This window comes from Diadema antillarum, unplaced genomic scaffold (assembly GCF_040938485.1).
Source record: "Diadema antillarum isolate AM-2024a unplaced genomic scaffold, OU_Dant_1.0 scf00000143, whole genome shotgun sequence".
NCBI classification, from domain to species: Eukaryota; Metazoa; Echinodermata; class Echinoidea; order Diadematoida; family Diadematidae; genus Diadema; species Diadema antillarum.
Window position 1 is genome coordinate 2548317 of NW_027271032.1, and position 60948 is coordinate 2609264.

Below are 60948 nucleotides of genomic sequence, written 5' to 3' on the forward strand. Positions count from 1 at the left end.
CAGTTCAGTTTGATTTCATTTCCTTGCAGGTTTGTCCACTTGCATAATAACAGCCATTTTACACTGCCTCTGTGTTTCACAAACAGCTGTCAGGGGCAGAAATAAGACGGAGGAAATTGAGGAGATAGAGAAAAATAGAATCACACAAACACACATATGAGCACAATTTCATTCTGAACGAAAACACTACCTCATTGGTACCTATCTATACTGTTATGAACCACTCACTATTCATGAATTATGGTTATATGAACGAAGAAATATCTATGTTACTACAGGGATTACTTTAAATGGGAGGAAATAGTCATGCGAGCTGCTTCCTAAGCCAATTTGTATCCTTACGCACCAATCTACAAACCACAACTCCACTGAAGATAAAGATGCGGCCTCTTCATAACCTTGGCAACCGAATACGTGAGTCTTACTGGCTAATAATATATGCATTGGCAGAATGTCTGACAGTGAAGGAAAATTTACCAAATGTCTTACACTATACTTCTTCCATCTCAAGCTACTGCATAACAACTCAAAGCAAATTTATGTATGTGAAGGTTTATTGTAGTTTTCTGTGACTACTCACTAGCTCAATGTCATACTCAGGAAGAGGCAGCAGTAATTTTACTCTGCTACAGATCGATACCCGTATTTCCTGACTAGCCTTTTATAATTTCCCCTCTTTTTTTTTCTCCCAAAAGGAACAAACAAACAAACACGCACACCGCTCACATCTTCATTATGCAAATATATGTTGGTTTTGTGTTAGTTGCTTCTTTTTAATGACTGGGTTTTTCCTATCAGACATAATCATGATCAAGAAATTCATGATCCCCTTTCATTTTCTTTTTTCTTGTGGGGGGAGGGTGGAAATAATTTCAACTGGCTTACATTTGAGCCATTAACGAACTTCCTCAGTCTAAATAAGATAAAAAAATACCCTAAGTCATTCCGCCTAAATTTTGGTATCATCATAGAAATATCATCTTAGGGGAAATGAAAAAAAAAATGTGACAAAATTTGTGCAAACAATTTTGAGGGTAAATGTATTTACTGCGCGAGACAATGGGGTTTGATGCTGTGATAGTCAAGTGACAGTGTACTTCAGTGGTACCACACAGCCGCTGTAGGCCTACATGTATTCGATCAATTATCAGTCAAACAAAAACTTATGAGATGGGGATATTTTCACTAACAAAAGTAACATTCAATTTCATTTATCTATCATCTGAATTATGAAACATACAATTCCATGCATATAATCATAGTATTGGTAAATTGATAATAATATTTGTATGCCCCCAGCAGAACACACTAGAAAGTGCTGTATTTGAGCATGTCTCTCTTATAGGCCAAATCACTTATTCCCATGCCTGCCGGTCCGACGACGTGGCCGGATAACTGAGGTACGACTGTACCAGTACTGGCTGGGTATCCTTTGAAATGCCAACCTCAATGGACCTTGGACCACATGGAAAAACCATCTCCCAAGCCACAGCACCTTGGGAGGGTGCCGGAAAGGGTGGGGCATTCCAGAATGCCAACAGAGCGCCTAGGACCAGGCGAAATAATACTGCACAGCGGCAAAGCGATCAGGATAAACATATGTGTGCAACCTTGGAAAAAGAAAAAAAAAATGAGAAGAATTCTTCAAAGGAGCAAAATACCATGAATCATATCTGGTTTGTTTTGTTTCTTTTTCAAATATATTATATAGGCTCTACCTCATATTTTGGGTCATCATTTCATTCCTTCATTAAAATGTCACACAGAAAAGTTCTGGCTGATAGAAATGCCAGACTGCTCTGTATACCTGCATAAGATTTCCTTTTCATGATTTCTCTTTAAATCTTGTTTTGTCTTTCAAGAGGGTGATCTGTATTTCATTGAAGAAAAGGAAGAAAAGCTACTGACACAATTCAACATTGTCAATTCCTTGATCAGAGGCTCTACAAATTAACAGATTAAAAGTAGTAGGCCTACAAAATATTTTCCTTCATACTAATTTCTTGTTTAATTTTCAATACATTGGTTTAATATTGCGATGATGTGAACTCCCTATTAACTCTTTACTCCATGATCGGCTCTCAATTACACTAGCAGTTTTGCAGCATCACACTCGTCTAACGTCCCAATATACATACTTTTGCTGCACGCACCCAGTCAGTCACATGTGGGAGCTCAATCAATTGCTTCCTTGTGCAACTGACAACTTATCTTTCCTGAAAAACATTTGCTATCACTGCACTATATTCTAGTCTTATATTGGCTAGGTCCACACTAATTAACATCTCAGATGCTTTATAAAACAAATAGTGAATGACCCTTGCTCATACAATGGAACAAGATTCAGTGGAAGATGAGACGTTCTATTTGGATGTTGAATTTAGACCATCTCAACTTTCACTGCATGTGAAATCTTAATCTACTAGTATCGTACTTGTGACTATTAAAATTAAAAAAAAAAGTATCATTAGGCCTTCATGTTAGACTATACAGTCTAATCCTCCTTCGACAAGATACTATGGACTACAACCCATGTGCTGCTACATACATACACACACGTAGGACTACAGACAATCGTGATGCATGAAGTTCCACAGGGAGAGTTGTCTCGTTAGCATGTTTGTGTGAAATACAAACAACTGAAAACCAGAAATTTTTGGAATGCATGAAATTTTAAGAAATTTTTCAAGGAGCCATTATTCCCAAAATTAAAATGCATGCAGAAGTTCTTGTCTACAATTAGTATCAGTGGCAATTTGCGAAAAAAAAAATAATGATAACAAATCTGGTTTTACAGTATTCTAGCAACCATGAATTTGTAAGCTGACATTGAAACCATCAATTGAGAATGAATATATCCTTTCACATAAGTATGTGAGTGCAAACAAAGTGTAGAAAGAGAGAGGGAGATATGGGGGGGGGGGGGGGAGGGGGAGGAGAACAATCTACTCATTTCCATGGAAAACTTTCTATGGATTCCTACCATCCATAGCAAGTAGAAGCATCTGCCAATAATAGCCTCAGAACCAGTCACACCCTCTCCTAAAATCACACGCGCAGACTGGTATACAATGTTATGTACAGCCTGCTATAGATGTGATACATGAGTAGGCCTACTGTAAAACAAAGGAATGTTCGTGTGCATTTAAATTTCGCAAATTCGCGAGCGCCAAGATTTGTGAAATCAAAATGCACACAAAATTTTTTGTCTACACTATATGCATTGAACGCCAGTGGCAATTCGCGAAAATTTCATGCCACCAAAAAGGCCATCGCCACCAAAAAGGCCATCGCCTCCAATTCGCGAAAATTTCGTGCTGGGAATATATCATGTTTTACAATTCACTGCAAAGCTGGTAACCACTATGCTTTGTGTGATGAGGTGTGATATGTACCAGGTTGGGAATCCTCAAAACACGTATTGGGTAATCAAGCATTTTCCCCATATTTTTGGTCAATCTTGCTGTAACCGACAAAGCAAATAAGGGACATAAAGAGTTTTCAAATAAAATTCTCTCATACAAATTTTGAAATCACGTTCTGTGCTTCTGATATTACCTTGCTATAGCAAGTGAGCTATACAAAAGACATACATGTCCAAAAATCCTAGCAACAAAAACAAAAAAAACAAGGAAAAGTAGAAATTACGCGGTGCGTAAAATATGTCCCCGCCGGAAGTAGCATTTAGTAGCAAAATGTACAATATCGGTAAAAAATCAAGGTCAAAGGTCAAAGAAGTCAAAGGTCAAAATTCTGTGTAGAAGTTTTGAAGCCCTCATCTAGTGCCATCACAAAAAGCAAACGGAATCGAAATCGGGTTAGAAATGGCAAAGGAGTAGCATTTTGTAGCCAATGTACAATATAGGTCAAAAATCAAGGCCAAAGGTCAAAGAAGTCAACGGTCAAAATTCTGTGTAGAAGTTTTGAAGCCCTCACCTAGTGCCATCACAAAAAGCAAACGGAATCGAAATCGGGTTAGAAATGGCGAAGGAGTAGCATTTTGTAGCCAATGTACAACATAGGTCAAAAATCAAGGTCAAAGGTCAAAGAAGTCAAGGGTCAAAATTCTGTATAGAAGTTTTGAAGCCCTCACCTAGACTGTAGTGCCATCACATAAAGCAAATGGAAATGAAATTGGGTTAGAAATGGCAAAGGAGTGTTTACTTAGCATTTTGTAGCAAAATGTACAATGCAGGTCAAAAATCAAGGTCAAAGGTCAAAGAAGTCAAAGGTCAAAATTCTGTGTAGAAGTTTTGAAGCCCTCACCTAGTGCCTTCACATGAAGCAAACGGAATCGAAATCGGGTTAGAAATGGCGAAGGAGTAGCATTTTGTAGCCAATGTACAATAAAGGTCAAAAATCAAGGTCAAAGGTCAAAGAAGTCAAAAGTCAAAATTCTGTGTACAAGTTTTGAAGCCCTCACCTAGTGCCATCACATAAAGCAAACGGAATCGAAATCGGGTTAGAAATGGCGAAGGAGTAGCATTTTGAAGCAAAATGTACAATATAGGTCAAAGGTCAAGGTCAAAGGTCACAACTGAAATTCTGTGTAGAAGTTTCAAAGCTCCCATGTAGTGCTATCATATAAAGCAAACAGAATCAAAATTGGCTCATAAATGACAGAGAAGTAGCAAATTGAACATTTTGATCACACACGGACACACAGACAGACAGACGGACGGACGGACAGACAGACACACGGACACACACACGTACGGAGCCCGTTTCATAGTCCCCTGCTCGAACTCGTTCGGCGGGGACAAAAACCTTCCTGCAATAATGAAATCTTGTTGTATTAGTGTGCATTATAATAGGGTTCCATTTATATCATATATGAATACACACACTCTCACACATGCAAATGTATGGCTGTGTAATTATGTATGTGTGTAAAATATATGTTAGTGTACTTGGGGGAGAGGGTGTCTTAGAGAAGGGGAACCATGCAATTGCAAACTGTAAGTAGAGTAGGTGGTAGTAGGACGTCCGCCCGCTGCTGGCAAAAATTTTACACGTCTCTCTCCTAGGCATCCACAACAAATCTTTCCTCTGCTTTAACACCACTCTTTATGTCTTTGTCTATGACAAATATATGGGGGGAAAAGGCCATTGTCTCCCCCTTCTCATTTCTTTACAATAGAGGGCGCTGTCCAATCAGATCAAGTGAAATTCAAAATTCCCACATGGCAGGGCTTTATTATCTTTAGCTAAAGGGCTTATAAATAGAGAAAAGTTACCTGTCATTCAATACTCTGCTTGCTTTCACAACTTTGAGGAATAAAGCCTGCAATGAAAGTCTCTACCAGAAGGCCAACTGTGCTGAATGAAGAAAAGCTTGGGGGGGGGGGGGGGGGGCTCTTGTGGCCTCATTATTACATAGCCTTCAATTCAGACTGATAAAAGTTTATTTGGTATTTATCATTCCTCATTATGAGCATATAATTTTGTTATAGCTTGTTAAGTTTAGTCTACATGTGATATCCCTTGCTGGATTTCATTCACAAATTGTTGTAAGGCATGATAAATGAGCACACTTCATCTTCCTTTCTTTTTCACAGTAATTGTTGGCAAAAGAAATTTCAGGTTGTTTGTTCATCACTTACGGAATCCTGTTCTTTGCTAATCATACCTTACATTATGCATGTCCGTCTCAGACAAAATGTAAAACCACAACCGCTGAACACTAACTTTCATATCCTTGAGGTGTACGACCTCAATCTGAACATATGAAACCATACATTCTTCCTTGCTTTTTCAATACTTGCTCTTCCCCTTCCATTCCAAGTTTCACTGATGGATGATCAATTCTAGCCTCATTTCAAGACTGATATTCCCTCCTCTACACATATAAGTCCTTTAACCCATTGAGGACAGCTGGTTTTGCTTCAATACGCAGTTCCCATAGATACTTGCCCCAGAATGCTCGGGACTCGTTCTCGACGGGTTAAAATAGAGATCTATTGATATCAAATGGCATAGGCTAAGTCAATCTGTGGGTCATACATGTATTGTAAAAAATATAGTCCAATGTAAAGTAGGGGCCTTGGAGGAACTAAACTTGCTGGAAGCTGGCCATAGGGCGTCCTGTACCAAACTCACATAAAAAGGTCTCTGTGAGGAGACTGTATTTTACTGGTAACTCCTTAAGAGCCTGAGTCCCTCCATTCAGAAGTGGCATGAAACAGTATCTTTCTGTCCTGACATTAAGTTACCTCTGGGTTCATCCAGTCTGAAAAGGAGGGTTTCAAGGGGATTAGTTCATGCCTTCTGGAATATTTTCGGAGGTCAGCTGGGGTCACCCTTGAGCAGTAGTATATATTATATACAGAATGTGTATGATGGGAGAAAATTTGGGTCTGCAATCAGGAGTGCAAAAAACCTTGTTAACAAAAATTTTGCTACTTTGACTGACTGAACCCTTATGTACACGTATATATTCATTATTCCATGTACAAGGGAAAAAAAAAAACAACTCTTTACTACCCAAAACCTATGGTGAATTAGTGTGATTTGTGTAGATCAATACGTTGTTTTTTTCATTGTGTTTAAATGAAACTATGGATACAAATGCTAGATTGACTACAAAGAATAAACTGATACACCGGTATTTAAGACTCAATACACAAAAGATAGAGGCCATGATAAATAGTTGCTCCAATTGTAACACAAAACAATTCACTCTCCCCAAACTAGTGTTTCCCTTTAATACTTAACCAGCTATTTTCCAGTACAATAAAAACAAAAATAGACAAAAAAAGCATGGCCAACTTGGCAATTATTTTTCCATATTGAACACACAGCGCGACAGCGCCTGGTTCAGGTTGCTCAGTAGGAGAGCCCATGTAAGAATCTCTATCACAAGCCCTCCCTACCACATACCAGCAGTTATCAAAATCGAAGCATCTGACCTCCGACCTGTAGGGGGTCAGGTTCAAATACCTAAACATGCGCTTCCCTTCCGCTGAGCTATGCTGGAACACCACACCCATGCTCCTTCGAGATATATGAATATTTAATGAGCAGCGGGGAGCTGGCTGCAGCGTCTTAAATTTCCGGCCTGTCCTCACTTGCGACAACAGATGGCTCACTAACCTAATGGGTTTATCCAGGCAAATCAAAGTGCGCTCACACAGGGGCATGTCTCGAGCATGTGTTCCTGTGAAGGTGCTCTCCTGGCTGCTTTGGAACTCTAGGTGGGGTACTTTTTGAGAAGTTACACTGCTTCATTACATTTTAAGTATGCCTGCAGTAACAAGTTTTGGTCTGAAAGTATAGAGTTCTGCTCAGATCACAACATATCCATATTACTTTATAAAGAAAATATTTGCTAGACATGCTAACTGGTCATCTGAGAAAAATGCAGTGACTTCCACAAAGAGAGAGAGAGAAAAAAAAAAAGAAAGAAAGAAAGAGAAACAAAGGATAAAATGGATTACTCTTGAAAGACATAATACATTTCAAGCCCTTGTGCAGTCTTATGAACCACCAGATAATAAATCAACAGCCAAGCCTATCTTTCATTTTCACTTCACATTTCACATCCACGAGAAAGACTTTACCATTAACTTTGCAGGCAATCAAGTTTTATATCTGCTTGCAAGAGGCTATTACAAAGCTCACTTTCATGCAAGCTGTATACTTTATAGCCTTTTTCCTGTTGTGATCTTCATGCCTGCTATGCCACTTGATCCTATTGGCAGGTACTATTTTTTTGATAATTTGTAATGCTTTCCAAAGAAATCATGCATCTCTGTATTTTGACAATCCTAACCCCACTTGATATGCAAATGTATGTTTGTCTGTCTGTATGTATGTATGTGTAGATTATCTAAATGGCTATACTTAGCACATGTGTATGAGTCCAACAAACATGTATTTTGGATTTGTCATTGTTGCCTTATGCTCACATGCATGAACATACTTTTTACCTTTTCTTTTGTTAGTTATACCTTTAGTCTGTTAGATGTTCCAACGTGTACATCTAGACCACGTTAACATACGTCTCAGAATATCTATTTCTTGTTAGAAAAAAAAGATCATTTTTGGTCAGAATGGGCAGCTTTTCCACTAAAAGAGATATGGACTTGGAATAAATAATAACACATAATGCTAGTTTCTGCAGGGAAACGATAATCAATGTTACAGCATGGCTATCCAGGACAACCTCACAAAATTCAATAATAATTCAGCAAATAACAGGTAAACAGATGTAGAATGTTAGTAGAATTTTCCTGTTACTTTAAAAATACTGTTAGAAATTTATTATTCTATAACTGAGTTTAAAATAGTAAATATTTTAGAGTTGCTAAATATCTGAATCTCACCACTTGTATAAAGAACATATGATAATGAATTGAGTGCTAATTATTTTTCACTAAATAAATCACAATTATTATTATCATTATCGACAAGGCACTGTAGAAAATGTTTGCACATAATGCACTTTCATCCAACAAATGTAATTTCTGTTAAGGGAATGACCAAAAAGACAGATCTTAATCCAGAGCAGCCATGTTTAACGGTGACTGCTTCTTCCACATACACTAGCTAATCACAGCACTTCTCTGCTGGTGCCATCCTGGTTAATGTTAATCCACACTGTCACACACAAAGCTTAAATTTCTCCAAACACTTGTGAAGGGATATCAAAAGAATTGTGTACAGCTAAATAAGAAAAATCATTTTTGGCTGGGCAATAGTCATGGACATGCTCTTGTTGGAACACACATTCTCAGAACAAACTGCAACTCCTATGGTATATGCATAATATCACCTTATTCTTCAGTGTAGCACCAGTGTATATAATAGAGTCTGTACCCACAGTATATCAACACTCTGGTTTCTCATCCAGATTTGTGAATATTCCATGTGAGACAGAGGCACCACACACTGTTGCTTCAAAATCATGAAATAACAAGTCCCTGGGGACACGCACAGAATATGCTTTATTCGTGCCTGAGCATGCGTCAGGTGGTGTAAGTGCAGCAATTTTCGCACTTGAGCGTTGGTCAGAGACAATACAATACAAAAGAGCACTACAATTCATGTCTTCAACTTGGGCCCAGAGGGCAGACTCACCAGCAACGAAGCCATGTTTGCAATATTCCCGTGGGTGTTTCTTGCCATCGACTGCGTTATTCACGATTCTGCACAGTTTGTGGCTGCATGCAAGAGGGTCTACCTTTCAACGCCATTATCGATCTCTGCTCAAAGAGTCTTTCACTCTGCCCCACTCGGCTTTCGAAACTGCCATCACTCAGAGCGTGGAGTGACTCCGGACTGGGCATGGCTAGCGATGGGCATATGGTCGAGGGATGGGAACCCAAGTGCTTTACATACCGGGAAAGGTGGCAGTTTACACAAGCTTGTAGCTGCTAGTGCCTCATGCTTGCACACATTGGGTCATATCAGTGTAAACTCTGCTGATATGCTCGAGTTGAGTGGCACAGGGCATACTGTGTGGGTTTTAGTCTCAAGTCACTGCTTGAGAAGAGAAGAATGCTCTATGGCACACTTATCACCAAGATAACTCCGAGCCAAAGGTTGATTGTCCTGGATGTTTAAATGCATGGCTATGTGTTTTCTCTTTGTGTCCACCAGCCTCTCACCACAAGTCAGCCCTTTAATCTTTCCTCCTAACAATACACGCTACCATTTGACACACTTTTTAAACATATCCATATCTGGAGAGTTACCAAAGTTCACTCAAATGGCCCTAGTAGCAATTCATAATTCATTCACTGAAAATAAATTTTATGCTTGTCATCAATGTGCAGTTGCTTGAATAACGAAGTACTAGTAGACTTGAGTAAAGACTTAATCACTGTGAATGATAAGAGATTGCCATCAGAGAGCAAAGTTCAAAAAATCTGTGTGTCAGAAGTGCTGGGAGAATCTCTGATATATTGCAACTGTATACAATATGCACTACCACTAACTCTTGGAAGGGTACAACTGTACTTGTTCCAATACTGACAATCCTTATGTGTTGAATATAGAGAGGGCCAAACTAACACTGAACTTACACACACAGGTATCAAAGTTCAACAAGCATCTCTTAATTTTCACTGCCTTAATCCCCCCCCCCCCCAAAAAAAAAAAAAAAAAAAAAAATTAGTCCTACCAAAGAGGCTATATATTTCAAAGAAATAATACGGGGGGGGGGGGGGGGGGGGGGACACACTAACCTTCCACATTGTACTAAGATCGGCAAGCACATACAAAAAATGCATTGCAAGCAACTGAATTGGGTAGCATGATACACTTTCTTTTTAACAGACACAGGTATTGCATTTAGAACTGAGGGATTCACCACACCCCTCAGCATTTCCGGTGCTAAATTCATGTTTATTGCATGAACATGCAACACAAGGTAGTCAAATACAGTTGTCATATATTATAAGTGCAACTACCATGATCACTTTGAGAAACCCCACACTCTGGAATGTCAAGTTTACCAGTGATATTTACTGCTGGTGTGTGGGTTGATACTAAATCTTCATTTCACTTTCTAACAACTGCTCTCGGCATGCAGACTGTTACTGTACATTCAACTCACTCAGAAGCACATGGCTGAAACTCCACAAACCTCGTAAAATTCACGTCAGTCAATAATCTTGTCAGAAACATTCGGGAGATAGGCCATCAATCTACATGCAACGATCACTCAGTCTACAAGAAGCCATTCAGTAAGTCATTTCAGCTCATGCGCCTGGTAGAGAGACATTAATAGACTTTTTAATGCTATGCAGCAATGTCTATGACTGACAAAATTGACTTGCTGTTTTGATAATGCTCCACTACCAAACAGATGCTTTAAAAGCTCTGTATGAAAGACACTTTTTCTTTCTTCTTTTTTTTATAGAAAGGGGGGTAGGAAGCAAACATGCAGGAAGTAAGGGGAGCGATAGGACGGATAAAATACCCTAGCTATTGTTTCATTTTTTATAGTTATGTAAACATTACAAAGTTCGTAAGTTTCAGATAATAATACGTAAGCTATTTTCAGTCAGGAAGTGCAAATATCTGGGCCACTTTAGTTGCACTTTAATTGAAGGAAAAAAGAATGGATAGGAGAAAACAGGGCTCGCACTGAAGACTAACTGCTTGATTATAAATTGTGGAATTATGAATAAAGTTAAGGCATACATTTACATCTATAAACCAATCCTTCCTACAAACATTTTTTTTTTCCAAAATAAAATATAAACATCTTCAGGTGCAAGTATGTCCAGAGTAACTGACACCTACTGTCAAAACACAACACTGTGTTTCCCTGAGTATACATTACTGCACATGACTACAATTGCTGTGGTACCTAGATTTTATCTGATATGAAACTATCAACAACAACAACAACAAATCCCAATCTTTTGATCGAAAATCAAATTTCAGATCTTATAAAGTAGAAACAAAACACGAAAGAGGAAAAGGTAAAAAGATAATCTGTTATTCATGTATGGGTCTGAAAGAATGATGAGATAACCACTGTGGTATGCAAATATAATGTTCTAAATAACAAAGATCGCTGATATACATGGGATATTACATGAAAGTGTCGCACTGCTGAAAAGCCACAGCATAATGCTCTGGAGATAGCCCAGGACCAAGCTGCCTACATAACGATGCCTTTTTAATGATATTACAGAGTGCTTGTCTAATTGCAGTGGCATGCCTGCTGGAGGATTATGCATTCCAGTGTCTACCTAGGACAGCAAATTGCAAATTAGTGCCAGTCTTGACATGAAGATCTCACCCACGAGGATGCAAAGTGTCCAAGATAAATGGCTATTCTTGGGCTACCAGATGAGAGATAGCATGCAGCCCTGCTAGTCTCCGTCAGAACTCCACCTACACAATCATGCATGATTTATACTTAACCTATATGTACATCAGCTACACACCATCTGCTTAACTCTACATAAAACCTTTCTCATGCCACTGACAATAGAAATCACACATCCACTCTTATTGAAATGCAGTATGGTACACAACTGGTAAAAAAAACCACAATGCATTATTCTTTTTAAAGGAAATATCACAATAAATCAATAATCCTGTGTTTTGTATGCTGTGTGCATATAACAGTTCACATACAACTTTTTGACAATCCTTGAAATCACTGGTACATAAGAACATAAATACATACATACTCAAATGTCTTACTGCTATTGCATTTTTGTTGGAAATTAATAAAAAGAAATGCATGCATGAAAGTCATGTTTATTATAAGAATATTAAATGTGCTTCTCAATGGTACAAACTGTTCTCCATTGACAGAACCAATACTGGACCTCTTGCTAAAAATAACTGCAAAATAATGGTCACTCCATACGATGACACTATATCACCGCATCATTGGACACTGGGGACGCAACGAGATATGATGAACATGTAGGTATACCTCTCACACAGAAATGCTATAGCATAGATAGATATGCTGGTCTAAATATACCTGCAGATCAACCGTGTTGTCGCTCACATGTATAAAGCCCAATCACCCATGGAAGCAACTGGCCCAGTTCATACAGCTGCACAAATATTACGCTTGTGTCAGGAACTGCAATGCCATATATACCAGTACAACTTAAGATATAATGCCATTCACCACAAAATAGCACATTCATGAACAGATTGGTTCAGAGTCATACTACTGGTAATGGAAAAAGAAATCAGAAGAGATGGTCACATATCATGTTCACAACCAAATGATATCATGTTATGAAATGAGGAATGTGCCGGAACGTTTGTGAACGGTGGGTGGTTCCTGCAGCAAAGTTGTCAATGCCTCCCTCAATGTGCAGTAGGCTCCCTGAAAACTGAAATCTCTCTTCATGCCCTGACAACAGAATACAAAATTCTCCCTGATTTAGGTATTATTGATACAAATTGCATACACCAGTATCTCCCTGATTGCGCTTTGGAATCTAATCAATATTGATGAAGTAATAATGGCAGCATTGCTGTTGAGTCACATCATAAACATTGCAACTTTACTTACCTTTCCTCATATCTGTACAGTTTGTAGAATTCCTGGTATTGATGGATTAGGTCAAGGTAACACAGTCACACTGCCATATATGTCAAGCACTGCCATAGAGACGCACTCAATAGCCATAGAAATATTCCTTTGGAAAAATGGCTAGCTCAGAAGTGGCTGAATAGATCAGACGGCCACCAAGAAGCTCTGCTCACGTTGCGGCACACAAACACACAGTAATTCTCTCTGCAGGCCCAGAGCGCATCATCACAGGGGGAAAGATATCTGCCAAGTCTGGAATCAAGCGGTATAGTGTAGCTACATGAAGTAGCTCTGTATGCCTTGTAATGTGACATTCTACAAGGACACCTTGAAATGCTGCAATAAATTAAAGGCCTGGTTCTCCCTAGTCATTCACAACCTACGTACAGCACCTTTTACACTAAATACTGTGAACAGATCAAATTAGATGCAGTAATCTTTATAATTGACATGTGGCAAAATAACTGTTATTTCACAGTATAAAGGAAATATATCCGTCCATCTGTGCTGCATTCATACACCTTGCCTCTTCAAAACACATGACAGGGATTCTAATTAATGGCTTTGCAATAAGCTGCAATCCCTCCTCAGTTCACCTTCAGCCAAAGGGGGCTCACATTTCCCAAGCTACAACAGCTCCATATCACTTCAGATACACTAAAAAACACTGCCTCTAACTATTGGAGGCTCAGTGAAAGCCAAGATGAACGTGATGGGGCGGTTATGACGCAGACAAGATGTCAGTCCTCGCGAAGATGGGACTGGTAGACAGGATTCCTGTTTTGGTTCATTCAGCAAAGGCTCAGTCCACCCTCTCCCACACGGGGGCCACTGACAGGCAGGGGTGGCATACGTGGAGATGCAAACTTTTATTGACTTTTATGAGCCAACTCAATGGCATTACAGTTACACTACGAAGGTCTAGAGAACCCGAGTATACCACTATACGAAGCTCGCTGCCATACTTCTGCAAACTGTCAATCAAAAGGAACCGTTAGGCGAGCCAAACTTATTTTTTCATGTATCTAAATACCTCATTTTGAATGAGCATCGATACGAAATCAACCATCTCTTTTAAAGATTCCCCCCCCCCCCTTTTTTTTTAATGTAACAATCATCTTCTGGAGAAAACACTAACAATTAAAAAAAATTAGCTCTGGCTGGAGAGGTCATTTTCAATTAACCAGTCGTGTCCTGAAAATAATTCCTAGATAACTTGTCTGCCTTATTTCAGGCACAGGTAGATCATACTCTTCCATACATTAAATACCAAAACAAGGACACACGACAGAGCTTTAGCTGGATTCTGAATTATATCAGTTCAACTGCTCTATATCATAACCATGGCCAATTCCATTGACCAAATTTGTTTGCAAGCATTTTTTTTTCCAGACTGCGAGTACTAATTCTGGAATCTAGGTCACCTATTGAGCCTGCCTACCATCCTAATCTGCCCCCCATTTCTTTGTTGTGATACCAACACCACTCAAATTGACATAAATCTGTCACTCCACAAAATGTGTCTTCCAGGATAACAACACTTTGTACTAAGTTTGCTGCATACACCACCGACTGCAAGAAGAGGTTACAAGCTTCTGCTGGTTCTCACATTAGAGCATGCTGCAATATACAGGTGTACCCATTGACAACAAAAATGACCCTATGTATGCCTCATCACAACTAGCATGACACATAACGGAACCAACACGTCAAGCACGTTTTGACATGAGGCAGTTTGGGTCTACAATATGTGGCAAGCGCAACACAAACCCACTGCAGACTCCCACTGTTTTCCACAGATTTCTTCTGTTGGTGCACTAACAACAACAGCAGACATTTACACTTGATACAAATAAGCATCTCATAATGTCCGCTCAATTTTTCTGCACAAAGATTATACATTGTACACCATTCCCCATTAATTCAGTTTAATACATACAGCTGTACCTGTCTTCTGAAGGCACTTGTGAGAAGTGATACAGGTGACACTAGTTTTAATAATCATTGATTCAAATATCTATTACTACACTGCATCAATCACTGCTGTATACTGTGTTTCATGCAAAGTAACAACCGCATCTACAAAAATTGATATCATTTCAAAAATATCGCATCATCATCAGATATTATAAAAATACACAAAACTAGTAACGTTCTCATAAAACTAGTGATGTTCTCTATTCAGTTGAGAAAGGAAGTTGACACAGGAGATTCATAAACATGATTGAATGTCACTGAAAAGAAAACCTGACAGATATGAATGAAAACACATCACAACTCTGTTAAAGCACTTGCTCAATGCACCTTCAAGAAGACACACTGGACAGCCACTTTAAAACTGGAGTGTTGGGACAGAACTCTCAGCACTGGTAACGATGGCATAATAACATGCACCCTGCTGTCTGAGCAAGTACATCGTTGCATTTGAATGTTGTGTGCGAACATAGAGTTACATATATACAAACAGCAGCAAAAGACAGTGGTATGGTTTTAATGAATGTACACAGCAAAGCCTGTACACAGGGTGACACAATTCTTGTACCATTACTCATTTTGAAGGATTGTGTGTACAGCGTCTCTGATCTGTGCATTCCAGTGTATGCATCGCACATACCAAATGTAGCACACAGGAAGTCCACACTAAATCAGAAAAGCAGGGCATTTCATCTCTATGAAACAGGTAATTCAAACACTGGTAATATTATAGCAACAGACAAATATATGAGGAATTAATATCAATTCAGAGAGAGCTCTATCAACAGCAACCCGAGTAGGTATGTTTTGACACTGACAATTACAACGATGGCAGTCTCTTGCATGTGTTCCTTTTGTTCTGCATTTAATGCATCAGTTTGTCATGATATCGTGCATGAACTATCTAACAATTCATGATCAAGTAACGAATCAAAAATTCTGATGAGTATTGCTTTAAAACTACAGGTACATTAATTTGCATCAACTCTGTGTCACTTCACCTTATACTAGTATTTGTATCCATTTTTATTTTGGGTAAAAATTCACAAATTAACAAATATATGTCAAACATGCCGTCAACTGACTATGCTACCACTATCAAACCACTTTTGTCTTCTCCATATTTTCATTCTGAAAAGTCATCTGCATAGAGCCTACAGTGTATGTCCATCAGCCATCACTATCATGAAATGGAAAACAAAAATGTGCTGTATTAACCTGTACTGGTACTGTATACGCCATATATTTCGCGAGTCTAAATTTTCGTGAATCAGGAATTCCCGACAATTTCGCGAGTGGTTAAATTCGCGATCGTGGAGTCCTGCACTGAACGGAGAAATGTACACACGTACAAGTGTGTCACATCCACATCGGGATCAGTCAATAATTTTGCGTGTTTTTAATTTCGCGAATAGCACCCGACTCGCCAAATTTGCGAAAATAAAAACCTTGTGAAAAATTCGGCGTATACAGTATTCTGAATGTGTTCTGAATGTGTTTGAAACCAAACCAATGCTTCAACACTCAATCTACTCGTCACAGCTAAGATATCCAGTGTGAAATAGTACCTTAACGCACTCAGGGTAAAGAGACAATGTATCCAATGGCCTTGATACAGAATCAACAATAACGTGGTAACAAGTTCACAATGTTCAAATCAACAGTGTGTCACGAAGCGTGCATTGAATTTACACTCTTTTCCTGGAGAGCCAGTTCTACTTCTACAGTCAAAAGTCTTCCTCATTGATAGTGTGGTGGTGCATTGAACCCCTAATGGCAGATGCATGTGCTTGGAAGTACATATATTGTATTCATTGAAAATTCCATACTGAGAGAAATATTTACAGATCCCCATGACCTGTGCCACAACATTTTTTTTTTTTTTTTTCACATGGCTAACCCTTGTGAGAAGTTCTTCATGTAATAGGAGGCCATCATCAATTTCTGCCTTCAGACTCACTTAGTACTAGTACTTTGCTCAAGCAATAGAAAAGTAAAGCAGGAAGTAAATGAATATCAATTTATACATGTATCAGTACGCAATGCAAAAGTGCAAGATTCCAGCTGGATATCTCTTACACTGATTTGTTTTTAAATTACTTCCTTGTCATCTGACACCAATACAGTCAAATACTCTCTACAAATGTTTTATTTGCAATTATCATTTGACACACAATCTACATGTATGTTGTTTATTTTTCATCATGTCATATATAAAGCACTATCTGCACACAACAGTTATACAAAGCTCTGTCACCTATCTGTTGGTAAATTTCAGAATCTGTCAAATTTAGTATTACTGCCTCAAAAGACTGTAACACTTAAAACATACTGACAGGCCCACAAAAACTGTGTCAAGCAGTGCCTAGAATCTTATCCCCCTTTTGTTGTTGTTATTTTATCCAGACCAAAGGATATGTTATGCACATACATCTTGTAAGCATGCACAAGCATGGTGTAAGAATAGAGGTGTGGAAGACATACCAATATCTCCATACTACGTTGTATATTACTAGATTTTGTCCGCCATGTAGTCATGGCTCATGGGGAGATTTACAGGCTATAATTCTCGCTCATCTCAGCAGGAACAGAAACAAGGAAATATTTAAGATGGAAAGTCTAGAAGTACTGTGGTACACTAATGGCCACTTCTAGAAGTAGGACACATGCTTTTGTATTACTGTAGGACAAAATGTGAGCCAATTTTTAAACCACCCTGGGAGCTAAAAAAAAAAAAAACCCAAACAAACAAACAAGTTCCAATTTTGCTCATACTGCCTACACATCTATTTCGGAATCTACCTGAATTATTTTTGTAAGGATCTCTGATAAATCAATGCCTGCACTGCTGAAATTCCATTACATAAACATCTACAGTACAACTGAACTGAGTCATGTGCGTACAACAGTATAAAGAAAATGTAAAAGAAAATTCAACATATTTTCACTTTTTTCGCATAATAAAAGAGCTCTTGACTTGCCTCTTTCTAAAGGCAGGGAGAATAATATTGCCCATAACATTTGTCGGTAACGAGTCAGGGAATGCGTACTTTTTTTCAAAAGATGGAATTTTGTGAAATTCTCTTTATATTTTCCTTATATTGTTGTACGCAAGTTATTCATTCACTGCAGTAGTCTTCTCATCCATGCTGCACAAAATTTTTAAAAATTCATAACATTTGAACGGATTGTCTGATTTTCCTCAAACTTTCAATGATGTGTTCTACTAATATTGCTACATTCTCTCAATCCTTATGTTTATAAAGGTGAACTTGTCCTTTAAATACAACTTTGCTGCACAAATCAATAACAAGCGCGCATTCATTCACTCATTTTACTATCACAAACTTTAATTGATCACTTTCACATTGCATAAGACTGGATTACTGTGCCACATTATAATGTACAAGTCAACCATTCACCTTTCACAAAATAAATGAATAAATAAATAAAGAAACAAACAAACAAACAAACAAACAAATAAATAAATAAATAGTTGCCATTTCTGCACTGTATTCAAGAATCGGTGTGGTTTTCGCACTCATGACCATTTACTATTTGTATAATGTAAAACCAAGAGAACAAATGGGTTTCCATGAAGGAAATGGCGTTTGTTTGGCAATTTGTCAATCTGGCAGCAGATTTTCACTCTGCACTGCGAGAAGTTTAATTCTTACACCCTTTACGCAGTTTCACATGGCACAAAGTTACCACTCTGTTGACTCAGGGCACTCCCAGTATAACTGTGTGAAGGAGTGCCCCAGAGTTAATACAATACGAGCCTTCCATTTAGGCTTCATTTCAACTCATCTGACATCTTCAAATTAATCTAGTTCTGGACTATTTCAGGAATCTATTTGCTGTCCCTCGTTGGACTTCATAATTAACCTGTTCCTTATGGGAACTGGTATACCATGTTCCCAAAATGTAGACAAGCATGTCCTCATTCATGGCGTACTAATACTGTACATTCATGCTTATTTGTGTTATGCTGACTAGAAAATGAGTTTCTTCTATCATATTTGCTCTCTTTCTATTTATCAAATCTGTGCACATTTTTTTTTTTTTTTTTTTTTTTTTGTATTCCTATTTTCCGGCAGAGTAGTACACTAAGTGTCTTGTTTTGCACTATCAATAAAACTCATATGAAGATGTATGCAGCAATCAAGGCTGATTTTGACTTTCAAAAACAAAGTCAAACAAAGAGGTCCCAATAAAAGGTGGGTCCCAGCTTTAGGACCTCTTTGTTTTTGGATATCTCATCCATTTCAAAACCAATTTTCAGAAAATCAATTTTGAAATCCTCTTAGAATTGTATGCTCTTTACTATTTCATAAGTAGTTTCTGATTACCTCACAAAAAAGTTGGAAATCTGAAGCCCTATCTAAACCAAAACTATACCATCACTAAGCGATCAGATTCTAGACAGCTTATTCTGTACAAAGCCCTAGATTCTATTGCTGCACAGAGAGCCCCAACAGGGCTGTTCCAGTCCTCATCGAAACACTTGGCAACCTGCTGGCAACTCAGTGTGATGAGACAGGTTTTGAATTAATTAGGTCCCACATCATACATGTTTGGTTACTCAGACCTATCAAAATCTAACCTTAATTATTTCTGCTTTATTTTGGTGTCATAAATTTTGACTTGCAAACTCAATTTTCAACCCATCGAAAATGAAGATTTATTGCTATGTCTGCACACTGTAGATCACTTCTGCAGTTATTCGCTCAATAAAGCTGGGAGTTACCTGGATGGTCATTGCTGCATTTCAGTTTTTATTAAGGCACATGGTCCCGGTGGTTTAGTCGAATGCGTACGCAGGCGCACGGCACAAGTTTCCTATTGAGACCTACATGTACGCTATCTACTCCTCTTTAGTGCTTACGCTTTGATTATTTCCCAGAGTCCAAAGAAGTCCGATCCACTGTAGTCAGTGGTCCAATCACAGCTCGGCTCATGATTCGGCTGAGAAGGACGACGGCTTTAGCAAACTTCCTTTGTGACGTCATACTAAGAAGCACATATGCACACACCCTGGCAGTAGAACAGACTGCGTGAGGCGCAGAGAAGACAACGAAGGCAACGTTACCTAGCAACACCTACACGCTTTACTCTTGATGACAGCTTTACTTCGGCAATCTTCATATCAATGCTAACGGTGATCGGCAGTATCATCAAGAGCGCCCCCACACCAAATGGAACACTCATGCATTGTTCACACGGAAACGACCACTGGAGCAGACAATCAAAAGTGACACACACGCTGCGCTCGCTATGAAACAACGTGAATTGCGTGTAGATCTAGTGCAGTAAAGAAAAGGTTTTTGCAGTGTTACAAAAATGCAGAATTTGTCCCATGGATATTGTGTGATGGCTTGGTACCGTCTGGTATGGATTGTAATACCAAATTTAAGTCTAAACAATCAATTTCATGTGTGTAAAACGTACAATTTGCAGTAATTAGACTGTAGTATCTTTTAATGCCTTGTTGCTGTTTCTGAGGGGTGTCCCTTTGGAATTAGCAGGGCTGCAAACCAGTCTAACTCATTCTACTTGGTCAGACTCGTCAGAAACCCAGTTTTTCCATTTTTTTTACTGGACAATTCCTGAAAGATTTTACTGGTCCGACAGTGATTTTGGATTTTTACTGATCGGGGACCGTCGGACCAGTGCCAGTGTTGTGTCAGTATGTATGGAAACGTACGGGTAGCGACTTGTTCAAGACGCAGTCGGTGCGCACAGCGTTTCTAACGTTACAAAACTTACATATTAAAAATATTATGATCATTACATTTCCACACAGTAGTACGTGTAACAATTAGCCAGTAGGCCTACACACACTCACACGAGCCACAGTCAGACAACAGTGTCAATAAAAATAATATGAACATCACAAGGCAGTAAAATATTTGATAAGATCTAGATCTAGAAATTAGAAACTGCTAACTCATTGGGGTCAGAACCATTGATCTTTCTCTACGTCCGACTCATAGTCATAGTATAGCCATGGCCAGGCATGGTCACACTGCTAGACCACCCAGCTACAGCTGGCGCCATCCCATGTTCAACGATAGGGTTCCGTGTATCGTCCTGCGGCAAGCCCGATGAGTACACGGGGGAGGCACCAGGCTGCTAGCTGCGCTTCTCACATCACATACAGTTAATACGCAATACACTGCATAATGTGCACTCGTCGCGAAGCAGACGTACTTCACGCTAGGCCTATGGCATGCTGATACCGCGACGTGTGGTAGAATATTCAACTCGTTGGGTAAACCCAACGTACGTCGTACAGAGTCAACCTCAGGTGGCTGTAAATTAGTTCACCATTCGATGATAGCTATATTTTGCCCTGTAAGATATGTCATAAAATAATACTTACGATCCTGGGGGTCGTCAAAACTGCCTGCAAGTAGGCTCAGGTCTGAAACGGAAGAAAACGTAAAATCAGAACAAATTCGATGCACACCTTTTTCACAGAAGGAAGGGTCAAAGGCATAAATACTCACCCGCCATGATGAATAAAGCACGAGGCAATTTATTCACTTATCTGATTGGTCAAAAGCGGATAGTCTCATACAAGTCGTGGTGCATTTCATGCTTATTTCAATGTCTTTAGAGGGTGACAGCGTGAAAGTTTGTCTGATGTCTGGGAAAGTATAATTTGGCGAATACAAGAAAATGTGCATGGTTAGTACAGTTATGATAGATTTCCACCGAGGACACCTCTTATTGTGTCTGCTCAATCCATGAATATCAGTGAATCTTTTGACTTAACAGCCAGGGCTATGCATAAGTCAGGTAGTTTGCGTAACGATTGTACACGTGTCAGGCCCTATTTTATTTTTCATGAATTTTGTAAGATACCAGTATACGTACCATAACCTCCAAATGTAGTTGGAAGGGCTGTCTTCTTTCTTACTGTAATAATATCTTCGCCTAATATATCTTGACGAGACCAATGAAGAACATTTTTTACAATTTATGTGAAAGGCCTTCTCGAAATTGTGACATTTCACAACTTCATAACTCGACTAGGTCTGAAAACGAATCGGGGGGGGGGGATAATTTAACTAGATGGCAACACGCTTAGGAATATTAGTAGTCCAATGCGAATGACCAGTCATGATATTTGAAAGCAGACCAATTTCGTATTGAATGTCATGTGATTTTTCAAAGTTTTCATAATGTTTATCCGATTTACCTGATTTTTTGGTGATGTTTGTAAGTGTCAATATATTCATAGTATATTTTTCTATGTGGCTATAACAGCTGTATATCCCATTACATTTTTTACTGATTACAGTGCTCACTCGTGGAACAATAGCATTAATTATATATGAGTAGAACATGCAGTAGTAATTTTGTCTAAATCAACGAGTTCAGTGATGGAACTTCCATTTTTCAAAACAATGATATTTGTTGCTTGCCATCATGTTTTCTTTCTTATAAACAAGAAAATTTAGTAAAGACTTAATGCGTGGCTAATAAATAGGGGCCTAACTTGGTAGTGTGTAATATAGTATAATGTACTGCAATTTTAATGAAAAAATGCACCTGATTTATCTATTTCTGATTTTGATAAATTAAACATTTGCATTTTTATATCATTAGGCCTAACACTAACTTATTATGCCATCAGTCTTTCACTTTTCTTTGGAGCTGATTTCTTTCCTTTTTACTGCATATTATATAGCAATGGTGGATCTACTTATAGTGTGGGGGAGGTGCACTGGTCACGCACCCCCTTAGTAATTTCGTTAAAATAAAAGAAATAAAAGGGAAGAAATTGCTTGTTGGTTGATGAAACCCAGAAGTGTGCATGAGAAACGGATTTAAAAAATTGCACTTTTTGTTTCTGTTCTTTGCTTGTCAGCTGATCAAACCATATTTTTTGCACTCCTCACTCCCCCGTTTTGGAATTCCTGGATCCGCCACTGTTGTTCAGTGGCTGCAGGGCTATAGGACATTTTGTAAGGTGGGTCGGCTGCTGGTGGGGCGGGGTAGGCAAGGGTAAATAATTATGGTATACCCCCCACATCAGACGGGAAGAATTGAAACCGTGAACTTTTTGAAGTGTGTTGGGTATCAAGGTGTTTTTTTTTTCCAAGTTCTGATTTTCTTTTTTTGTGTGGGGGGGGGGGGGGGGGGGCTTGGAATGCAGCAGTTCTCCCGCCCCTAATAGGCCTCCCTGTTGTGGGTACTTTGATGCCCATCTTAGCATTCAACTGAGTGGAAATTAAAGGGGCTGCAACAGTACTGGTTGAGGTGAGGGATTCGTGTTTTGAACGTTCCTAAGTGAGATCATGCATGAGAAACTTCTTATGAAATATGAAAGAGAATGTAATATTAAGTAGGATTCAACGTTTATTTGATGAAAATTGGTTTTCAAATGGCTGAGATATCCAAAAAGGTGATAACAATAAAAGGCGACAGGCCACAACTTTATTAGGATCTTTTTGTTTCACCTTGTTTTTTGGCTATCTCATAATAGCCATTTCAAAACCAATTTTCATCAAATAAACTTTTGATACCCCTTAGAATTGCATGCTCTTTGACACCTCATAGAGTGGTTTCTGAATATCTCGCAAAATGTTAAAAGCTAAATCCTTGCCTCGACCAGAACTGTACACACCCTTTAAGTTATGGTCATACATGCACTAAATAGTTAATTGTTATTTACAAAGTACATTGTATATAGCTTATTTGCCAGGACTTCGCACTATAACATTCTGATGGTGAAGAGTGCTTTGGTTTGGTTTGCTTTGTTTTTGTGTGTTTTTGTTTAGCATGTGTGTTTTATCTGTCTGTCTGTCTGTCTGTCTGTTTGTTTGTTTGTTTGTTTTGACGCGGCGGACGTCACAGAGAGAGGGGAGAGAAAAGGGTGGAGAGGAGGGCAGGGGAGGGGAGGGAGAAAGGGAAGGGGAGGAAGAGTGCGGTAATCCTTGAGCAAAGACTACGTGTGCAATGGCGTACTAGTACTGTAGTCCCTTCGATTGTCGACATAGCAACACGCATAGTTAAAGTCAAATATAAAAAGATGTAGCCATGACTGTTTAGTTTTAGACACATAACGAGGAAGAATGATTAAAATGCCACAAATTTCATCCCTTCTTTAAAACACAGTTATCCTAATTTTGCTCTTAGGCTCGGATTTATAAAGCCATGTCGATGGTGTTCGTTTACGTTACGTGGGCGACCACTGCATTAGCATAGACTTTGCACGTAAAACGTGCAACTACTTATGGACGTAAATATGGGTCTCGCAGGGCAACGCTAACACCAGCACCGAACTTGAAATGACGAAAATGATAATCCCTAGGGGCTAGTGTTAGTCAATGGAGAAAAAGCACGTAAATCGCTAACACAAACGGCGGAGCTCGGTTCAGCAGACGACATTCAACACCGAGCCCAGCACCAGCAACCGGAAATACGTAATAATTTTGAGGTCAACTCCCAACACCGACGTGATTTCAAGTTCGGTTTTATCGCCGGTGCTAGTGCTATCTCAGCCATTATGCACGAAAGTCTTCCGTGCTGCGCTGCTACAGGATGTCGCTGCCCGGCGCGGCAGGCCCAGTACCCGGTCTCTCTCCCCATTCGGTCCCCACAGCGCCGCCGCGCCTGCTGTGATGCTCTAGTCGTTTATGCCACAGCCGTATTCTCGTATTCTTGTCTTTGTAGACTTTCTTCGGGAGTGGCCTATGTTATGACTGTGTCTCGCTGGGACTTTGAAGAACCTTTTCGAATCTATCGTTCTACCGCATCTGCTGACCGAATGGAGGACCAACAAACAAGCATAGATCTGTAGTGTAACTGTTAATCTTCACCTGTCTTTTATTTTAAACATGGCAACTGACACTGACGCCAGCGACGGTGCAATGACTCACGTGTGGTTCTACTTCTTTTTCTAGCCTTGTTTAGACCCTAACCGCAGCAGCGACCCCATACGGACAAATACTACAAAATCTAATGCCAGTGGAATGCGATTATACAGCTTTTACTGGAGACATCTAATGGATAGATTGTCTAGATCATCTGCATAGAGGACTACGATGAAATTAAGCACTTCAAGAGTGCTGGAGTTTAAACTCTCTAAGTTAGGGTGTAGGTGTAGGCCTAGAGGTCTGGATCATGGTCCAGCAATTTGATTTGTTCTTCCTTCCTGAGTGATAGACTGGATAGGAATTATGTTCACAAAATGATGTTGCTATCAAATTCTAAACTGCTAGAAAATCTACCGGTATACCTGTATAGATTGGGGAAATTTAACAGAGTTTACCCCTAATTTCAAATATATCTCTTGTCCATTTGTTAGAGCTCTGAGCAAATGCACTTACCACTTACCAGGCAGTGCAACCTGTCTAAGTAGTCTGACCTGTTTTATATTTGATGAGAAGGTGAGTTTGGCTCAGTTGTGGAACAAGTTAGATTCTACATTCCCAGAAAAAGAGAGCACATTGACAAACTAACCGTTGGTGTTAGGGTGTGGACTGAACTGTTCAGATTTTGACAAGGATAGAGCTTGAGTTCTACACAAGATCATGGAAAATACTGCTAAGAAGACTTCGAAGCCACCGAATCAAATTCAAAGACGCAAAGTTGTCCCAAAGCCCCAGAGGAAAAAGGTTTGAAGCATTATTTTCATATCTAGAATCCGCGAATTTAATCTGAGTAGAAACTAGAAATATGTACAGGGTCTATACCTCTCCTTTTTTTTTTTTTTTTCATTCAAGTTCCCATGTGCTAATATTCAACAATCTTGGCTGTAGCATTTCAGAGGGAGGATTGCTAGAAGAGGGTTGCCATAATCTTGATACTGAAGGGAGGAGATAAATGTCACAGTTCATAAGGAGAACAAGAACATGAAAAAGAGGAAGAATATAATTCTAAATCTGTTAAATATTGGAAATAAGTTGCTGGGGTAGATTTTTTTGAATCCCTCAGTCATATTTAGTGGCTGCTAGTGTTCCACTGAACCATCACAAATATTAATATATTTGTATGTGTTGAATGAATACGTACAACTACAAAAGTATTGTCATCCACAAAATCATAGAAATGTAAAGTAAAATGTGCACAGTGCAAGATAATGATTTACAAGTTTTGCTTTTCGTTTTACAGTACTTTGGTTTACTTTTGTGTAGAGGCTTAGAGCTGGTATTTATGTGTCCTTAATAAATTTGATTGTTGGGTTTTAATACTGTAGTTGAGATGATATCACCCATGTTTTACCATGTGAAGCTATTTTGTATCGGTTTGTTGGTGAATTTTTGCTGTTCTTTCAAGGAATCCTTTCAAACGATGCTCAACAAAAAAAAAAAAAGAAGATAAATGATGGTTCATTCTACGTGTGTGACATCACACACTGTAGTAGTCTTCTCATCCAGCAGTAACTGTAAAGATACTTTAAAAGTTCATAACGTTTGAAGGGATTGTCCAATTTTCCCCAAACTTTCACTGATGTGTCAAGATACTAATAGTACTGCATTCTCTCAATCCACATGTGCATATGAAGGTGGACTTGTCCTTTAACCCGTTGAGGAGGGCAGATGTCTATGGGAAATGCGTGTTGTAGCAAAATCAGTCTGTCCTCAATGGGTTAAAGGCATGACAACCTTTTATTTCACAGCCTCACTGGAGTGCAAACCCTTCATACCATAGTGGCTTCTTCTGCCACTGTTCCTCGTGTCGGATCTTCCACAACAAGTTCGTCAGGGAAATTGATGTTGTCGGCCGCATCGGTGCCAAGGTCCGGTCCAAGACAGGGCGGCAGCAGGGCGGGAATGCCTTCATCAGCAGCTACCAGCAGTTGCAGCTAAATGCCAAGCCCCAGTGGATAAAAATTGGTGATCGAGTGACAGCAAAGGGTGAATACACAGGTAAACAGTCACTTTTAATTATTATTGAGATTATAGATGTAGGATTTGATTTTTTTTTTTTTAAGCCATTCCAGCAGATTACATTCAGTGAAATGGTTAGTTTGCTCCATTCTCAAAATATTAATCTCATGATACAATTAATGTCAGATCTGAAGCGTACAAATATGTTATTTCAAGTTCTGCATGTTTATGTTGCTATTTTTTGATGGAAGAAAGGTACCAGGTACATCAATAAAAAAACTAAGAATAATGCATGTATTTGATCGTACAATGGTAACAAAAGTAAATGATCTTTTCTCATGACCTCTAGCATTTTATCAGGGGGGCATTTCATAAAGCATTTTGTCAAAGATTTTTTTGTGACATTCTTGCTCTCAGCCAATCAGATTTCAGCAGCTTATAAACAGTCAAAAAGATATCTGACAAAATGCTTCATGAAATACTCCAAGATAGATGTAAGAGGAGACCCTTTGAGCTTTGATTTAAACAATTCCAAAGAGAGAGTAAGTAAAAGTTTGCATAACTTGTGCTGATGATTTCTATTTCTTCTTCTTCTTCTTCAAATTCTTCTCCTCCTTCATCTTCGTCATCTTCTTCTTCGTTTTTTTCTTCTTCTTTTTCTAATTTGTAGGTGTGGTCAAATTTGTTGGCCCACTTGATGAAGGAATCGTCTCACCGCAACTGTTCGTTGGAATTCAGCTGGATGACCCCGTTGGCCACCACTGCGGCATAATCAATGGCAAGCGCTACTTTGAGACCCCCAAGGGTCGGGGGATGATGGTCAAGTACGAGGAGGTCACAAAGCGGAAGCCAGCGGAAAAGTGTCCGCCCATCCAGGGCAATGATATGTTTCCGAGCTTTAAGCCAGGGAAGTACACTTCCCTGTGGGCCAACTGGTAAGTACCCAGCATGTTACCACTCCATGTTCAACCCGACTTCTTTAAAATGGGATTACAATTTGACACGCAGACAGTAGAGGTGTAATCAAAATCAGTCATAAAATGAAAACATATTTTTAAGAAACTGGTAATGGTAAATTTTCATGAACAGATCAAATTAAAGGGACATCGTTTTTGCAACAGGAGTCTTCCTTTTATACAAATAATCACTAAATTGCCCATCTTCTGTAAAGAAAACAATGAATTTTACATCTGAAGAGTTTGATCACAAAATCAATTAAGTGCCATTTTTTAGAATTTGAAGTAAGTCCATCATCAGATAAAGGAAAATACAACCTGTCAATTGATACCTGTTTGTTATGTACAGTGAAACAATGAATATTTTTGAAGTTCTGATTAGTGAAGAAGTATCCCATATTTTCTTGTTATGTTGTTTTTTGAGCAGCTTTAATCACAAATATCTCAAATAAACAAAAGTGAGTTAACTCATTTCATGATCAAGCTCTTCATCTGTTGCATCAAATAATCATATAGTTGCAAATGGTATCACTGTGTACATTGGAGGAGAGATATAAATAAAAAGCTGAAAACCTCTATGCTCCGTCTTGTCATTTCATCAATACATGGTGGTGAGTATACCAGTGGTAATCAAGTGCTGATGCACCACTGTATTATGTCATATTTCAGTGATATTAAGGGACTAGATCGAGGCACTCATCAATGAATCATAAATGTTTGTTTACACACACAAACACAGTGATCTGGGTTCACCTGTCAACCCAACCGATGAATGGAAACAGTGGAAGCGGGATCAAGCCAGGGCGAGATCGGCGCCCCCTGGAAAGACAGCAGAGGAGGAGGATCTGGCACTCAGGGCCCAGGTGGTATGTCACTTTTTTTCTTCTTCTTTTTAGCGATGCCCTAAAAAGCTTGTATCCGAGAAAAATGACTAATTGTAGACATTCCTGTTTCTATAAACCTAGTCTGGATGTGGTCCTGACAGTTATGAGATTCGCATAATTAACAATCACGCTTTTAAGTGTTGAGTCATAAGATATTTCCCCAAACAACCTTTAATAAAAAAGATAGACAAAATCTGTAGAATGACGTTCATTGCAAATTACTACATACGTATGGCAAAGTGATATTTGATTGAAATGATTTTGATTCATAAAGAGGTTGACATACATTGTGTGACACCCAGTGCCTATGTGGACCAAACAGCACAATTGCTGTATGATAGCTAGGGTGCACTGGTTTGATGGATCCTCTGAATCTGCAATTTTTATCTTTTTTTTCTGTTTTTATAAATCATTATACTCTAATACATTTCTACTGTTAGATAGTTATGTATGCAGTTGATATCCTGATATCTTTCTTTAACATGCAGACCTCTCTTTTTATGTTTGTAGAAGAGAGAATATGTTTTATATTGATATCTTAGATTTTCAGCATTAGATTGGAATAGATTGTTTTGTCAATGTGTTGCCAGTAGTTACTTTTATAACCTCTTACCTTGATTTGATATTTCCTCTGTTGATAAGTTAGATATTTCTCGTGATTAGTTAATTACTTTTTACAGTGAAATAGTCGCCAGTTCTTTTCTGTCTAGAATTTGACATCCTGACTTCTGTCTGTCAGTACTGCTGATACATTTTTTGGCCTGTAGTGTAATACAAAAAGTAGCTTGTGAAGGTGCGCTTTGTCTTTCTAGTAATGCATAGTGTAGCTTGCGAAAAATGTGTTTCGTCCTTGTACTTGTTTTTTTTTCCTTGCCTCATTTTTCTTTTGCCTATTCCTTGAGCCCTGATCTTTACGTTAATGGCCTATGCTTCTCTAATACTTTTTCCCCCCTGTGTGAAGTCGTGGGCTCGCGCAGCCAGGAAAATTAGCATGATGTTCAAACTGGTAAGCATGCTTCCCTAAAGTGTGTTACATCACAGCCATATAGCAGTTGAGTGTAGTCTACAGAAAGGCCACACCTCAGTCCTTACAAAGAATCACACTGTTTGTACTGGTACATTGTTTACAACCGATGTACAATATAAATCTGCATTGATGTTTGGAGATATACTGATCAAAGAACTGTCAGTACAGTGGACTCCCGATATAACGAGGTCCTCGGGACCGGCAGTTTTCTTTTGTTATATCAAAATTGTGTTATAACCTAACAGATAAACAATAAAACTATATAGAGCGTACAATGTTACGGCCTGAATTTTTACTTCATTGTAACCGAAATTTCGTTATAAACGCGTTCGTTGTAACTGGAGTGCACTGCATAATTAATGCAGACTGCCATAATGAACAATGATGATGATAAAAAAATGACCACAGAGAAAGAGTTTCTGTAAGCTTGGCTGTCACAGTTCTACTTGTGCAACATATTTTCCATAATCTTCCACTTATCTCTTGTGGCTTGTGGCTACATCAGCTTAAAGTGAGTTGTGCGCCTGTAGACTACACAAAACGAAACATGCCATCATGTGTCCGTGATCAACTCCATGTGCTCCATTCCATTCAGCTTCCAAGGTATACATCATGTTGATACCATGCAACACACATGCACCTGAAAGCTGTTGGCAGAGCATAATATTTTTCCTTGCAACCTCACTCCTTCCATTCTTTCCATTACTGCTGTGTGATTTGTTTTCATAATTGCATTCAATCTCTTTCCAATAACCCTGTATGTGCTTGATAGACACTTTAAAGGTATGGTATAGTATTGGTTGAGGTGAGAATTCAGCATTTAACTTTTTGCAAGATACTGAGAAACCACTTCATGAAATGTTGCAAAGCATACAATTCTAAGAGGATTTCAAACTTTATATTGATGAAAATCAGTTTATGACATGGTTGAGATATGCAAAAACAAAGAAAAGCAAAGTGATCCTCCACCATTTATTAGGATTGCTTTGTTTCGGATATCTCAGCCCTTTCAAAACCAATTTTTATCAGATAAACTTTGAATTCCTCTTAGAATTGTATGCTCTTTCTTATTTCTTAAGAGGTTTCTCATTATCTCAACAACAAAATAATCATTAAAAAGATGTTGGAAACCTTAAGCCCCATCTCAACTGAAACTGTACCATCCCTTAAAGGCTTATAACTTGTGTGAAACTTTTTCATCAGTGTTCAGTAATCCCTCTAAACTTGACCTAGCTGTTTGTTGAGCATGCCTACTCAGGTATAACAACTTGCCATGGGCCAACATAAAGACTGTGGTGACACAATATGGATAACCTACTTGATTAGGAAGATTGGGTAATCTCTTCATGGTATTCATTGACAATAAGTTTCCATGCATCTGTGCTAATGAGCAAAGAAAGCATTCCAGCATCCGTGCCAATTGGTGCACAAAGCACGGGAAAGGTAAAGGCTTTGATTTTAACCCATCTCCCACCAGAGTCAGAAAGTTTCATACACTTTGCACAGGGCACACCAGGCATCTGCAGATAGTTGATTAATTCTAACAGCTGCTCATTCATTAACACTGAAGTGATGGATTTTGCATTATATTTTTGCAATAGCACTCTGGTCCAAACTATGATACGTAGCACCAACTCTTCCTTTGACCTCCATCATCAATTCATGTGGAATTGTGTTGCTGTGATATCCTGATACACCATATTGTCTGCTTGGACAGTTTCCCAAACACTAGTTTGTGGTGCTTAGGGTATTGTTTTTTTAAATTATGAACCAAAACAAAAGAAAGACATACTTTTACTTCATTCCTTTCTTCCAAACTTCAGATCTAGATAGGATTATTTTTGGAAAAACTACAGAGAATTGAAATTGGACATATATTGTACGTTGTGGCAAACCAAAAGCCATATTTCAGGCCTGCCAGGAAATAGGCCCATGTGACATTTGTGTGTGTATTTTGTTACTGAAGGTTAAATACAAGCACTATATCTATAAAAAAAAAAAAAAGTCAATAGTTTCAGTGTCAGTGAGTCATATCATCAGTCTTCCTGTTCGGACCTGGGAATAGCTGTCTATGTAGGTCATGTGACAGCTGTGACACCATTTACTGTGGAGCAGTCCTCAAGTTTATACATATCTATGTACATATACACAACTTTGAGTGAAAAGAAAAAAATGCCCAAGATACAATTTGCTCCCTCATTTTGAAAGAGAATCAGCTTCCTCTGACATATGGTGGAAGTGTCACAGCACATTGTCCCTATGTTTGGGAAAATTCTTCTGAGAGAAAAGAGGAAATAGTGTTATTTCTTGCATATATACAATGTATCACATGAACATATTTGTGCAAGTAGTATTACAGTCGCATGACCAGGCTGGACATGTCAAGGCAGCCATATGTTAGATGGCATAATATAATCCATACATTTTTTAATATATATTTCTTGAGTTTCATTCAGACCTTTGGCAATCTTGTTTCATTGTGTTTTAGGAATCTCTCAGTAACATATCCTTCACATGAAAATCTGTCAACAGCATAACCTCAATGCCTGGCTACTGCCCTGATCTGGCTGTAGCACCATTGGGGTTCCCGTTTAATTGTTGCCATCATTGTCACCATTATCATCATTACCAGTGATACTGATGTGATTTTAACCTGTAATATTCTTTGAGAGATTTTCCTTTGTCATTATTATTACCAACCAGTTGATCAGTCATAATCGTGTTGTATCTTCTACTAAGGAAGTTGTGTTTTGCTAGTGTTTGTTGTCAGCAACATTACTAAAATAAGAAATGATATGGACAGATTTTGATGACATACGTGTATTCTGCATATGTCCATTTCGATAAAAGGAACAGGTGTTGAATTTTTGGTGCCGATCCATCCAGATCATGATCCAGATCCAAGATTTTTTGTTTGTTTGTTTTATTTTTTTGTTTTTGGTTTGTTTGTTTGTTTGTTTGTATTTTTGAGGATGCATATTCACTCTTGGCACAGGTTTGGACTCTTGAGTGCTTCGAGTCGTCATAATCATTATCATTACTACTATTCCAACTATTTTGTAATTATCATCGTTGATCATTGCACAACGGACTCATGCTATAACTAACTTGTTGAGACCATCAAACTTACTGGGTTATGTTGCAATGTTATAGCAAGGTTTGCAAATTTAAAAAAAAGGAGACTTTTGTCACAGAGGCAAGAAGAAATATCCTATTTTTACCTGAGTTTGTTGTATCAGTGTCCTTTGTGATAGAAGCCCACCATGGTAGTTCTGTAGCAGTATCATTAAAAAAACAGTAATCACCATCATCATCATAATGATCTCCACTTCATGAATATTGCATTCCACACAAGTGTATGAAATGAAGGCTAGTAATTTTAAGCTGCATGTGTCATACAAAACGATATGATGCTAATCAATGGAACCCCCCCCCCCCCCCAAAAAAAAAAAAAAAAAAAAGAAGAAAAAAAATGGTGAGGATTTCTAATGTTTACTGAATTTCCAGGATGACAAAGGCACCCAGCTAAACAAACCAGATCAGCTGCCTCCAAAGCTTCTGCAGGGCATCTCTGAATGGCAGAAGGACCTTGGGGGTGGGGCCAGGGCAGAGCAGTTGGGGGCCACCCTGAAGAAGCTGCACATCGCAGAGGAGTTGGGGAGGAGGGAGCTGGAGGCGGAGCAGATGAAGGCAGAGCGGGAGCGGCTGAGACAGGAAAGAGAGAAGAAGAGACAGGAGGCGCTAGGCTCATGACGGAAGAGAACCAGAAAGATATAGAAAGATAGAGAACACAAAAGGAAAGAAAAATCTTGGTACAGTGCATTCCTGTTATAACAAACACCTAACAAAACCTTGTTACAACAAAGTAAAAATTCAGGTCCCAAAATTACTATTTACATATATATCTATTCATATATCTTTATATACTTCACTGTTCGGCTGTAACAAAATTTTGATGTAACGGAAGAAAACTGCCAGTCCCAAGGACATTGTTATAACAGGACACAGGAGTTGTATGTAGAGCTTGATGTGTTGACTTGGTTCATGACTGCAGAAAATCATAGAGATGTGGAGGAGGGGTGAAAAAGCCCCAAAATAAACAAACAGACAATTTAAGCCTTGTAAAGATCCTCTTGTGGCAGTAGAAACCTGGTGAAAGTTTTTCAACAGACATTTTGTTGAGGGTACTACGGCAGAATGTATTCCCACGTTAATACATTGAAGAGTTTTGATTTGTCATTCATTTCTTCGATATGTATAAATGTTAACTATCAACCCACAAGGCACAGATGAATGCATCTCCACACTTATGTCATCAGGCTACCAATATCCTTCCTTCATAGGAGATAAAAACAGCACATATTGGTGAAACAGTCATTCAAGTATTCTTCCATAAAAGTTTGCTTATGAATAGTTTTATTCCGAATCTTGTGATGATTGTGTTTTAAGTGGTGACTAAATTGTAATACCTGTAACTTGCCATGTCTTGAGCAGTAGATAAATTGGACCAAATTGTGTACCTTGAGATATTCTTCTTATATGATGTAAATGTGCAGATAAATGTAAGTGGGTACCAGGTCTGTATTGGCTGACTTAATTCTAGCTGCCATACCACTGGAGTTGCAGGAGCCATTATCATATACGCAAACTTATCTACCTTTTAATTTGATTTAATATGTGCCATTAATTGAAGGGCTTCCATTTGCTAACAGTACACACATTTGAAATAGAAATATATTTCTGGTATGTATTCTTGAAGTTTTGGCATTGTACAAAGTTTTCCGCACAACAAAAAGGCTTGCCTAGACTTGCTCAGTATAGCACCAACACATGCATGTAAGGCTGCTTCCAAGTATTGAAATAGTGTCAAAAAAAATCATTTGTATCACTTGCTATAAAGTCCTCAGGGTCAATGTTTATAAATTTGCAGCATCGGTAAGATGGTCTATTGGATCTTAACGGTTACAAGCACATTTGTACAGTCATTGAACAAATGTAGATATTTATTGTATATTACAGTGTCCACACTGTTGTGTGTCATTTTAATGGATCTTGCTATGCTATTGCCATGGTAATAGCAATTGTGTGAAGTGCTTTATGAGAACAGTGCCATGAATTGTACAGTAAAAAGCAGCTGAAAATAGGCTTATTTTTATACTTTGATAGTTGATATGTGTGTACATACACCTTTACTAGGTGCAAAGAGTCTGACAGACTTGCCATTCTTTCTTGGTTAGGAAGCTACGTCATGATGAACTAACTATAAAACACATAACTTCCATGCCACTTTAAAGATCATCCAGGACTATGCAAGATAGAAATCATAACCAACATGCAGTATGTGCATTTGTGCTACCATTGTGTTGATATACAGTCAACCTTGCTCAAGCCAACCTCACATAAGTCAAATAATCGCCCAAGTCGAAGGTCTTTTCTATAGTTCTCTTTATTTTCTATTGATTTCAACCCTTCTTCAGTCGAAATTTCCTTAAGTCAAAGCTATTTCTTCAGTGCGAATAGATTCAACTTAGGCGAGGTTGACTGTAATTATAGTATACAAGTACTTGTACATGTATTCAGCTGGTAAGGTAAAGTGTGTGCTCTATTTTCTGCTAGGGCGAGGTGCGCTGTGCAGCTGAGGGTTTATGACATAACAAAAGGCTTCTATATTGAGAATTTGGGCGATTTTCAGCATGCATAGTATGTATGGGTGGAAATCACTGATCTCTAAAGAACAAGATCATTGGTGGAAATTAGCTGCTTGGCGGAGGTCTGCACTCTCAGAGTGCTTCTGTAGTTACATATATATAGGTTAATACACTAGACAGCTAGTGTACAAGATTCAGAGTGAGAGACAAATTGCTGAAGGGCTGACATTTATGTACATGTAATTCGTTGCTGAATTTCTGGCATTATAACTGAATATTCATCACATGAAAAATTGCTTAGTGCTCCAAAGCTCTCTTACCATAAAGTGCACTGATACTTTTCTTGTTGAAATAGATCATGTTACCATCAGTAAGGATCTTCACCAGAAATTGCTCATTTCTCCAAAGATTCTACATATTAATCAGTTTTTACATGCTTCATTTCCATTATGAAACAAATGCAAAAAAAAAAAAAAGATGAAAATGCACCTGAGCCTACCGCCACTTAGAGATTTCTTGCCATGTCTGATCTTTTGTTGTTTGAAAGGGCTCCCTGATGTAACAAGTTTGCACAAATCCGGCAGAAATCATGCCAGAGTATGCCAATGTAATCAAAATGCTGATATGATTGTGTAAGAGTCAAACATGTACATACATTGTAGTTCCCTTTTGTTCTCATTTAAAGCAGGACAAAATGTATGTGAAAATGCCACTTACAAAGTTGTATAAATATCATTGAACAAATAAAGAAGAGTTCACAACATTTTCAATGAAATCTGTTTATTCTGTTATCTGCATGTTTTACAGATATTGATTACTGGTAAAAAAATAATATTGTATACAAGTTTCTTGACTTCATGCAGTCTCCCAGACATACATGCATCTTAAATATTATATTCTATATGAACATCAACTTCAGATAAATACAAATGCACATAAACACACACAAGTTGCATTTCCAATTTTGTCACACAAAATACAGTGCACTCCCATTATAACAAACATGGTTATAACGAAATTCCGGTTACAACGAAGTAAAAATTCAGGCTGTAACATTATCGGCTCTATGCTTTTTACTGTTTATTTGTTTGGTTACGATGAAACTTTGATAAAATCAAAGAAAAGTGCCGTTCTATAGAATTTCATTGTAACGGTAGTCCACTGTACATTGCATAGCCAAGACAATTACATAAACTCACATAGAACGTTAGGAAAATAGGGTATTGATTTCTCAATAGAGTTCACAAACATGATTGTAACAAAATTATAGTTTTAATGAAATTCCGGTTACAAGGAAGTAAAAACTTGGGCCGCAACATTATCCACTCTATGTACTTTTATTGTTTATTTGTTCGGTAACAAAATTTCGACATAACGAAAGAAAACTGCCGGTCCCAAGGACCTCGTTATAACAGGAGTCCATTCTATTCCACTGGATGACTTGCACATTGAATTCCAATATGACACAACAGAAAGACAGTATAGTGTATTTAAGACAAAATTTGACTGTTAATACACCAAATCCTTGAATATTTCATGCCCCCCCCCCCCCCAAAAAAAAAAAAAATCATACAGTAGTAGTAACTGTGTTTAGAAGACAAGATATTTGGATATTTGATTTTAAGGAGCATATGATCTGCTTTGCCTAAATTTCACAATATCCGTAAAAGATTTCAAAAAAAGGTTGGTTTGAATAGCTAATTGGCTCAGTAAATAAAACTTGCAAGGAAAAAAAGTAGTCTTACTGCAGAAACTAGTGAATGCACACGGAATCTAACTTGCAAATGTTCATTTGAAAACCTATACAAGTGCAACAAAAAATCTAAACGTTACCAATAATAATTTATCTGCATTATTGGAAACATTTAGTTTTTTAGTATCTAAATATTTGACAAATTTGTGACAGGAGGAAAAACAGTCTTCTCGCAGACAGTGGTGAATGCACAATGAATCTAACATGGAAATGTTCATTAGAAAACTACTTTTAATAGCCTACTTGCAACTGAAATAAATTGATTCAATTAACATATCAAGAATCTGTAAATTTAGTAAATTTGTGAAAGAAGTGGCATTAATTTGTAACTGCGAACTGTTAAATCAACCAAGCTTCAACAAAAACACAAGTGGTAAGCTGTTTTTACCCATGATAACTTGGCATCCACTTGTTATACATTTTCTTCTGTATTTGGTGTGTGAGAAAAAAGAAAATAATGATATGATGCTCGTACACTTCCTCTGCAATAAAACCAGTTGATCAAGAGTTACACACAGAGACATACAAACCCATATATGAATATGTCTATGTATGTATAATACAATTTGTATACATAATATATAAATACAGTATACATGTATGTGTATATACATTTGTTCATTAGTAAAGAAGTGTAGAAAGAAGAAATAACCGGCAAATGGCATTTCTAAATAGTTCTTTGTCCTCTCACATGATTTATGAAATATACATATAAACATAATTACACACACATTCACACCATGCCAATCCTCTCTTCTCTAAATACACTGTATATGCATTGTATGTCTTGTTATATAAGCACCAGTCATACACAAGGCTGTCTAGAATGCGTAACAGATTAACATACAGAGCAATCAAAAGTTAATGCACACATGATAACTGCAGCTATCTCTGGCAATTAAGTTGACAAAATACATGTGTATGAAATGCATAGGTGTAGTACAACAACTAAAAATGAATAGATAGCATCTAATAAAGTGAGTCAAAAATAATTTGAAAATGTCAGATAATGGTATACAAATGTATTTTGATAGCCTATGCTATGTATGTAGATATCTAACAAGGCTTTGATAAACACATGGCAGTCAAAGCACTCTAACAGATATGATCGCCTCTCTTTTGACATGCCATGGTGGCTTCATTTTTGGGGTAAGACAGTTAGGTTTTGGACAGGAAATAACTTAACTGATTATCTGACAATAAATCCACAACAGTGATTCTAAAACTTGCCACAAATGTAAACTATTAAAGACCATCACCTGTTCTGCTAATGTAACCCTGACTGAGAATCCCTGTCTCAACATTGTGCTTAGAATAAGATAATACAAGCCTACGAGTCTGTCTGCTTCATCACAGAAACTATTCGGCTTTGTTGCATATAGGAATTATATTACTGTAAAACAAGAAACACGACATGAAATTTTCGCGACATGAAACTTCGCGATTTGCCACTCGCAGGCAGTGCTTTGTGTAGACAAAGACTTTCACATGCATTTCACTTTCATGAATCTTCGCTCGTGAAATTGGTGAAAGTATCCTGTATCTGAAAAAATTCTGGTTTTACACTACACTTTCAGTTCTTGTCACTGCAGTCGAGTATACTATATGCGCCATATATTTCGCCAGTCTAAATTTTCGCGAATTGGGAATTACCAACGATTTCACGAGTGGTTAAATTCATGATCATGGAGTCCTGTACTGAACAGAGAAGTGTATATGCATACGTCACATTCACATCGGGATCAGACTCAATATTTTCGCATGTCTTTAATTTCGCAAATAGCACCTGACTCGCGAAATTCGCGAAAATAAAAACCTTGTGGAATATTTGGCATATACAGTATGTACTCTGTAAGTCTCTCCAGCAATGGTAAGCATTGGGCTACGTCCACATGTTTTCAGCGACCCTAGAGTAGATGCTCAGTGATCGTAGTTCCAGCCACAGGAAACCAAGGATGTCCTCAGAGAAGACGATGAAGTGGGCCGGTGTCCTGGTGGCATCTCGAAACCCTGGCATTGCTATGAGGCCTGTCCCAAAGTACCTTGGTGCAGAAACGTTACCATTGGCATTGGGTGAGAAATGAACAACGATAATTATGCTTTTCTCAAACTACGTACTAGCAGCTCGATTACAGGGGCGGATCCAGGAATTTTGTAAAGGGGGGCCAAACAATATTTCTGGTTCTAATTCTGGGTTTCATCTCATTTTTGTCTTTTTATTTCTTTTGTTTTAACAACAAATAAAGAGGGGGCGCTCGCCCAGTGCGCCCCCCTCTGGATCCGCCACTGCGATTAGCAACTAGTCCATTGTTTGAAATTAAGAGATTATTAAAGCAGAGGTGTGAAGATGAGCTATGACAGATTTGGTGGAAGTGTCGCTGCCCAGAAAAGCAGTAGATAAAAGCTTCAAATCCCATTGGCTTCTTTGTTTTCCCGACATGTTTGTTAAAATTACAGGTCAGCAGTTGCGATCTTACAAATACATTTGTACAATGGGAGCAACTGGTAAAAATCTGTCATAGTTCATCATTTTTTAGGTACATCGGAGGAATATAAGACTCTCAAAGGTGACAAAAAAGCTAAGTAGCTCTGTACTATTTAGGAGTTACTTTCTGTTTTCTTGCTATCTTTTAGACAAAGTCAGCCTCAGATGTTGTCACAATGGATAATAAGATTTCCTATGTCAAGATTACCATACAAGAAAGAAAATTCTTTAACATTTATCATAGATAGTGGAAAAAGACTGGAAGAGAGAGAGAGAGTAACACCCCCACCATTTTGAAGTGTACAACACATTCACAAAATCCATTACATGGCTAGAACAACCATAAACTGAAATGAGGGAATGAAACAGGATAGAAAGGAGAGATTAAGGAAGAAAGAAAAGATAATGAAAATTAGGAAAAAGAAACAAACAGGACGGGCAAAATGTGATCCAAAGTCCTACCTGTGAGTACATCTATCAAGCCGAACATCTGTCTGACGTCGCAGGGTGTCCATCCCTCTGTCATGCACCTCGACCGGCAGTCCAAAAGGCTGCCACGCCCGGGAGGTGCCCGTATCCCCTGCGGCATCAGCATCACCATCTCTGGACGAGGGCGCTGTCCGGACACTGTCAAGGTCCAGCTCTATCAGGCCTTGCAGAGTGTGCTGTTGTTCGTACGTGAGGAACATGGGTTTGTCTAGGTGGACCTCCATGGACATCTTGCTGGCTGGGACATTGGGGTCACCCTGGCAAAAAGGACAGATAGGAGACAAGAATATCAATCACACAGGTGAAGCTTTTGTAGAGATGACATCAAGAGTAAAACTCAACTCTATTATCATATTCAGGTTTGTGTGTGCGTGTGTGCGTGTGTGTGTGTGTGTGTTTTTTAATTAGAATTTATTTGAATTGGGTATATAACATATAAAGTCAATTCAAATAACAAGGCAAGTGCCAAATTGTGTCTCGCCCATTCGCGTACAAGAAATTAATATTTTTCTAACTCCCAGAAGCTCATTGACCCGCCTATGACCTTTGACCTGGTGGTGACCTTCAACTCCCCAAGTGAAATCTACCGTCCAAGTTTGGTCACAAACGGATAAAGGGATCAAAAGTTATGAGCTACAATCGAAATGCGCCCTAAAAACTGAACATTGGGCCCTAAAAGTTTGTTGACCCCTGTCTGTGACCTTTGATCTTGTGATGACCTTCACCTCCCCAAGGGACATCTATCATCCAAGTTTGGTCACTAACGGACAAAGGGATCAACAGTTATGAGCCATATTCAAAACGTGCCATAAAAACTTAACATTGGGCCCTAAAAAGTTTGTTGACCCCTATCTGTGACCTTTGACCTTGTGGTAACCTTCAACTTCCCAAGGGACATCTACCATCCAAGTTTGGGCACAAACAGACAAAGGGATCAAAAGTTATGAGCCATAATCAAAACGCGCCATAAAAACTTAACATTGGGCCCTTAAAGTTTGTTGACCCCTGTATGTGACCTTTGACCTTGTGGTAACCTTCAACTTCCCAAGGGATATCTACCATCTAAGTTTGGTCACAAACAGACAGATACATCAAAAGTTACGAGCCATAAACGAAACGCGCCCTAAAAACTTAACATTGAGCCCTAAAGTTCATTGACCTCCACCTGTGACCTTTGACCTTGAGGTGTCCTTCATGCTTGGTAAAATGTGTAACTTTGTATAACCACTCTTCCCTCCAAGTTTGATTGAAACTGAAATCCTCAGTAGAGAGTTATTCAAGTTTTTGTAGCGTTACGGACAGACGACGGACGGACAGACGCCGCAGGCGATCCCTTAGTCTCCCCACACCTCCGGTGGGCTCGACAAAAACGAATCTACATACACCAGATTGGTGAAGAGATCACATAATCAATGTTGTCTTGTCTGCCTCCCGTGAATCAACTAGACAAGAATTTGGAGAGCACAGACCTCCGCCAAGCAGCTAATTTCCACCCATACAGGCATGCTGAAAAACCGCCCAACTTCTTCATGTAGAAACCTTTTGATAACATCATCGGCTTCCAGCTACATGGTGCCTCACATGAGCAGAACACACACTTAAGAGTGTGTATGCAAACCTCAAATACACTAAATACACTAAGCTTGAACTCATAGTTCAAAGTTCATAGACCCTATCTGCCAAAAGACAAAAAAATCATTCAAAAATCCATACAAATTCCCAGATCACTACAAAAATTGAATCATCTGTTCCCTGTGCTATTACCAACTTTTCTTGCAAGTTCAATTCAAATTCATTCACCACTTTTTGTGCTATTTTGCAAACAGACAGCTAAACAAATGCCGATGAAAACATGGCCTCCTTCCTTGGCGGAGGTAACAATGTGCAAGATCCACAGGTCAGAAATATTTTTGGCTGTGCTCTCAATGAATGTGTGATTGAGTCAAATGTCTGGGACATTGAAACATTCTCTTCAGTGTCACTACACAATTATGACATGGACTTAATTTGAACACCGAGGACTCCTTTTTAGTGTACAGTAAGAACTACAGTACTCTTCCATTAGGCCCTGTCACCATTAATACCCTAGTGTAGCTGCAGCAATGTGTCTTCAGTTGTTTTACACCTTTGTTATGAGGGACATTATAGGTTAATAACCTTGTCCAAGGATGTAGTATCAGTTAGACTCAAACCCTCCATAGCTTTGTGAAGTCCACAGCACTGTCCACTAAACCATGGTTTCAACTTCCAAAGGATGATCCGCTACGTGATAAATCCAGCTTCTGGCGAAATCCTTTGACCACATTTACTCACCGTGACCTTTAACCCTTGCAGCCTGTTCTCTTCATATGTCAAGTAGATTATCTCAATACCATGTCCACCATACGTCCCCTTGAACAGACCTGGCTGGATGGGCATCACATCTATCCTATGTGGCGGATCGAGGCACTTGTATATGCATGTGCAACTGAGGACATTTACAATCAGGCAAGAAATGCAAATGATGGTACTTAAAAATGATGATGATGTTAGCTAACAACAGAAATAATAACTGATTACAATAATGATTATAATGATGACATTGACAATAATTAGTGCAACAATTCAACTGATGATAACAAAAAATAACATCCATAATATGAATACGAACAATAACAAAACGGTATCAACAATGATAGTCAGCAGAGAAGTGCACATGCACTGATTTTAATAACACAAGTACCACAGCTGTCATGATTTTTCACTTGTTGTCATGGAGATTTGAGTAAGTTTTGGCCTATTTCATTGTGTCATTGAGGAAGAAACTATGCTTTTAATTTACGTAAATTAACAGGATTTGAAACAGATGAAGTGGCAAGTCTTCCTTTACTGACCTACTAGGGGCAGTGTAAAAAAATGTGAGCAACACAGAAGCATTTTATATCCTTTTTTATTTGAACATTTCTTTTGTTTGCTTTGTTTTGTTTGTTTTTTTGGTCATTTGTTTCACTATTTTCTTTGAAATTTATTTCAGTAAATCAAAATAAGAGAATGAAGAGAGATTCTTTCTAGAGATGACTCACTCAAATTCGTTGAGTTTCATGTACTTCATGCGTAGAAGTTCCACGTGGTGGTCAAACTCATGGGAGAAGAGATCTCCCTCCTCCCTCCCTTCCTCTTCCTGGATCCAAACCCGCAGTTCATGGAGATTCTGTGGAGAAGAAGGGACAACCGATGACGCTAAAACTAAACGCTACAGAACGGGTCAAGAAAATTCTGCAATTTCATTGGTCGCGTGCCATGCATCAGATTTTGCTGGCTGCATTTTCACTATCAAATGATCATCAGGGGGGTGTTTCATCAACGTTTGTCAGCGCTGACAATTTCAGCAAAATCCTTGGTTTTGATTGGCTGAGATGCTCTGGTCACTGACTGTTACTATGGTGATTCAAGTTGTCAGCGCTGACAAACGTTGATGAAACACCCCCCTAGACCACTAGTGATAGACACTGTCAACATGTTATCACGCTCACTTGAAGCAAAGAGTTTGTGCAATTGGCAAGAGATGGCTGGTCATGCATCCAGTAATATAATAACAAGTAGCAAGAGTTTGTGCATGTAGCAAGCTTACACACACTTGGCAAGAGATAGCTAGCCATGAATTCGGTAAATTTTCATGCATCCAGTAAGTACTGACACATGGTTTACATCATTAGCAAACAGGGGGAAAAAACGCACCAAGTAAATTTGTAAAGCATCAGTAATTGTTGGAAATATGATAAAAACAATGGATTTCTGGCAAAATTACATTCGTTGTTCTATAAAGCATATGATAGACATGTCTTTTCGTGCATCATTAGGAAGATTGTGCATGTAGTAACTATGGAATCTAGTTTTAAGAGTGCACCTCATGGGTTAGAAAATTCCATAGTTACCTAATGCACACAATCTGAAATGACATTCAGACCTGTGCATCCTGTGCATACTGTTCGTATAGCAAACTGCAGCAAAGGTGGGCATTCTCTTCTGATTACAGGTAATATTAGGAGTTTTCACATCAGCCCGATAAAAATCCAAGCTCGAGATATCTTTTAATTTCCCAAGTCCGAAAATAGCGCGCTATTTCGAAACATCGGGCTGATGTGAAAACGCCTATTTAGTACTCAGTAGAGTGTTGATGCATGTAGAATGTTTTTGAATTTGCCCACAGCAACAAGTATTGTTAAACATGATTTCACATGCGCTAAATATGTGAGCATATTATTAACACATTTTTATTTTTGTGCCATTAATATTTTGCATGAATTACTCAAACATTCCAATAAAGTGGGTGCCCAACTTACTATTCTTCCCTTCCGCAATGATTTGTGGTTTTCTGGTTTGCAGCACTTGATGGTGAATTCTTTGTTGGGAGTGGTTGGACTCTGTTGGAATGAAATATGGGAAAATGGAACAACAATGCTTTAAACGGATTGTATTGATTTAAAGTGATGGCATACTTCTGGTTAAGATGGGGGATTCAGATTTTGATTTTTCGCAAGATGACTAATACCACTAATGAAATGTGAAACAGCATACGATTCCAAGAGGAATTCAGAGTTTATTTGATGAAAATAAAATCCAAAAAAAAAAAAAGGTCCTAGTAAAAGATGGGTTCCACCTTTTTATTAGGACCTCTCCATTTTAGGATATCTCAGCCATTTCAAAACCAATTTTGATCAAGTAAACTTCCAATTTGACTTTGAATTACATGCTCTTTTACATTTCATAAGTGATTTCTATATTAATATTGGAAATACAAAGCCCCATCCTAGCCAAAACTACACAATCCCTTTAATTGATTAAAAACCAACATTTGTTATAGCTTGTTTGAGAAATTTGTCAATTGGTTGTCAAACTCTCAATCTCAATATTGATCAAAAAGCGTAGCTCTGGTATAGATGAAATCTTACACAAACATAAGCACTGATTGATATATCATTATTATCATCATCAATTTGTTTGTAGAAAGTTTTATATACAATGGGTAGGCCTACATGTATATCAGGGAGGTGGCCACCTCCCTGCCTATATCCTAGTATTGAGAGCTTAAAGTTAGACCAAAACATCTGAAATTCAGTTTCTACAGCATGCACAAAGCCAATTTGAAGTCAGGCAATTGGAGAAATTTTTTGAAGCTCTATGTGTATAAATACTCAGTGCTAAAACTTATTTTTCCTAATTGAATAGTTCTTGCCTCAGGCTCTTTTCATTACAGGAGTCAAATCTTGATTTCACATTACTTTTTCAAAGCACATTAGAGTTTCCCGTGTAACAATTGGGCAGTGCGCTATATCAGTTTTAGTTTGCACAGTGACGTAACTACAAGGCCCATAACGGGAGAGACCCCAATTCCTTTCCAAAATGGCTGCCCTGTACTAAAAGGAAATCATTGCAACATGCTTCGATTATGCAGGATATGATACTCATTCAAATGAGCATCAGATTTTCTGGGTTCAAGACATTACTGTCTGCAAACTTGTCTGTACTTTTGAGTTGATTTTGTTGATTACGCTAGAAAAGTGAAAGCATGATCAATTTTCTTTATATTTTCTTTATTGTTGTCCACACATGACGTCACAAACTCAAGTAGTCTCCTTATACGGTGGTTCCAACACCAAAACTTTGAAGATTCATAACTTTTTCATTAATTGCCTGATTTTCCTAAAACTTTCACTGATGTGCTGTTGTTGCTTTCACCCAATCCACATTTAATTTCTCTTTGGGTTTTGGTTTCCTATAAGTATGAATGGCGTACAAACCTTTCCGTGAACAATAACATTCGATCTGATGACAGCAACATACTTAAGCATTTGGATATAAACATGATTTGTTTGTAATCAAACATGGATCTAGCTGGAGATACATTTCTGACTCTACAGAGTGTAAAGTGCATGATATACTCACTGGTTTGATAGCAAGTTTGTGACTCCCTTTATTGCCTTTTAAACACAGGATCTCAGCCGGACCCTCCTCACTCAAGCCGATCGTGAAGACTTTTTTGACCCCCAGTGGAAGATACACCTTTGGATCAGGCGGAACCAGGTACCTTGATGCAGTCAATATACCTGCCATAACCTGTGGAATGTACACAGAAATTCATATCAATCCTATGAAAATGTGTGTTGTTTTTTTAAACAACAACATTGCAACCCATGGTTCCTACTAGTCGCAACTGATGAACTGTCTTAAAATCTTACATTTCAATTTCTTCGTTTATTGCTCTGCGATGAACAGCATGCACAACGCATCACACAATCACAAATTGAGAGGATGACATGGCAATATTCTTTCAGTCTGCTGAACCCTAGGAGTCAATTATCCACAAACACAAGAGCCACAACAGTCATTGGAGCTTCACAGAAACAATTAAACATGGGTTATGTGATGTAAATCTATATAAATGAACTGTTGATATGATGTGAAATTGTGGTACATAATTTTATGGCTTCTGGATCAACAGAAAATACATGCACCTACTACTTTAGAAGCTTTAATTATCCACTGCTTTGGTCCTCTCAGTGCAGAGCAGAAATATGAATTTCTTGGGTTGTTTAAGAGCCATAGGGCAAAATTTATATGAGTGTCCAATTACCTGAATTTTGACAAGTCCCCCATATGGCCCCATCTGTGGTTGCCACACACCAAGTAGATGACCATAAGGATAAAGCACTGTTGTGTGAAAGAAAGGTCAGGTTATGGTTTTACACAAAAAGAGGCATTTAACTCTTAATGTGCCAGGCCCAAAACCCCTAACGTGCCAGAGGTTTTTACTTAAGGCCAGAATGTATCGAAACTGGACTGACAATGTAATTTAAAACTGCCATATCTTTCAAACTATCGACTGTTTTGAATTGAGTTCTACACAACAAATATCAAGAAATGATTGTTCTTTCGTGCCATGTAGTCAGTTTTCCGTAATATCTATCTGAACTTGAAATATTGCAGAAATGAATAATATCATCAAAAAATTATTGGAATTTTTTGTGTAGTATGAAAAGAAAGAGTCAGTCGTGGTTTTTCTTCAATAGAACGCTCCCTTGACTCTGTGAGAAAGTTTTAGAGCTACATCTCCCGTTTCAAATGATAGCAAAATTGTCTTCTAGAATTGTATGATTCCAAAGATACAAGCGGTTTATTTTGTCTTAGCAATTTCTCTTTCTGCCTCAGTAATTCATTCCCAAATCTGAGTCCTTTAGTCCCAGATCCTGTATTTGAAACTAAACTAATTGTCCCGGGCCCTGGAAAGTGTCTTTTGTCCACTTGAGAAGGAAGCACCCTCTAATCCTTCTTTTGTCTATGCGGACTACGGGCGGGCGCACTCTATTGAAATCGGCAGGCCTTTGTCAGCGAGGATTTGTGCGCGCGCAATTCCTTGGTAACGGCGGAGATCATCCGAGTACTGATTGAGTACAATACACACTAGCGGTTGCTAGGGGCAGCTTGAAGGATGAACATGACTCCTGATCGAAAGCGAAGATGCTGCCGTGATCTGACCGATAAAAGTGCACACGCCTTCCGGTTTTTATTTGTCTAACGCTGTATCAATCAAGAATGTTGATCCGATCAACCTATTGCCAGCCACTGTCCATCCGATCACAACATTACCAAAATGTTATAACAAAGTTAATTCACGGTAGTATACCACTTTTGTGTTTATTGCCAATCCAGAGAAATCAAAGTAAAGTGGGTTTGGCTAGAAAACCAGTTCAATCTCAGCACCACGAGGTCAGTCGCTCGGAGCAGCACACCACGTGCTTGTAAGCCCAGCGCTGGTGTTTGAAGCCATGTGCGTGCAACTGAAAAGCTCACCATTCATTTCATGATTCGGTAAAATAGCGCTACGTTGGGAGGAGCCCTCTCATTCTCGAAACGATCATCTCACTTTGAAATAGTAAAGTTCAATAGCGCTGTACTTGTGAACTATGCGGCCAGAGTTGTGAAGTAATTGAATCTTGCAAACGAATGAATTCAGTCAGATTTGAAATTTCCAAAAGCCCGATCAGAACAGCGAAAATAACAACGAATTGAGACAAGACACTAAAACATGACACAGATAAACAGTGAAAGGAAAGGCAGCTTTACACATATCATGATGAAGGAGCGAACAATGCAATTACATTCAACAAAATCATTACGGTACAAATAACACTTAAAAAGAATCAAAAGCCCCCTGACAGTAGGCCTGATCTGCATAGCAAAATTGGTGACAAGAAGACAAAACTGTAGGTGCCGACAAGTATAAAATCACGTTTTACATTGCTGGTATGCTTTTTCAATGTTTGCTGTCTTTGATTGTCTTTAGTCTCATTCGCCGTGAAACATTTGATTATCTGAATATGACATTATTCAACGGCACATTCCATACTTTCACATGGCGTCAGAATTCTCTATAGCGCCTGCCAATATAGGTTTCATACCGAGCGATTTGTAACCATCAGAATTATTTTGAACGTTCATGGAAATCATAACATCGATCACTCTACTGTTGAAGTTCCTTCATTGGTTTATAATAGCCGATGGATGTTAGTTCCGTACTTGAATTCGTACCTTCATTGCGTTGTGACACAGTTTTCATGAAGCAGCATCATCCGACATTTCTTTCTTTCTTTTTTTGTGTGATCTCCAACACTGTTTTACTCCAAGGACTGAACAGCGGGATCTGAGTTTGAAGTTTTCAAAATCTGCATGCTAACAAATAGTTTGATGTTACTTTGCATCCTCTCTCTCTCTCTCTCTCTCCCTCTCTCTCTTATCTAAAGTCCTACGTAATAATAACTTTGATGGATTTGCTTGAGTTTGAACATTTTCCTCTTCACCTGCGACTCGGGGAAAATAACACGTTTCTATAAGAGGTAGGATAAACGATAAGCAAAGCTCAACAAATAACATAAATGCGTAAATATACTTTAATTCTGTGTCTCACTGAGCGATGAATATTTGGAAACCTATCAAATTATAGGTTTCGAGCTTCCTAAACAGTTGAAATCAAAATCAAACAAGAAAACCCGTTTGCGAATTTGATATTGGCTGTCTACGAATTACTGATCGAATTCTGTTCTACTTTATCGAGACTGTGCTGTAGGGATTGTGTCTGCATCATTGCTTGGCGATAAACGATACAGCTTCGATTTTTGTTATCATGAAATGATAAATAATTATTGATCATTTTGCGTGGTTGAGTAAACAATTTCTATAATACACCAATCGACTGTCGATGGTTCTTTTTTGTTTGTTTTGATTTTGTTTTTGTTTTTGGCCAAAAGAAATAAGATAAATATTCTTGACGTTCGCAACGATTCTGGTCGCTAATTCGAGAGTACGTAGTTAGAGACATTTACTGTTCCCATAGCCAATGTTATTTACACGCTATTTATAGCCGGAAAGCTACAAGAACCAAAACATCCTCCAAAATACGGCAGGACAATGACAAATTTTACGGATACGGAGATACGCTCAATGCGTGAAAACTAGTTTTCTTCAAAATGTATAGAGAAAAGAAGAAGCAACATAATAAGAGAGAAGGCATGCCGAAAGAGGTACAGTATGAAGACCAATTGAAGAGAAACCCTCAAAGAAAAAAAAAATGCAACCGTGGACGCAAGCACAAAAACAAAAACCAGTACATGGAAAACAACATAGTTTGACTGATTTTCACGTGCACATCGTCACATACATATAGAAAATCAGGCTCTATAATGTACTTTCATATCGGTGGAGTAAAACCAATACAGCCAGTTTGCGCTAAAATTACAGTTCCAGTCACTTTCGTAAGTTTGAGAAAAAAAAAATCGGTTTTGGGTCAAAACCAGTGTTGATTAGTATTTGTACTATTTGCATGTCGTCGCTCAAAACAACAGCTCTATTCGCTCTTTGCGAACGCTGCCTACAATTTTTAAACTGAACTAAGCAAAATAATGTTCATCTTTTGCGATCTATATTTTGTCTGAAATTCCGAAACACTAGATTTCTACTTTGAATTTCATTTCGCTTCGAACTAGGAGAAAGTAATCACGCCAAAACAAACTACGAAGTACGTGTGGTACCAAGCGGCATAGTTTACAGGTCTACTTTCCGTTCACTGCACACGTGCATAAGACAAGAACAAAAGCGTCTTCTTCTTTTGTATGCTAGCGTGGGGACGATTAGTGAAGTTCACCAAAATAAAAGGATGAAAGACTTGACCGACGAACGCAAGCTTACCGTCTTTGAGGGACAAAATCAAAGCAGCTTCCCGCCGGACAGCATCCAAGCGGAACAATACAACTGGAACCGCATAGGCAATACACTCAGATTAAATAGCATACACACGCGTGGTTTACCAATGAGACTTTTGATCTATACACATCTCGCAGAGGGTGCGCTCGCTGCGGATTTTCCCGACGCGAAAAAAATACATCTAGCCGAAAAATCATGTATTTACTCAAAATTTTCCAATGTAAGCATACTCATATTTTTGGTGAAAACGATGGCTATGCTAGTCAGCTACCAGTAAATATCATTGTCAGTTTCTTGGTGTAACACATTATGGTACCATAAGAACTTAAATAATCAATGTTTTTCGCGCTCTTCTTTGTCGCCGATCGGCGACCATGGCACGTCAGCACTAAGGTCGCCGTTCGGCGACCATGGCACGTTAAGAGTTAAGACTTTGGTAGAGTACCACAGCACTGCTTCACAATGCTCACTTCTGGCCAGAAGATGAGCATGATAGGCCTGCTTTGTTTTTAAGTTTGCCTTCATTTGCACAAGCTCCATTTACACATACATGTACTGCTACCTGGGGGGCATTTCATAAAGTGTTTTGTCAGATATTTTTTCTGACAAACTGTTATAAGCTATTGAAATCCTTGCATCTGACTGGCTGAGAGCAAATTTGTCTGACAAGTTTGTCAGACAAAACGCTTCATGAAATGCCACCCCCCTCCCCCGTACGGGTTTCCTCCCTCCCCCTCCCCCCTCCCTCCCTGACTAGTTAGATCAAATGTTTATACTCACCCAATGCACAAATAATTGTCTAACACAGTGATTTTTTCTAGAAGTACAGTTGTCACCTAATCATGATTGCAGTAATGATGATATTACCACTGATAATGATACCAACAGCAACAGTAACGATAATGATTATGATGGTGATGATAATAACAATAAATATATCAACCAATGATGATTTTAACCAAACAACACTCTGAGAGCACAGACCTCTACCAAACAGGTCATTTCCACCCATACACGCATGCTGAAAATTGCCCAATTTCCCCACTGCCACTTCACATGTGCAAAATACTGAGATAACGATCACGATCCATATCTCAAGATCTGTATAAGTGTGAGTCCCACTAATGATACAAAAGCCTTGTGTTTACCTCATCAGCTTCCAGCATGCTGCGCGCATGTGCAGCGCCTCGCGCAGACCATGCGCTTTAGTGCACGTATGCAAACCTCAAATACGCGCAGCTTGAACTCCTAAGTTCATTGAACCTATTGGCAAAAAGATGAAAAATCCTTCAAAAATTCATAAAATTCGTCGATCACTACCAAAATTTAATCATCTCTCTTTCCTGTAAGTTTCATCGAAATCCGTACACAAGTTTTTGAGTTACTTCACATACAGACAAACAAACGAACAAACCAACGCTGAGAAAAATACCTATGTACAGATTTTGGCAATCACCAACTGCATATAAATTGTCTGAAATAGGGCCGAGTTGTCCATGACACCAAGTTAACCTGGATCCTTCTGATATAAAAGTCGGTATACCGACTTTTATTTTTTATTTCAAAATACTCCGAAACAGCTCACCATCCCGGCAAATTGCGTCAGCCAGGTAAGTTTCTTGGTAGACTCTTTCGATATATTGCAAGCAAATATGAAATGGTGCAAGAAGGGTTCTCAAACCCTTACCAGAACTATGTTTTCACTTGCAGTCATGGATAATGTACTTCAATTGCAAATATTCAAGCAGACACATAGTGGATATAATAAAACAAACAAAAACAAACAATGCAGCTTTCATGTATGAAGAGAATTAATGATATTGATGCAATCTTCTGGCAGACTTCAAGTGTCACAATGATGTTTTCACAATACTTACTGAGGCAAATATGTGTGTTGTAAAACTTTCCTAACCAGACCAGATTGCAACAAGGTACTAGTAAGCTGTTACATAAGTGCCAGCACTTTGTGCAGAGGCTATCAAGTGACCAACAATCCTTCACAAAACAAACTTGTAACAATCTTGTGTCACGCAGAAATAAAATCAGCTGAGAATTACTGGTGGTATGTAATCTCACACACAGAAGGTCAGAAGTCACGGTTCTTCTAAAACTGATGTTACCAATCACATGACTTAATACAGTGTACTCAGTATATGCTATACTTTCAGTGATGTCCGAGTATAAGATTCAAGGAGAGATGTTTTTGAAAGAAGCAATGATATGAATATATTCTCATACACAATTCTTACTGCACTTCATGGCTTAGAGTCCTTTAATTCCTTTCTTTGAGTGGCATAGACAATGTCATCATAGTCTCCAATCACAGGTGAAGATTCCAATCATGGTAATGCTGTGATACCCTATAAAGAATAATCTCAACAGGAGCTCCTCTAGGTAGTTGGTAGTCACAGCTGGTGGCAACAGATAGTGGTATAGGGGGAATTACATTTGCATGGGCCTGTTTCATATACAGTAGATTGAGCATAAGTAGCGATCAATCGCAAATTGCGTTTCATAAACAACCTTGCGATTGGATTGCAAGTAATGTTCAATCTATTAAAAGTTATACCTGAATTTTTCTTGAAATCAAGCATAAGTGTCTTCATGAAACAGGATTTATGCTCAATTCACCTAGTTACGCTCAATAAATTGTGCGTAAGATTGATCACAACTCTTAATGAAACAGGCACCTGGAGTGGTAAGTTTGCATCAGAGCTATGTGGAGTAGTTTTGACAAGAGCAGTTTAACATTCTCTTCAACAACACAAGGGAAAATGGTGGCAAGACAACAGCAGAATTGGGAGAGCACGAATGAGAGAAAAGAAACTATAAGCCCGACTTTGTTCTTCCTACAAAAGAATGTCTGCTGTATGAATATGTATAAATATGTATGAACATGCATGAATATGTATGAATATGCATGAGCTGAAGCAGCTACTTTGTGTGACCGCACAAACAGCAGCATGCATGCAATAAAGAATTAGAGGCTCATTAGTCAGGTGCTTAGACAAGGAAGACATTTTATTGCTAGTGTCTCTACTGTGTCAACCTAGTTTGGTTTTATTGTGCCCAACTCTCCAACACAAAAGTCAAAACGGCAAACTTTTTCTTTCCATGACATGGTACTCGGGGTGGGAGCTACAACTTGACATTTCATCATATTGCATAGAGAAATATTGTGCCTGAATGTATGTGCAAAATGTCTCTTGGGGTCATCTAGGGTTTTAGATGACGTCTGGTTTTATATCAGGGAGATGGTCATGTTTTCATTACCATTTGTTTGTCCTTGTGCAAAATAACTCAAAAAATTGGGAACAGATTTGGATGAAACTTGCAGCAAAGACTGAGAATGACACAAGGAACAGATGATTAAATTTTGGGAGTGATCCGAGAACTTTTATGGATTTTATGAAGGATTTTCGATATTTTGGCAGGTAGGGTCAATGAACTTGGGAGTTCAAGCTGCGCATTTTTTAGGTTTTCATGCGTGCACTAAAGTGCGTGCCATGATCTAGTTTCTGCTAGGGCGAGGCGCGCCGCGCAGCTGAGGGTTGATGATGAAACAAAAGGCTTCTGTATTGGGAATTCAGGCCATTTTCAGCATGCATACGTACGGGCGGAAATCAGATCTTTATGGAAGAACAAGAATCCCAAGATCACTGGTAGAAATAAGCTGCTTGGCAGAGGTCTACACTCTCAGAGTGCTTCTCTAGTTTTTTAATGTTTAATAGTGCAGTCAATGAGCTGTACTTACAGAGTTTAAGTAAGTGGGCAGACACAGACACAAATATTATCAATTTTCAGTACTTATTCTTACTTTCAGCATATTATCACTTTTTGGCATGACACTTAGTGTATTGCCAAGTTTGACCATGTGCTCTCAAAAGTATTAGCATGTTGCTGCAAAGTGATACAAGTCAAAAGTCCCACATGTCACTCCGAGTCCTACTATTTCTCAGCACATAAGAGTATAGCATGAAAGGTTATGAAAATTTAATACCGGTAGGCCTACCTTTGGTATAGAAATCCCTGCAAGACTCAATATTGGCTCCTTCTATCTCATCTGGGCCAACATCATACTCTAGGATGAAATCAGGACAGAAAATGATCAGTTATATAAATCAAATCTCTTCATATTTAACGGTCCGCAATTGAGATACAACAAAAATCATCTTTATCACAGATCAGTCTCTGACTCGTATAGTAAGAGAAATAGGGCAGATGTTATCAGCATATTTTGATAGAAAAAAAAAACGACATCAGGCTTCTAGAATTCAGTGGAATGTGTGGACTTTATTCATTGTGCCGAATGGAAGATACTTTGTTAACTATGCATGAAACTTTTGGTCTCAATCTTTCTCAATGATCACTGTATACGCCATATATTTTCTGAGGCTTCTATTTCTGTGAAATTCTCAAGTCAAGTTCTATTCACAAATTTAACAACATGCAAAATCATTAACTCTGATCTCAACACGAATGTGACATATCTCCATTCATATACTGTAATCCATGATCTTGACTCGTAAAACTGTTGGGAAGTTCTGATTCACGAAAAATTAGACTCTCTAAATACTGTAAAACGAGGAATGTTCGCGAATTTCGCGAGTGGCAACATTCGCGAAATTAAAATGCACGCGAAAGTTCTTGCCTACACAATAGGCATTAGATGCCAGCGGCAAGTTGCAAAAAATTCATGTTGCAAGAAAGGCCGCCGGCTCCAATTCGCAAAATTTTCGTGCCGCGAATACATTATGTTTAACAGTATATGGTGGATACAGCATTAACATCCTCACCTTCTATACATCTAAAGAGCCAGATGGAGTCAACCAGTGATGTTTCTCTGAATTTCTTACAAGTCATCGCGATGCTGGCCAAGTCTTTCCCTGGTAGCTTTTTGAAAATGCCAATGAGAAGTTCTGGTGGCAAAGTGTGCATATCCATCTTTATTGGACTGTCTGTTGGCAATGGTCACCTGTGAGAACAAAAAGTGAACATATCGTTGGTTTAAAAAGAGAAGGTTGTTAACACTGGCTTGAGTGGCAACTAGGGAAATCTTTACCACCAAGTATAGCACCTCTTCCCAGAGATTTTCAAGAAGGGGGTGCAACAAATTAGACTTTGTAAAGCATCTCCTGCCTTCTTTTAGCAGCACATAAAATTTGTAGTGATCTTTTTACTTGCACTTTTCATCTGGGCATTTGACAAGCACAAGTAATGACAATACACCAATGGTGGTCAGTACTCGGCTGGAAAAAGAAAAACTGCCCCTGGAGTCCGGACTATAATTATTATCACTGTCTGAAGTGTAAGCCCTGCTCAGGCAGTCAAGTCTCAGGCAGTCAAGCATGCTTTAATTGGATGGGGAGTATTTCGAAAAAGAAGAGGAGGAAGAGGAGAGAATGGCGCAAATGGCGGATTGGACGCAGAGTGACCAGAGAAAAAAAAGGGATCGTGCTTGAAGCGGCCTAAAATTATGCTAAATTTCAATGAAATTATGTCACATCATGTCAACCAATTACATGCCTAATCAGCTGACAACTGACAAGCGGAAAAAAAAGAAAAAAAAGAAGGTCCTCAATTTTTTGTTGGACTACGAATTATGCTGCCCCGCCAATGCGGCTGACAAGCAGAACAAAAAAAAAAAAAAAAAAAAAAACACACACATGAAAATACATTGTGGTGCCAAATCACATTATGGTGCCCAATACAACCTGTGGTGCCCAATCAGCTTATCAGCCGGAAAGCAAAAAAACAGACAAAAATGAAACAAACAAAAAAAAGTCCTCACATTTTTGGGCTTACGAATTTGTGCACAATCAGCTGACAAGCATAGTAAACAACAAATCCTATGCTCTAAACTGAACTGTACAGACTGCAAAACAGCAAAACAAAACACAAAAACACAAAAAACAGGTCTTCACATTCACAACTTAGGCAAGACTTCCGCATATAGTATGTACCCCCACTAGATGTATTAATTCTATTATGTAGAAATAACATGATTAAATTTAGGTAGCTTTGGGATTAGGGTTAGAGTTTACTCAGCTTAGGATTAGGGTCAGGATTAGCATTGTTGACACATCAACTGACAAAGTAACAAAGAAACAAAAAAGGGTAAAATTTACCACAGTACACAAAACTCCATATTTCCTTTCTGTAGCAATTAAATGCTAGAATTATGCACTTGCCAATTGTAGTCCCGGCCCCTGGGTACCCGGGGATGGCCGGGACTTGCAACCAAGTTGGGCTAGGATTTCAGCATTTTTTTTTCGCCCAGGTGGGTCGGGAATAGACTGGGCTTTGTCGGGGGAAATCCACTCAATTTGCCCCGGTGGGTCGGGGATATACCGGGGTGTTGTCGGGGGAAATTCAATTATTTTGCCCCGGTGGGTCGGGACTGGACCGGGACTTGTCAGGGGAGATTCACTTATTTTGCCCAGGTGGGTGGGGAATAAACCGGGGCTTGTCGGGGGAAATTCGCTCCAACCAAATGGCAGGCATTATTTATGTCTGCTAATCGTTAGTGGAAAGTCGTCGGTGAACGCGATATCTAGTGGCAACATTTTCGCAAACAATTGTTGATATTCCACGCATATTTTGCGCATTGTTCACGTAAGAATTACGCAAACTACGCAAAAATTATGTAAAACAGTGCAATACTGCGTATACTTTATGCAAAGCCGAATTTTGAGCTGCTCAAAACCCGGAATAATCGCGTAAAGCGCCGATCCGGTGCACATCAGCTGACTAACTACGAAGGTTCCACGTCAGACAAATTATCTCATGAAAGGCGCAAATCGCGCATGTATCGCGTAAAAGGCTCGAATTTCTCACGTGATTCATGCGTTCACGCGACTTTTGGGCAATGTGACAGGGCCTCAAAAACTCAAAACTCGGCCTCAGCTCAAAACTCAAACCTCGGCTTCGCGTAAAAGTTTACACAGTATTGCGCTGTTTACGTAATTTTTGCGTAGTTTGCATTGTTCTTACGCGAACAATGCACGAAATATGCATGGAATATCGGTGATCGTTTGCGAAAATGTTGTCGCTATCAAGTTCATAATGTGCGAATCATGCGTGATTCATACGCAATTCATTAGTGATAAAGCACAGATTATGCGTGATTTTCCGTGGACTTCAGTCGTCGCGCACAACCACGAATTCGCCCTATTTGGGGCCTTTGAGTGCCTATGCGCTGAAAGTGTATGGTTTAGTGATTTTTTAGTGATATTTCCGTAGTTCTTGCGCAAATTCATCGGTAATTTTCGTGCGTTTATGCGACTTTTGGGCAGTGTGACCGGGCCTTGAGGGTCGGGACTTGGTCGGGGATTTCTATGCAAATATGCCCGGCCTGCCAGAAACTTAGCGGGGGATTTCCGTGAAAATTTTGCCCGACCTGTCGGAGACTTGGCCAGGACTTGGCCAGGTGGTGTAACATCCGAAAATTGCAAGTGCAGTGGGATGCAAGTCCCGGCCATTCCCGGGTACCCAGGGGCCGGGACTACAATTGACAATGTGCATTGACAAGGTGCAGGCATCCGGCAGACTTAAAAGCGAGCAGCTGCTGCACCAAGGAAACCGGACACGAAGGCCGGACGGAGGGACACCGTGGTCCGTGTCCCCGACCTGAGCTGGGTCACCGCAGTGTAACTAACTGATTCTACCACATAGTCTAGAGGTCGACTTCTTCTTCTTCTTCTGATTAAGTCTGCCTCCTTCAATAGGCTGAAGCTTCTTGCAGACTGTGCTATTTACATTATAATACAATTTATTTACAGACATTTACAAGCACATAATAACTTTGCAGAAAATGACTAGCTGGCCACTGTGATCAACCGTAGTGCTACTGTACTGTTAGTGTTACTAGAACTCTAGTTACCAGTACTAGCTAGTCGGTTACAATTTCAGAATGATCCCGCAGATGGCACTGAAACAACTTCCGACGACAGGAAATTCCAGCTCCTTACAGTTCTTGACTAAGTATTGCCAGAGAGAAGTAGTAACTTAGGGGTACTTGTTCGGCTAATTTCTAATTCATATTATTCTTATTCCATCAACACACGAGACTTATCAAAACTTACTTGGTGATACAGAAGTTACGGCCCCGTTGCTTTTCGTCACAGCCCGATTGCAGAGGAGGTCAATATACCATACAGAAAGTGCATCAAGCACACATCTATTATGAGTGATGACACTGTACTTGTCTAGCAGATGCCCGCACTGTAGTGCCATGTGTGCAGCGCGCGGAGCTAGCATGAAGAGTTTACATACAAGGCGAGACGATTTCTGCGGCGTACACGTTCTTGCATTCATGCACCAAGCAGGTGCAGAGTGCATACCAATCTGTATCGTAGCGTCAAAGAGATTTTGCGTAGCGTACATACATTTTTACGTAGAGACTATTGTAAACATGCGTGTTTCCCGCAGGCGCGGCCAGCACGTGCACGCCCCCTGGTACGAGCGTAAACTTCTCGGTTGCGTAATAGCAGGTGCGTGAGTACGAGTACGTCCATGGACCTGTTAGGTCTATGTGTATGTTCCCGATCTCGGTACACGTCATGCTCACTTTCGGGTAGCTGGTTAAATGCAAACATGATACACTCCTCTCAAGAAAGGTATGAAATTCTGCAAACTACACAGTTGTATCACAATCTCCCTCACTTCATTTCATGCAAACTATAATATATAACACATCATTCGCAACCTCATTTATAATATCGCGAGGCAAGTGTGTCACCTCGATCGGCACATTACCATTTTATTTGACATCAATAGGGCCTATAAGATAGATGTGTTTAAAGGGGTCCCATAAAACTCTAATCGTCGGTCTTTTGTTGCATGCAACGACTCTTGACATGATTATCCTCCAACGGACATATTAGTAATCATAACGCAAGGTATTCGAAACTGTTTATACAGAAACGTCATGATACTTAAACTCTTTGATGCAAATTTAACATCATCATCTATATTGGAGTCCTCCAAAATAAGGCGCTGTTCTTGGGTCATCCGTTTTTCCTGCATTACATAAACGACCTATTATAGCGTTATACCAATCAGAGGAATCAATTCTGATATTCGGTTCTTTGCTGATCCGTCAACAGTGTCAGATCAAGTGTGATGCCATATCCATTCCTCGTTATATATTCATGACTATAATTTCAGATGATTTGATCATCAAATGAAAAAAAAATCAAGAATTTGTTTTAGGGGCTATCGTTATTGGTTTTTGCCATTCAAGATCAGTGAAGGATCCATTGAGGGGCGCATGCCCTCTCCCCCCTCCCCTTTCATTTTTGGTTAAAACAAAAGAAGAAAAAAGGAAAGAATGGGGTGCGCCCCTTTAATTTCGTCTAAGCGTTAATTACGGAATTCCTGGATCCACCCCTGAAGTTGAATAGCCAACCTATATCGTCTTGATATAACATCACATTTTGAAATCATTCCTCAAGATTAAACACCCCCCAAGAAATAATTCCTGTATAAGCATTATACAGCTAAATCCTTTCAGACTGCATGCCAGCTGCAGCAATCACCCGAGGAGCTTTTGTATTTTTTTTAATTGGAAATTCAACGATCTGGTGCATATTTCGGGGACTGGACATCTGGAAAATTTTCAGTAAAAAAAAAGTACAACAATAATTTGATGTTGGTCATTGATTATTTAAATTGAACAAAATGATAAATTCTTTAATTATGTGATTTCCTGTACTAATCAAATTATTTCAAAATATTAGCACCGTCGATGAAGGGCAATACGCCTACATTGATTTGCGTCGATGGAGGACAATTTGTTAATCAGTTGCGAAGAACAATTTGTTAATCAGTTGCGAAGAACGAATCGACGAATTCCAAGAATTCAATAATTTTGGCAAATAGAGGGCGCAGTGTATACCCGCTGCGTGTGATGCTTGATGAGAACCAGCATTGGCTGTCGGACGGAAGCTCGATATACTAGTGCTCCCGTGTATATTGTAAACACCTGCAGTAATCAGGAGATTCGCGGTTCTGGTCCAAGTAACAACCCTAGTGAATTATAGGTAAACAATCTGAATACTTAACGTCCATGAATTGCAATTCAGTCTTGGTCAATTGCAATAAAATCAGAGACTTCAGTAATTTGACTGGAAGTTAAAATTAGTTAATTGCTGTCTGCAGAAGGAAAATGGAGAAAAACAAAATATCAATTATTAGGCCTATATCTATAACCCCAAGTATATAAACAAAATAAACAAATGAATGAATAGAACCCTAATGGCATTTCCACCAATAGTTTAATATGAAGTGAAATCAAAGCCAGAGCTGACTGGTGCATGCTATGTTGATTCATGTCCTATATACTGGAAAAAAAAAGTGACCCGGAATGGGCATGGATATAGTGGCAAATGTATAGTGAGTGTCGTTTTGAATAGCAGACCTAAGGGCCTTCTTTAGTATTTTAACAATACAAGATCAGCGAAGGTATATGCAGGAAGCGAATTGGGACCTACATATCTCAGAGATCCCATAAGATTATTCTCAACATAATTATATAGTAAATTATTGTTGTGTCTGTAAAGGCCCTATATTCCGCACCTGTCGCACTAAATTTGGCGGGGGGGGGGGGGCTGATATCTTCACTGCCCC

At 38.8% G+C, this 60948-nt stretch overlaps 2 protein-coding genes across 2 annotated transcripts; one reads left to right on the plus strand and one right to left on the minus strand.

The window, feature by feature from the left end:
- The first annotated feature begins 26212 nt into the window (after positions 1 to 26212).
- Positions 26213 to 33541, plus strand: LOC139721429 (uncharacterized). Its single transcript, XM_071632743.1, has 6 exons — positions 26213 to 26236; positions 26631 to 26880; positions 27512 to 27776; positions 28537 to 28663; positions 29643 to 29687; positions 33216 to 33541. Exons 1-6 carry the CDS (start codon positions 26213 to 26215, stop codon positions 33459 to 33461), a joined length of 957 nt encoding a protein of 318 aa, XP_071488844.1. The 3' UTR covers positions 33462 to 33541.
- Positions 33542 to 38898: 5357 nt separating this feature from the next.
- On the minus strand, positions 38899 to 58453 carry LOC139721430 (F-box only protein 31-like). Its single transcript, XM_071632745.1, has 10 exons — positions 58404 to 58453; positions 55116 to 55294; positions 54332 to 54400; positions 46697 to 46773; positions 46009 to 46179; positions 44406 to 44486; positions 43146 to 43273; positions 42397 to 42550; positions 40057 to 40340; positions 38899 to 39151 (listed from the first exon to the last, which is right to left on the minus strand). The coding sequence occupies exons 2-10, from the start codon at positions 55261 to 55263 to the stop codon at positions 38992 to 38994; spliced, it is 1272 nt and encodes a 423-aa protein (XP_071488846.1). The 5' UTR covers positions 55264 to 55294; positions 58404 to 58453; the 3' UTR covers positions 38899 to 38991.
- Between the last annotated feature and the right edge of the window lie 2495 nt (positions 58454 to 60948).

Bases quoted from the DNA above. Each gene is read 5' to 3' on its own strand.
- LOC139721429 (XM_071632743.1), top strand. From the start codon at position 26,213: ATGATATCACCCATGTTTTACCAT. The intron at 27,777-28,536 runs GTAAGTACCCAG...ACACAAACACAG, and splicing joins ACTTCCCTGTGGGCCAACTG to TGATCTGGGTTCACCTGTCA. The intron at 29,688-33,215 runs GTAAGCATGCTT...CTGAATTTCCAG, and splicing joins TTAGCATGATGTTCAAACTG to GATGACAAAGGCACCCAGCT.
- LOC139721430 (XM_071632745.1), bottom strand. From the start codon at position 55,263: ATGGATATGCACACTTTGCCACCAGAACTTCTCATTGGCATTTTCAAA. The intron at 46,180-46,696 runs GTAATTGGACAC...TACATTCCACAG, and splicing joins GGGGACTTGTCAAAATTCAG to GTTATGGCAGGTATATTGAC. The intron at 42,551-43,145 runs GTGAGTCATCTC...AAATGTCCTCAG, and splicing joins ATGAAACTCAACGAATTTGA to TTGCACATGCATATACAAGT.